Below are 72,089 nucleotides of genomic sequence, written 5' to 3' on the forward strand. Positions count from 1 at the left end.
GATTCAAGCAAGCCGGGCCGACGATGGCTGAAATGCCAGAAACCGGTCCCCGGAAGCTTGTCTCCTTTCTGGTGAATAATTGGCTTGGTAGTTTAGTTTGCCCTGTTCCCATGATGCACTGGGCCAGGGACAGACTGATTTGCATATAGCCAGGTTCTGAGCTGGGATGGTGCAGTGAGCTAAATAACGGTGATGGATCAAGCCCTGATCTTTGGATTGGGTAAGAGTGGTCTGCTTAATTCAGACACTCTGTTCATCACCACCCCTTTTTCTGAATCGTTTTTGGCCACTATAGGTGTGGCAGGGTATACTCAGACATAAGTCCCTTGCTCACTGCATCAACAGGATTCAAGCAAGCCGGGCCGACGACGGCTGAAATGCCAGAAACCGGTCCCCGGAAGCTTGTCTCCTTTCTGGTGAAGAATTGGCTTATAGTTTAGTCTGCCCTGTTCCCATGATGCACTGGGCCAGGGACAGACTGATTTGCAATTAGCCAGGTTCTTAGCTGGGATGGTGCAGTGAGCTAAATAACGGTGATGATCAAGCCCTGATCTTTGGACTGGGTAAGAGTGGTCTGCTTAATAAAGACACTCTGTTCATCACCACCCCCTTTTCTGAATAGTTTTTGGCCACTATAGGTGTGGCAGGGTATACTCAGACATGAGTCGCTTGCTCACTGCATCATCAGGATTCAAGCAAGCCGGGCCGACGATGGCTGAAATGCCAGAAACCAGTCCCCGGAAGCTTGTCTCCTTTCTGGTGAAGAATTGGCTTGGTAGTTTAGTCTGCCCTGTTCCCATGATGCACTGGGCCAGGAACTGACTGATTTGCATATAGCCAGGTTCTGAGCTGGGATGGTGCAGTGAGCTAAATAACGGTGATGGATCAAGCCCTGATCTTTGGACTGGGTAAGAGTGGTCTGCTTAATTCAGACACTCTGTTCATCACCACCCCCTTTTCTGAATGGTTTTTGGCCACTATAGGTGTGGCAGGGTATACTCAGACATGAGTCCCTTGCGCACTGCATCATCAGGATTCAAGCTAGCCGGGCCGATGACGGCTGAAATGCCAGAAACCGGTCCTCGGAAGCTTGTCTCCTTTCTGGTGAAGAATTGGCTTGGTAGTTTAGTCTGCCCTGTTCCCATGATGCACTGGGCCAGGAACTCACTGATTTGCATATAGCCAGGTTCTGAGCTGGGATGGTGCAGTGAGCTAAATTACGGTGTTGGATCAAGCCCTGATCTTTGGACTGGGTAAGAGTGGTCTGCTTAGTTCAGACACTCTGTTCATCACCACCCCCTTTTCTGAATAGTTTTTGGCCACTATAGGTGTGGCAGGGTATACTCAGACATGAGTCCCTTGCTCACTGCATCCTCAGGATTCAAGCAAGCCGGGCCGACGACGGCTTAAATGCCAGAAACCGGTCCCCGGAAGCTTGTCTCCTTTCTGGTGAAGAATTGGCTTGGTAGTTTAGTCTGCCCTGTTCCCATGTTGCACTGGGCCAGGGACAGACTGATTTGCATATAGCCAGGTTCTGAGCTGGGATGGTGCAGTGAGCTAAATAACGGTTGTAGGAAGGTGGATATCTGACTATGGTTACCCCCAAACTTTTTGCCTGGTGTTTAGCTGGTTTTTTACTTAGTTGGCCTGGGATCCTGCTATTCAGGGCCCAAGGCTGATTGCTCTCTCCTTAAAATGGACTCCATGTACCTTAGGTGCATAACACAATTGGAATTGGTTCCCCTTATAGGCCCCTGTAACAGTGTACCATAGGTACCCAGGGCATAGGTGTAGCCAAGGCCTACTAGGGGCTGCAGCATGTATTGTGCCACCCCTGGCCTGGCCTCCATATTTGACACAACTGGCTGATCACTCAGCTGGGGTAAGTTGGTGTAATCACCTCTTGCTTAGATATAGTATCCCTATATCTAACCCTAAACTGGACACATATGTTCCTATCAGCCACTCCTATGGAAGGCCTCATCAATCCTGGAGGCAGAGTGCTTGGAAATATGTGAGATGGTGCTCTAGCGTGAGCTGAGCCTGTCTGCAGCTGTCGGGAACCACTCCCTAAGCTGTTCCGGGATATTGCCATACCCTATACTCTTAAGTGCATTATAATCCTCGCGGTTATATGCTATCTTTGGTTTGGCTTTATCAAAACATGTCGAGTAAGGTGTCATACGAATTGGAATACTATCCCCTCGACAGTTCTGTCGACGGGGATAGCATTCCACCCTTCTAGAGGGACACGACATGTGTGTAGCCTTAACCCCGGTTAAAGTTAACCAGAGCCTCAGCATCACAAAATGGATGCTGCCACCACAGACACATGTCTGACCTCCTGCTGCTGGGAGTCCTTCCAGCGAGGAGGGCCTGGACAAAGGGTTTCCTGCCTGGGGAGGTGCGAGCACCACCCAGACAGGGTTTTGTGTATTGGGTAGGACAGGGCTGAATAGATTGAGACATGCCTGGGGCACACAAGGTGTCCCTGTGCATAAGCCAGCCCAAACCGGTTCTGGGGCTTTCCAGCCCCAGTCCTGGCGAGGAGCTGGACAAAGGAGAGGGGGTGTAACGACTCCCCTTCCTGGTCCCACCCAGAGGAGGGACCTAGTAGGTGATCCACCCCTCAGATTGGGAATAAGAGTGGGAGCAGTGCCATTGCACAGCAGATCATCCTGAATCAACTTTACACGAAGAAGAAGACTGGACTTCGACATTCTGCTGCACAGAAGACTGAAGAGAATCTCCCTTGTGGCCTAGGAGTGGCCACCCTGTGAACACAGGTACCAACCAGCAACTCAACGTCTGCTTTGCCGCCGCCTCCCGCCGGAGCCCGAGCCCAGAGCCCGACAAGAACCAGACTCCCAGACCTCTCAGAGCCCGATCCACAGTCCCTGCAAAGAAGGGACCCGTGGAGGCACCGAGTGACGTGGGACCGGACCTCTTGGAAGACACTTGAAAAGCTGACTGCGCAGCTTCTGAGGCATCCTTGACGTTGTGCTTTGGGGATTGAGAACCCCCACCACCGAGCAGCCCTTGCACCGAAGATCAGCCCTCCAGCATCTCCACGATCTGCGTGGGGCCCTTTTGCATTGTGCCACTCGACGCGCCATCCCGGCCACTAGCCACGTGGTCAGCGGCCATCTTGGCGACGAAACCGACGATTTACACAGCAGGTCTGGTTGCTCCAGACCTAACCAAGCTCCTGTGAAAAGGAGCACCCGCTCTGACCTTGCTGGTCCGAGTGATAAGCATCTTTCAACTTCTGCGTGGCTTGCATTTGCCAAGGCCTGTTTGCTCAGATCAGGTCGACGACACCGCCAACAGCGAGAAACCTACGTGGGACAGCTCGTGACCGACTCCTGGACGTCCTCGACCCTGGGTATCCACGTGGCTGCAGAAAGAAGCTACCCGACAACGCCTGTTTGCACCCGACATCGCCTGGTTCCAATCTGGTTCCACGGTAGTCACTGGCTAGTGACTTTGAACACTGTCCCCTCTGCTTTCAGGTCTTCACATCTTCAGATCCACCCTTGGATCCACCGGAACTCTTCACATCGAGCCGCCTGCAGCATCTTCAGCTCCAAGCACCATCGACCAGCGTGACGAAACCCGACACTACTTCGACCCTGTGCACCCGCTTCCTGTGGGTGAGGTAACTCAGCTCCGCCGGTGCTCCTGCACTGGTACACATCTCAAGGGCCTGTGTCTTAAGTTTCAGCTCCGTAGGTCACTCGGAAGGTTCCTAACTTTCTAACTTTGTACTTTTTACGCACCATAGACTTTGCATTGGAAAGTGCGTGCATTTTGAACACTGCACCCGAGTCCCGTGGGCCTTTCCCGACTTAATCATTGCTAGTCTCGAATAGCTCCAGCGATTCCCAAGGCCCTAGGCCTGTTCCCTTTCCTATTGGTATCTCTTATACCACTTTCTTAGTATATGGTTTAGGTGGCCCCTAGGGCTCATCCATATTGTGCAACTTTTGTGTATTTTAAACTGTCTTGTGATTTAACGCTTGTGCTTCTGTGCTCATAAAGAGTCCAGGGGATTTTATAGTTAATAAATCAATATATATTTTCAATATATATCTGTGTGGTGTCCCTTTCATTTGGTATTCAAGGGGGTTGTGTATGGTATAACAGCTGGCTTCACATGCCTTTCAGAGTTTCGCCTAAGACTGCTTTGTCCACGTTACCACTAGGATAACTGGTCTACAAGGTTGAATTACAACCATCATCATAAGGGTTGCTTGGCATGGTACAAAGTGATCACTAAGAATTAGTGAGCATTATATACCAGGCCAACTTCTCACATTGGTGAGCAGCGGATTGGGATCTGAGCTTGCTGTTGTTTTACCATTACAATCTTTGAGATTATCATTTGAAAGATCATACAGGTACCTGCTAGGAACATATAAAACAAGACTAGTATACTTAAGTTCTACTGAACTTAGTTGTTGTAGAGCAAAGGGAGTAGCACACCCTAGCTACAACTACTAGATAGGTTTAGTAGGTAAACACCAGTGTAGGTAGATTGCAACACATCCACCCACACTAGAGCAATGTCTGGAGCAGGGGGTTCCACTGGGAACATCCCTGTTGAGAGTGACCCTCCAAGGGCACCATCCAAATTTGCTATTTTTTCCTTTAAGGAATTAAGACAGCTTTGTGTCTTAAGGGGTCTGAGGACAGGGCCTTCCCCTACCACAGACCACCTTAGAGAGATCTTGGATCAGTCTGAGACTCTAAAGACCTCGAAGGCAGACCCCACAGGGAATGCTGAAGGAGGCCATCCTTCAGAGGATGACACTGTAGACACCCCTGGTCCTATCATCCTAGTAGATGAGGAAGCCTCCACCACTGGAGCTCCTCAGGTAGATGAGGAGGAAGAGGAAGAGGAAGAAGAAGAGGAAGAGGGGGGAAGCAGTGAGTCAGATGATGAGAGAAATAGTCAGGTGCTGGTCAGTAGACTGAACCAGGCTAACTTAAGCCAACTTGGGAATGAATCTGGTAACAACCCATTCAGACCCCCAGGTGGACTTAACCCGAAGCCTAGGAGGAGAAGGACTCACTCAGGTGACTCTGACAACTCCCATGCTTCTAGAGGTTCTCATGGTCACGCCAGAAAGGAGATGACTAGCCCTCAGAGAAGGGAACATGAGGCCAAGATGAGAGAGGCTGAGCTTAGGATCCAGAGGCAAGAGTTAGAGGTTGCCCTGGCCAAAGAGAAACTTGCTAGAGCAAGACAGCCCAGAGAGAGTGGATTAGGATCCACTGGTGGCAGCACTATCCAGAAGGATAAAGACAGGTCCTTTGATACAAGAAACCTGAGTAAGATTGTGCCCCCCTACAAAGCTGGGGATGATATCCACAAATGGATGACTGCACTTGAGAGAGCCTGCATGGTACAGCAGATCCCTCAGGAGCAGTGGGCAGCAATCTTGTGGCTCTCCTTTGAAGGTAGAGGCAGAGACAGACTCCTCACAGTTAGTGATGAGGATTCTAGAAACTACATGGTCCTGAAGAGTGCTCTGATTGATGGGTTAGGCTTAACCACTGAACAGTACAGGTTAATGTTCAGAGATACCCAGAAGACACAGACTCAGGACTGGTCTGAATTTGTTGAATGTGCCACTAAGGCTCTGGAGGGCTGGTTGCTGGGAAGTAAGGTTACTGACTATATAGGATTGTATAATTTAATTATGAGAGAGCAAATCTTAAGTAATTGTCAAAATCAGCTTCTACATCAGCACCTGGTTGACTCTGATCTGACCTCCCCACAAGAATTGGGTAGGAGGGCAGACAAATGGGTCAGAACCAGGATCAGGCCTAAGAACCAGGGTGGTGACCATAAGAAAGAGACTACCAAGCCTCAAGAGAAGGGTGGGGATAAAAGTAAGGAAAAGACTTCCCCAGGGCCCCAAAACTCCAAGAATGGGGGTGGGTCCCAAGACACTTCTACAACCCAGAAAAAGCCTTATTATCATACCTGTAAACAGGTTGGGCATTACAAAACAGATAGCTGTTGTCCCAAGAATGGCAATAAAGAGAATATACCTCCAGGTAAGGCTCCAACACCTCCTGTCACTGTTAGCAGTGGTCCCCCAGGTGGTGGGAGCACCCCCAAGAATTTGGGTGGGTTTACTTTTGGAGGACAGGTGGACTCTGGCCTATCCAGGTCCCCTAACTCAGATACTCTTGTCTATGAGACTGGCATGGGGTTTGCCAATTTCACTGCTTGCCCAAACACTTTGAGCAAGTATAGACAGGAGCCCCTCATCAATGGTTTGAAAGTTGAGGCCTTCAGAGACACAGGGGCTAGCATCACCATGGTGGCTGAATGTCTAGTCCCCTCAAGGCAACTTTTACCTGATGCCAGATATCAGGTGACAAACATTGATGGCATAGAAACCAATCATCCCATGGCAGTAGTCAATCTTAGCTGGGGAGGTGTCACTGGCCCAAAGAGAGTGGCAGTGTCAGCAAACTTGCCTGTAGATTGCCTACTGGGTAATGATTTGGAAATCTCAGCCTGGGCTGAGATTGAACAGCAAACCCATTCTAGAATGGTAAATCTCCATGGAAAGGTTAGTGGGGCTGTGATGGCTACAGCCCCAATCCAAGATGTCCTTCCTGAAAAGGTTGGGAGGGCTGAGCAAACCTCAGCCCCATCTTTAGATAACCTCCCTCCTGAAAAGAGTAGCAGGGCTGTACTAGTAACAGCCCATACCCAAACTGAGTCTCCTCCTGAAAAGGTTGGTGGGGCTGTGATGGCCACAGCCCAAACTCAAACTGATACATGGGTAGTGAAGCCTGAAATGATGGATCACTCCACCCAAACAGAGAGCATTGAGGAGGAAGAGAAATCTCCCTCCCACCAGACTTTAGGAAAGGATCAGCCTCCTCAGGGAACTGATCTTACCCCTGATGAAGGAACTGTCCCAGAGGTTGTTAGGCCTGGCCTAACAGAGCCTCTGATGGCAGTGGACCCTTCTCAGGAGGAACCCAGTCTGGAGCAGGTAACCTGCCCCTCTCTACCTTGCCTTACTCAGCCCAGGGCTGCAGAGGACAAGAAGGACAGTGAGACCCAAAGGGCCCCCTGTCAAATAAAGCACCCCCATCAACAGATTAGGGGCACCGAAACTAGTAGCCCTAGTGAGGTGCAAACTTTAAAAACTCCTGAGGGATCCCCCTTAAAAGTAGTTAGGGACCTCCCCCAGATGGATATTGTTGGGCACAGCCAAACCTGGGACCCTAAGGGCCCAAACCTGAACTGTCCCTCCAGTAAGCCAAACAGAGGGACCCAGCCTCCAGCTTTAGGTAACCAGAGGTTGACCCTGAGAGCACATGCAACTCAGTCAAAGAAAGGAAGGCACACATGGTGGAGAGTGATTGGAGGAAGCTGAGTCCTACAGAGGAATCTCACTTCAGTACTCCATCCCAACACCAGCCTTTAACTTTGCAAAGACACACCACAGGTAGAGATTCCCTATGGTGGAGACCCTCAGATACCCTTAGGGCGAGGGATTGCTTAGTGGACCATGAGACAGGGGGAAACCAAGCCAGAGCTGGTACTTCCTTATATGGCCACTTAGGCAATATAGGCTTACCTGGTCAAGGATAGCCTTATCTCCTTTCGTTTGGGGGGGGGGGGGGGGGGTTATGTAGGAAGGTGGATATCTGACTATGGTTACCCCCAAACTTTTTGCCTGGTGTTTAACTGGTTTTTGACTTAGTTGGCCTGGGATCCTGCTATTCAGGGCCCCAGGCTGATTGCTCTCTCCTTAAAATGGACTCCATGTACCTTAGGTGCATAACACAATTGGAATTGGTTCCCCTTATAGGCCCCTGTAACAGTGTACCATAGGTACCCAGGGCATAGGTGTAGCCAAGGCCTACCAGGGGCTGCAGCATGTATTGTGCCACCCCTGGCCTGGCCTCCATATTTGACACAACTGGCTGATCACTCAGCTGGGGTAAGTTGGTGTAATCACCTCTTGCTTAGATATAGTATCCCTATATCTAACCCTAAGCTGGACACATATGTTCCTATCAGCCACTCCTATGGAAGGCCTCATCAATCCTGGAGGCAGAGTGCTTGGAAATATGTGAGATGGTGCTCTAGCGTGAGCTGAGCCTGTCTGCAGCTGTCGGGAACCACTCCGTAAGCTGTTCCGGGATATTGCCATACCATATACTCTTAAGTGCATTATAATCCTCGCGGTTATATGCTATCTTTGGTTTGGCTTTATCAAAACATGTCGAGTAAGGTGTCATACGAATTGGAATACTATCCCCTCGACAGTTCTGTCGACGGGGATAGCATTCCACCCTTCTAGAGGGACACGACATGTGTGTAGCCTTAACCCCGGTTAAAGTTAACCAGAGCCTCAGCATCACAAAATGGATGCTGCCACCACAGACACATGTCTGACCTCCTGCTGCTGGGAGTTCTTTCAGCGAGGAGGGCCTGGACAAAGGGTTTCCTGCCTGGGAAGGTGCGAGCACCACCCCAGACAGGGTTTTGTGTATTGGGTAGGACAGGGCTGAATAGATTGAGACATGCCTGGGGCACACAAGGTGTCCCTGTGCATAAGCCAGCCCAAACCGGTTCTGGGGCTTTCCAGCCCCAGTCCTGGCGAGGAGCTGGACAAAGGAGAGGGGGTGTAACCACTCCCCTTCCTGGTCCCACCCAGAGGAGGGACCTAGTAGGTGATCCACCCCTCAGATTGGGAATAAGAGTGGGAGCAGTGCCATTGCACACCAGATCATCCTGAATCAACTTTACACGAAGAAGAAGACTGGACTTCGACATTCTGCTGCACAGAAGACTGAAGAGAATCTCCCTTGTGGCCTAGGAGTGGCCACCCTGTGAACACAGGTACCAACCAGCAACTCGATGTCTGCTTTGCCGCCGCCTCCCGCCGGAGCCCGAGCCCAGAGCCCGACAAGAACCAGACTCCCAGACCTCTCAGAGCCCGATCCACAGTCCCTGCAAAGAAGGGACCCATGGAGGCACCGAGTGACGTGGGACCGGACCTCTTGGAAGACACTCGAAAAGCTGACTGCGCAGCTTCTGAGGCATCCTCGACGTTGTGCTTTGGGGATTGAGAACCCCCACCACCGAGCAGCCCTTGCACCGAAGATCAGCCCTCCAGCATCTCCACGATCTGCGTGGGGCCCTTTTGCATTGTGCCACTCGACGCGCCATCCCGGCCACTAGCCACGTGGTCAGCGGCCATCTTGGCGACGAAACCGACAATTTACACAGCAGGTCTGGTTGCTCCAGACCTAACCAAGCTCCTGTAAAAAGGAGCACCCGCTCTGACCTTGCTGGTCCGAGTGATAAGCATCTTTCAACTTCTGCGTGGCTTGCATTTGCCAAGGCCTGTTTGCTCCGATCAGGTCGCCGACACCGCCAACAGCGAGAAGCCTACGTGGGACAGCTCGTGACCGACTCCTGGACGTCCTCGACCCTGGGTATCCACGTGGCTGCAGAAAGAAGCTACCCGACAACGCCTGTTTGCACCCGACATCGCCTGGTTCCAATCTGGTTCCACGGTAGTCACTGGCTAGTGACTTTGAACACTGTCCCCTCTGCTTTCAGGTCTTCACATCTTCAGATCCACCCTTGGATCCACCGGAACTCTTCACATCGAGCCGCCTGCAGCATCTTCAGCTCCAAGCACCATCGACCAGCGTGACGAAACCCGACACTACTTCGACCCTGTGCACCCGCTTCCTGTGGGTGAGGTAACTCAGCTCCGCCGGTGCTCCTGCACTGGTACACATCTCAAGGGCCTGTGTCTTAAGTTTCAGCTCCGTAGGTCACTCGGAAGGTTCCTAACTTTCTAACTTTGTACTTTTTACGCACCATAGACTTTGCATTGGAAAGTGCATGCACTTTGAACACTGCACCCGAGTCCCGTGGGCCTTTCCCGACTTAATCATTGCTAGTCTCGAATAGCCCCAGCGATTCCCAAGGCCCTAGGCCTGTTCCCTTTCCTATTGGTATCTCTTATACCACTTTCTTAGTATATGGTTTAGGTGGCCCCTAGGGCTCATCCATATTGTGCAACTTTTGTGTATTTTAAACTGTCTTGTGATTTAACGCATGTGCTTCTGTGCTCATAAAGAGTCCAGGGGGTTTTATAGTTAATAAATCAATATATATTTTCAATATATATCTGTGTGGTGTCCCTTTCATTTGGTATTCAAGGGGGTTGTGTATGGTATAACAGCTGGCTTCACATGCCTTTCAGAGTTTAGCCTAAGACTGCTTTGTCCACGTTACCACTAGGATAACTGGTCTACAAGGTTGAATTACAACCATCATCATAAGGGTTGCTTGGCATGGTACAAAGTGATCACTAAGAATTAGTGAGCATTATATACCAGGCCAACTTCTCACAACGGTGATGGATCAAGCCCTGATCTTTGGACTGGGTAAGAGTGGTCTGCTTAGTTCAGACACTCTGTTCATCACCACCCCCTTTTCTGAATAGTTTTTGGCCACTATAGGTGTGGCAGGGTATACTCAGACATGAGTCCCTTGCTCACTGCATCATCAGGATTCCAGCAAGCCAGGCCGACGACGGCTGAAATGCCAGAAACCGGTTCCCGGAAGCTTGTCTCCTTTCTGGTGAAGAATTGGCTTGGTAGTTTAGTCTGCCCTGTTCCCATGATGCACTGGGCCAGGGACAGACTGATTTGCATATAGCCAGGTTCTGAGCTGGGATGGTGCAGTGAGCGAAATAAGGGTGATGGATCAAGCCCTGATCTTTGGACTGGGTAAGAGTGGTCTGCTTAATTCAGACACTCTGTTTATCACCACCCCCTTTTCTGAATCGTTTTTGGCCACTATAGGTGTGGCAGGGTATACTCAGACATGAGTCCCTTGCTCACTGCATCATCAGGATTCAAGCAAGCCGGGCGGACGACGGCTGAAATGCCAGAAACCGGTCCCCGGAAGCTTGTCTCCTTTCTGGTGAAGAATTGGCTTGGTAGTTTAGTATGCCCTGTTCCCATGATGCACTGAGCCAGGGACAGACTGATTTGCATATAGCCAGGTTCTGAGCTGGGATGGTGCAGTGAGCTAAATAACGGTGATGGATCAAGCCCTGATCTTTGGACTGGGTAAGAGTGGTCTGCTTAATTCAGACACTCTGTTCATCACCACCCCCTTTTCTGAATCGTTTTTGGCCACTATAGGTGTGGCAGGGTATACTCAGACATGAGTCCCTTGCTCACTGCATCATCAGGATTCAAGCAAGCCGGGCCCACGACGGCTAAAATGCCAGAAACCGGTCCCCGGAAGCTTGTCTCCTTTCTGGTGAAGAATTGGCTTGGTAGTTTAGTCTGCCCTGTTCCCATGATGCACTGGGCCAGGGACAGACTGATTTGCATATAGCCAGGTTCTGAGCTGGGATGGTGCAGTGAGCTAAATAACGGTAATGGATCAAGCCCTGATCTTTGGACTGGGTAAGAGTGGTCTGCTTAATTCAGACACTCTGTTCATCACCACCCCCTTTTCTGAATCATCTAACCCTACTGCAGCTCTAAGCTTTTGATATCATGCAAACAAATTCCTCCACCCTTAAAAAAATCAAACGAGGGGAAGCAAGGCTGCAGGTGCCACATCAAAAGGAAGGGTTGATTAGCATCACTTGCAAAGTAACATAGCTCTGAAAAATAACTTTTTCCAGCGTGAACCGAGAAGCCATCTTGGTGAGGGCTCTTCCCCTCGAGCATGCCCAGTGGCACAAAGAGCTAACCATGACAGCCATCTTGAGAGTGCCTCACTGAGAACGTTCGCTGTATACCCATGCAGAACTTGTTCCGGTGTGAGCCTGTAGTTACATAATACCCAATGCTCATATGCCGTTACCTTTATGGTTGAAAGACAGAGCATAAACAACGGGCGTATCACAAAATAAAATGATGACGTCCCTACCGCCCCCACCTGTATGCTCACTTCCTTAATGGACCATTTAATGAAACATCTAAAGCGTAGTTGCTGAAAGGCTGACCGAAGGGCGCAGCATCAGTGACTTGAGACTGTTTAAGGCAAAGTGTGGCTTACAAATGGACTTTTCAGTCTCAGCGTTCTTGGGATGTGAGTTCTGGTTGCTGAAGAGATGAGAGCTCTTTGGTGGTGGGTACTGTGTGACTGGAGGTGAAGAGAGAGAATTAAAGCTGTCCTGGGGTCAGGCCTAAGCAAATACAAGTACCTTCAAGTGCTGTCAAAAGAATGCAAAAGTGACGGTGCATAGCCATCTTATCTCGCAAACGCAGTGAATTTCGGTCTGTAATTCCAAAAGAATGCATAGTCTGGCGTATGTTCAAATAGTTGCCAGTGTGTTGGATGCTATGGAGATAGGGGTAGTACTATCGTATGGTCCATATCGGAGTTAAAGAGCACTCGCCATTGCAGTCTGGCTGTCTGATAATGTTGAGTAGTTGCTTGGATTAGGTGACCAAACCCCATTAATAGATTATACTAATAAGTTTTAAAATAAATTTAGTGATCTATCACTGCTCGCTCAGCTCCGGAACTATAGCAAATAATTGTAATGAAATGTAAACAATGGTGTTACGGCAGCTACATGACGATCCGAAACAAATCACCAAATGCAGAGACGAAATCAAACAAATGCATGATACCAATAAAAAAAAATTCTTGTAAGCATAGCAGCCACACGGACAGCGGGAGGGTGGCGGGCAGGCACACGGACAGCGGGAGGGGGGCGGGCAGGCACACGGACAGCAGGAGGCACACGGACAGCGGGAGGGGGGTGGGCAGGCACACGGACAGCGGGCTGGGGCGGGAACGGGGACACGAACAGCGGGGAGGAGGGCAGGAACGGGAAGACGGACAGGGGGAGGGGGGTGCGGGAACACACGGAAAGCACTCACCTGGATCTGGACTTCCTCCGGCGGCGGTCGGCCGCGGAATGACGAAAAGAAACCTCGACGAACACAAAAATAAACCCCGCCCACCGCCACACTGAAGTGTCCAAAGGGGCCGGATGAGAAAAATTCGCCAGAAACGCCCACGAGTCGCCTCGCACGATGACGGACGGCTCTGTCTTCCAATGGCTAGCCTCCATTTATGGAGCTAGCCAATGAAAGACAGAGGCGGGACTAAGCCCAAACTGTAGGAAACATAAGATTTCTCCTGGGTGGAGCTAGTGCTCCGGCCCCGGGCGAAACCTAAAAATGAGTATTCCCACCTCACTGAATGCAACAGTAGGGTAAGTGTTGGATAGCGGAGGGGTAAAAATTACTATTCCAACTCCAGTAAATGCAACAGTAGGGAAAGTGTTGGGTATCAGAAAAAAATTACTATTCACACTCAAACACTTAGAAAAAATATATCTATTAAAAATTAAAGAAAATAATAAAAATGAATAAACAAAATGTAAAAAATAAAAATCCAAAATATTGAAAATATAAAAAGAACACATAGTATAATACTAATTACGTATAACAAAAACCTACATATATATCAAATCAAATTAATATATTTATTAAGCATGGGCGGAAAATCCGTTACGCTGGCGGATTTTGCGGATTTTCGGTAAATTCGCAATCCGCGAGATTTGCGAATTTCCCGCAAAATCCGCAAATCCGCGAGCAGCGGATTTTATGGCTTGCTCGCACTGTTCGCGTGAGTTCGCGGCTTCCCAGTTTAACTTCGCGCGCCGCGAATAAGCGCTAAATTGCAGAAATACGATCTTAGCAAAACTGAAACTACTTACCAGGTTCAAAAGTTCAAGCTCATCATTAGTAGCCATTTCCTGTAGTGCTTCCTGAGGGGCCCCTCCAGAGTTCAGTTGCCTACTTGCAACTATTATGTGACCCTGCTCTGACCCTCAGAATAGTTACACAAAGGTCCTGAATTACAGCTAAGGCAGACAAGCAGGAGCCAGGCTGGAAGTTCAAATCCAGTGACATATTAATCAGCCCCTAATTCATTATTGACAGTTGGGGCAGGGCAGGTGTTGTAACTAATTTTGCAACAATGAAAGCACTTAGCAAGTGCAAAAGATCACTAATCAGGAAGCACTAAGGAAGCAGGTGCCAGCTAAAAAAATATTCTGTGACACATTAATCAGCCCCAAATTAATTCAGGTCACTTGAGGCAGGGAAGGTGTGCTTTGCTTTTCCACAATAATGTACACTGGACAACCAGAGGGTGCTGTGATGAAACAGAGGGTGGCATGGGTGGGCCAGAGGGTGGCATGAGTAGTCAGAGAGTGGCAGTGGTGACAGAGAGTGGCAGTGATGAAGAAGAGTGTCCCAAACAGGCTGGACACGTAGAAACAACAAGTTCGCAAAACTTGCGACCCGACAGGTAAGTTCGCGTTTGTGAAATTGTACAAAACCCTCGCGAACTGGCAGAAACCCGCGCGAACACACAAAAAAAATCTGCAAATTCACGAGAATTCGCGGATTTTGCGGATTGCGAGTTCGCAAATCCGCAAAATTCACGAACGCGAGATTCGCAAAATTCGCCCATGCTTAATATTTACCAAAAAAATATTCTTTTAAACTAGAAAATATTTACAAACAAAAAAATGTATTAAAACATAAATGTCTTTATTTTATTTTCTACCCTATAACTCCACACCAGTAACCAAAAATTTCAACATTTTTAATTAAATGTATTTACATGATTAATAATGAATTAAAAAATATTATTAACATCACTAATACACATTAATTTTCTACACACACAGTTTAACACTATAATATCCACAACAATAATAAAACACAATTAAAATGTATTTTAATATTAAAAACTTTTACTATTAACAACTAATAATTAAAATGTATTTAATACCCACCCTTTACCCCTTTAAAAGCAAAAACAACACACACAAAAATAAACAATTACCCAAAATAAATATCAAATAATTAACATTAATCAACAACTACATATAATTAATAAAACACAAATTACTTCCCACCTTCTACTCCTATAAAAAACACAACACACACCTAACATTAATTACACAATTACCATAATTAATTACCAATTAATGTATTAAAATGAATTAAAAACAGCCAATTATTATTCAATTAACCCCTTGTATGCTGATGACGAACCCCAGCCGTCATGCACTACGGTGCTCGTGTGCTGATGACGGCTGGGGTTCGTCATGGCCCGCCCCTGTTCTTTTGTTTACCGCACAGCGGCGGAAACGGGCCAGCAGCGAAGGGGTTAAAAATAAATTACTTCCCACCCGTAAACACCACAACACACACCTAAAATAAATTACAAAATTACCAACATTTATAACCAATTAATTAATTAAAATAATTAACAACCAATTATTAATTCATAAATTAAAAATAAATTATTTACCACCCTTTACACCTATAAACACCACAACACACACCTAAAATTAATTACACAAATACCATAATTATTTAAAATCAATTAATAAATTACTTCCTACCTTATTCCCCTATAAACCCACAACCTGCTACGAAACTAAAAGCACAAAATTCAAATAAATACTAACAACTAAAAATTGAACACATATATTAAAAAGGCGATCAATTCTTAAACAAAAAATTATACATCGCATACATATAAAATATATACTAAAATACATAATAATACAATACAATATTTTTAACAACTATATTTTTGCAAACGATATTAAACACTTATTTTTAAAATAATATATTACTTACCTTAAGTCGATATTGTTGACCACGATATTCTTGTTGTTGATATTTCTGACTCACAATATTTTTGACTCGATATTTGGGCAACTCGATATTTTGTACTCTATATTCTGTCTCAGCCCCCTATTTATTTATTTATTTTATAAAGCGCCTGAATCACCCCCGAAGGAGTATCTCCGCGCTGTGGAGGAGCTGCGATAGGCCATGTGAGGGGACATGTCAAAATAGTGTAGTTTTAAGGAGCCTTCTGAAGTACAGGTGATCAGAACACTGCCGCAGAAGGATAGGAAGCTGGTTTGAAAAGAGAGGGGCTAATTGAAAGAAAGATTTCCCACCAATCAAGATTTTTTGAACCGCGGTACGAGAAGCAGAGATTTGGTTCCCGAGCGGAGTGACCTAGAAGGTATGTAGTGGTTGAATTTTCTTGCAAGATAGCTAAGGCCTTTGCCAGTCAAGGCCTTGTGCACAATACAACAGATTTTAAATCTGATTTGTTTGCATACCAGGAGCCAGTAAAGTTGTTTTAGGAGGGTAAGGGACGCAGTTCTAGGGGGGACGTTCGTGATGAGGTGGGCTGCAGTGTTTTGGACCACCTGTAGTCTGCTCAACAAGGACTCATTAGTTGAGACCAGAAGAGCATTGTAGTAGTCCAGACGGCTTAGTACCAATGCCAGGATGAGAGTCTTCCGGGTGGACATCAGGAGGAAGGAGAAGACTTGCCGTAGTAAGCCAAGTAAATGAAAACAGAAGCCAGCGGTGGTTGCAGCGTGCTCTTTCATGATTAGATCCTAGGCTAGGCGTATGCCAAGGTTCTTGACTACAGACTTGGGCTTTGGAGGGTCACTTAGATCCACCGGCCACCAATCTGGTGACCACAGCAATGACGCATCTCCAAACAACATACATAATCTTGGTCTTTCTTCATTGCATTTAGCTGGAGGAAATTGTTCCTCATCCACCTAGCTCGGCTATCATACCTTCCGAGAAGAAAGACCGGCATTAGGGGTGGATTTATTGAATGAGAATAAAAGCTGAGTGTCGTCAGCGTATGAAATTGGTATAAAACCTAGTGTTCTGAGTAAGTCCGCTGGGGGCCACATAAATGTTGAATAAAGTGGGACTGAGACAAGAGCCCTGAGGTACTTCCTTAGTCAGTCCCATAATCTTTGATCGAAAGGGGCCTAGGTTGATAGTCTGAGTATGGAGTGAGAGGAAACTCGCCATCCACTGGAAAGCCTGTCCTCGGAGTCCGATTTCGTTAAGTCTCCTGAGCAGGATCAGATGAGAGACTGTGTCGAAAGCGGCTCATAGATCCAGCAGCACGAGAAGTACTCCTTGTCCGCTGCCCAGGGTCTGCCTGATGTTATCGGTGACAGCAATCAAAGCCGATTCAGTGCTGTGCCTAAGCCTAAATCCGGATTGAGATGGATCGAGGCATCCGTATTCGACATGGTCAGATAGGTGTTTGTGGATGTGTTTTTCAAATATCTTACTCAGGAGAGGTAGAAGAGAAATAGGACGAAAGTTGGATAAATCGTCCATGGGGGTCTTGATATTCTTGCGGATGTTAATGACTTTGGGGGTGACGTGTGCCGCCATCCATTCGCGGGGAGATGTCCCTCTCTCATTGAGAGATAGAGAATTGAGCAAATGGGAAGGGATAGTTATTTGGAGAGCATAGTGGAGATTTTGGCCGAATAATATCTAGCGGAGAACCAGATTTTACTGTGAATAACAGTGATTCCACCTCATCATCAGTGAGAGAAGGAACATTTTTCAGCAGCTGCACCTTAGTTGGGGCCGAAGGGCAGTAGGAAGACAAAACCTGCTGAGGATTCCCAGCTGACATGTTTTTATCCTAAATCAGCTCAATTTTCTGTGTGAAATGTGTTGCTATTTTATCACAGAGTGCTTGAGAGGGAGCCTTCTCATTGTCGCAGGCCTTTGGATTGGTGAAAGAGTTGAGGATTTGCAGCACAAGTTACTTACCTTCGGTAATGATATATCTGTAAGAAACAGTAGTTGGTGAAAGATTCTTTACCGTAGAATATCCCTAGGCGTCAGACTGGATCCTGAAAGTTTTCATCAGCAGTACCCCTGCACGTCGGAAGGTGGCGTTGTGCGGCTTCGCATCTGTCGCTGGTGTCATAGGCGCCGAGATGGCTTCACATAGACTACTTAGGCAACACCCATGCGCGCTGGCATCAGTTCTGTACACAACTTTCCGTGCCAGGAAATCAGAGCCATGCAAGAAACTGACCACTGGTGCCATGAAACTAGGGCCCTGAAAGGGATGACCTTAACCCTAGAAATCAGTTCGTAGAACTGGGAGGATGGGTGGGGCGGTAAGGAATCTATCACTAACGAATGTTTCTTACAGATATATCGTTACCGAAGGTAAGTAACTTGTGCATCTGAAAAAAAATGTTAGTGATGGATTCCTTACCGTAGAATAGATACCCCAGCAATACCAACCCCAGAGGAGGGTCTGCAAACCAAGATCACACCAGAAAGTCTTGGTGAACAGAACGGCCAAAGAAGACGTCTCTCCGGATTTGGCTGTCCAGGCAGTAGTGTGCAGCGAGGCCCACGTAGCTGCCTGACAGATGTCCTGCAAGGGAACGCCATGTCCCAAGGCAGTAGTGGTTGCTGTTGACCTCGTAGAATGGGCATGCAGCCCCACAGGAGGCTCCTTCTTAGCCAACAAGTAACAGGCTTTGATGCACAGAACAACTCACCGAGACATGGTCCATTTGTGCATGGCCTGACCTTTCTTGGCGCCCACATAGCCAACAAAAAGTTTGTCGTCCACCTGGAAGTGTTGTGTGCACTTCAGATCGAACGAGAGCGCACTTTTTGGGTCCAGACGGTGGAGCCTCTCTTCCTCTTTTGAAGGATGTGGAGGTGGAAAGAAGGTGGGCAAAGTGATGGTCTGCCCGATGTGGAGGGCCGTGACAACCTTTGGCAAGAAAGAAGGACAAGTCCTTAACACCACCTTGTCCGGATGAACAGATAGAAAAGGAGGTTTAGAAGACAGAGCCTGGAGCTCACTCACTCTTCTGGCAGAGGTGATAGCTACCAGGAAAGCCGTCATTAGAGTGAGAAGACGTAGGGGACAGTTATGAAGTGGCTCAAAGGAAGCGCACCTCAGATAGGTCAAGACAAGATTTAAGTCCCATTGAGGCATTATGAAAGGCACGAGAGGAAACGTGTGTGTAATGGCTTTCAGGAAGCGATTACCAACCCAGGACTTAAAAAGAGAAGGCTGACCTGGAAGCCGTAGAAAGGCGGAAATGGCCGAGAGATAACCCTTGATAGTGCCCGGAGCAGAGTCCTGCTGGGCCAGAGAGAGAAGGAAACAGAAGAACCTCGGAAAGAGGGGCCGAAAGGGTATCCACAGCCCTTGTGGTGCACCATGCCACAAATTTGTTCTAACTGCAATTTTGTACCGTCCTAGTGGAGGGACGCCTGGCTGCCAGAATAATATCACAGATTTCGGAAAGAAGGTCGAAGGCTGTCAACTGTTGCCGCTCAATCTCCATGCATGGAGGTGGAGGCTGGACAGGTTCGGGTGGAGGACCGTCCCCTGCTTCTGTGACAGAAGATCCTCCCGAAGAGGCAGTTCGATCGATCGCCATGCTGAGTAGCTCTGGATACCAGTATCTTCGTGCCCAATCCAGAGCCACAAGAATGACTTGGGCCCGGTCACGCTGGATCTTCTTCAGCACTCTGGGCAGAAGTGGTATAGGCGGAAAGACGTACAACAGACCGCAGCTTCATCCATGAAGAAAAGCATCGCCAAGCGAGCGCAGCCTTGGAGATTCCAACTCGCAGAATTGATGACAATGCGCGTTCTCTTCGGTGGCGAATATATCTAACTAAGGCTCTCCCCACTGCAGAAAGAGACCTTGCACCACGTCCGAGTTCAGATGCCATTCGTGATCTATCATGCACCGGCGGCTGAGTTTGTCCGCCCTGACTTTCAAAGAACCACCAAGGAAATGCCTTGATCTTCCACCTGATAGGCCACGCCCTTCCTTTCCCTAAATGTGCCAACCACGCAAGCGCAGCGGACGAGCGCAGCGGGAGCGCCGTTTGCGCGCCGAAGGCGCGCCTAAGGCAAGCCCGTCTGCGCCCGTCCGCGACCATACGCGGCCCAGGGCCCGTCCCCCTGGCCATACCACCTCAGACCAGTGTGGGACGGCAACCTACACGAGGCAGGCGTTACTACATCTGCGCAAGGTGCTACCGCCAGAATGCGAACACACGCTGCACGTGGAGCAATGGCCCCCGAAGTGTGATGGTTGCGGCTATACTATCCTCCGAGACCAAGAGACAAGTAAGGAAGGTAACGATCTTTCTGCCTTGCTACTGAACTGTCGATCGTTGAAACGTCATAGCCTGAACATTTATGACATGCTGATAGATGACAACCCTGACTTGGTCTTCTTGACAGAAACATGGTTAGATGAGCAATCCCTCCCTGATATTATAGAGGCCCTTCCCTCCGGCTACAACATTCTCCAAATCAATAGGGGGATTCAGAGGGGGGGGGGATAGCTATTGTCCATAAAATCGAGCTGTCATGCTCTCTTGAACCGACTGCCATTAAGAACTGTGAAGCTGGACTATTTTCCATCTCGATTGGCCCTAATTGCACCATTAAGGGCTACCTTATCTATCGCCCGCCTGGTGCGGCGACCGCGTTCATTGAGAGCCTCCTGGAGGCTCTAACGCAATCTGCTTTACGCCACAATAAGTTCATGATTGTAGGAGACCTCAACGTACATCTGGATGATGTCAACTGCAGAGAGGCTGTATCCCTGATTAATGCACTTAGAGCACTTATGTTTGTTTTGGCCGATAACAGAGCCACCCATCAAGCGGGGCATTTACTGGATCCAATTTTTGCTAATTGGGAAGATATAAGCGTATCTGTCCCGATTAAGATCCTGTGGTCTGATCATTATTTGATCCCTTTTAAACTTAGAAGATTGCCCAAAAGGGGGCCTATACAGAAACCCCCCGCCATTAGGCGCAGGGACTGGAGGAAATTCAGTCATGATGCCTTCAGTCAAGCCCTTGGACAGGAACCCCCTAAGATCAGCGGCAACTTAGCGGAGGCGTGCAGGATGTATGATGTATGGGTTGAGGGTGCACTGGATAAAGTTGCCCCCTGGACTCAAAGAGCCATGGCACGGAGCACGAAATCCGCTCCGTGGTTTACTGCGGAGCTACGCGCCGCTAAAACCAAATGTAAGACTCTGGAGCGTAGATCGAGAGTGGAATATGCCCCCCAACTACGTGAAGTCTATAAGAATGAACTAAGGTCTTATCACAGTCAGATTAGGAAAGCTAAAAGAACTTACTATAATAAGAGGATTGACCGTGCAGAGAATACATCTAAAGAGCTCTTCATGATTCTGAAGGAACTCTCCGCCCCCTAACCAGTCCAGGGGAAGTCCCCCCCTCGACAGAGTCATGCAATGAGATTGCCGACTTCTTTGTAGGGAAGGTAGAAAAGATCTATGCTTCCTTCCAGGTGAATCCTGAACCCACTGATTCGCCAGACCCTAACTGTGATAATCAGGTTATGATAAAACTTAGGAAGTTTGTGGTCCCCCAAGCAGAGGAGCTAATTAACATCGTATCGGACATTCACTCTGGCTCTCCCTTAGATGCGATCCCAGCGAGGATTCTTCGCAGTCATCTTCCCCTGGTAGCGGAGCACATAGGTAACATGGCTTCTCTTTCTTTCCATGAATGTCTAGTTCCGGACATCTGGAAACTGGCCCAAGTTGTCCCGATAAAAAAGAAAGCCCATATAAGCATAACTCAATTAGACAACCTTAGACCAATCTCCCTTCTTCCCTACTGTGCGAAGGTAGTAGAGAAATTGGTTAACCGACAACTGGTGAGCTTTGTGGAGGAAAATAAGCTCCTCCACTCGTCTCAGTCGGGATTCAGAGCCAAACACTCGACCGAGACCGCTCTCCTCCTATCGACAGAACTGCTGCGGTGTAGGGCGGATGAGGGTCACACGGCCGCACTGGTCCTGTTGGACTTAAGTGCGGCGTTTGACACCGTATCGCACTCAGTATTACTGGACCGTCTGAGTATGAAGGGAATAACCGGGCCTGCCCATGAGTGGTTGGCTTCCTTCCTTAAGAACAGGAGATTTCAAGTGCATTGTCCACCATGTAAATCCAGTATAAGATGTCTTAGACAAGGGGTTCCACAGGGCTCAATTTTGAGCCCCACGTTATTCAATCTGTACATGGAACCCCTTGCCAAACTGGTGGAGTCATACGGTGTTGACATAGTCTCCTATGCAGACGATACACAACTGGTGATCAACTTGTCCCGTGATCCAGTTGTGGATGCTGAGAATTTCTCGGCCTGCTTGGTGGCACTTGATGGGTGGATGAAGCATAACTATCTCCGCCTCAATGGTAATAAGACGGAAGTTCTTATCGTTGGTCCCTGTCCCTCCATCTGGACATCTGCCTGGTGGCCCATAGAACTGGGATCTGTCCCTGCCCCGGTGGACACAGTTAAAAACCTTGGCATTCTTCTTGACTCCAATCTAGCCTACACTAATCATGTTGGTAATGTGGCCGGTAAATGCTATGGCATTTTGAAGGTCCTGAGGAAAATCCTGGACCTACTGCCCCCCAGCACCAGGAAAACAATGGTACATGCCTTGGTCACCTCCCATTTAGACTATGGGAACTCCCTACTCTGTGGACTCAGCAAAAAAGGCCTAGCACAGCTGCAACGCGTCCAGAACGCAGCTGCCAGGCTTGTCCTGAACCTCCCCAGGAGGGCATCTGGGAAACATGCATTACGTTCCCTGCATTGGCTCCCAATAAAGGAACGAATTAAATTTAAAACTATGTGCATCACCCATCGTATAGCTCACAAAAAAGCTCCTCCATATCTCCAGAATTTGCTCCCAATCTATCGTCCTTCTCGCCATCTTAGGTCAATGGGCAGCATGCTATTAGTGGTTCCGCGGATCCACAGAGCAAGGATGGGAGGACGGTCCTTTAGACACCTTGCCAGTAAAGACTGGAATGACCTACCCATCGAATTGAGGATGGAACCATCTGAAACAAGGTTCAGACAGAGGCTGAAAACCCATCTCTTCCCCAAAACATAATCAATACTGTTTCCCCTACTCCTGAGTTCATCCTCTGTGAGCTAAGCTGAAGAGATGTTTAGTGGGACTGTCAGCGCGGGACGCACTGTTCCTTGTGCAACCAGGCGCTTAACAAATGCCATTAAATTAAATTAAATTAAATTAAATTAAAATTAAATTAAAATGTCCAGAGGCTGGGAGCCTCCGGACATAGGGTCAATGACCCCAACCCACCCTGTTTGTTGCAGTACCACATGGCGGTGGTGTTGTCTGTGAACAACTATGCTACACTTCCCCAAACAGAGGGAAGGAATGCTTTCAGAGCAAGTCGGATCGCCCAAAGCTCCAAAAGGTTGATATGGAGCCAGGACACTGCCGGCGACCAGAGGTCTCTGATCTCTGCCTCTCACTGTGTGCTCGGGCTGGGGAAGGGAGAGGGATCTGCCATTTACCCAATCGCGATTCGTGAGCCACCACTGCAATTGTTGTGCTGTGCCCTCTGAGATCTGGAAGTGATCGGAATGGTGGCCCTGTTGCTGTGCCTACTGGAACTTCAGGTCCCATTGCAGAGCCCGCATATACCACCTGGCATTTATTTATTTATTTTAAGAATTTATAAAGCGCAAGCTGTCACCATTGCAGGTATCCTGGCGCTGACAGAGTCTGAGGAAGAGCGAGAGGTGGACCAGAGGGGAATAGGCTAACCCGGGAAGAGCCAAGTTTTAACCTTTTTTCTGAACGGTAGGAGTTCATTAATGTGCCTAATCTCAATGGGGAGGGTGTTCCAAAGTCTGGCGGCAGCCACCTCGAAGAATCTACCTCCGGCTCTGACCTTCCTAAATCTGGGGATGACTACCAGTTTGGCATCCGAGGAGCGAAGTTGTCTGGTAGGAACAAACCACACAAACTTAGATTGTAGAGGGCCTGGACCGGAACCGTGGAGGGCCCTAAAAAAAATACAGAGGGCCTTAAACTGAATTCTCTGTCTAAGAGGGAGCCAGTGCAATTGTGCCAAGGCAGATGGTCCGTGGGATCTTCTCGGCAGCCCCAAGGCCAATTTTGCAGCCGCAGATTGGACCCTTTGAAGCCTGTCCAGTAGAAACTCAGGGGACCCGAGCAGGAGGGCATTGCAGTAGACCAACCTGCTCAGGATGGTACATCTAACTACTTGGGCGCGGGCCTGGGTGGGTAGGAGGGGCAGAACTTTCCTAAGAGAGCGTAGGATGGCATAGCAGCAGGCTGAAGTTTTTTGAACATGGGTCTCCATGCTAAGCCTGTGGTCAAGCATGACATTTCCTATCTCCTGAGGCGGAAGCCGGGAGCCTTTCTTTCTTTTCACGCTGTTTTTAAACTTTGACTACAATTGTTTTTAAACTTGATTGTCACCAAAATACTTGTATTTCACTTACCAGCTAGGAAGTCACTGGTAAAGTACTCGCTCTCTGGGACAGGCTAAAGCACAGCCGATTTCAGTGCAGCCGCGCAGCCCCCCACAACACTCCCCTGACGCCATCACTGGACTCGAGTGAGGCCACGCCCATTTTAGGCCACGCCCCCCGCCGCAGAGCATAAAACCTCGCTGAATACGAGCGAACTGTCAGACATTTCCTATCTCCTGAGGCGGAAGCGGGAGCCTTTCTTTCCTTTCACGCTGTTTTTAAACTTTGATTACAATTGTTTTTAAACTTGATTGTCACCAAAATACTTGTATTTCACTTACCAGCTAGGGAGTCACTGGTAAAGCACTCGCTCTCTGGGACAGGCTAAAGCACAGCCAATTTCAGTGCAGCCGCGCAGCCCCCCACAACACTCCCCTGACGCCATCACTGGACTCGAGTGAGGCCACGCCCCTTTTAGGCCACGCCCCCGCCCTCCTCCCTCTCTCTGACATATAATATGTGCATCCACAGGAAGCGCAGCGGACGAGCACAGCGGGAGCGCCTAAGGCAAGCCCGTCTGCGCCCGTCCGTGCCAGGACGGGCCCTAGGGCACACCAGGCTGGCCAAATCATCACGTACTCAGCTAATACTCTCAGAGACTTACAAAATTTCATCACCACCCCTTCGTCTTCGACCCTTCATCGCATCTCTGCTGCTGGCCTCATGCGCCCCGACAAAATCCTTTCCGGCGTTCGTGCTCCTTCAGCCTCGCCAACCAGGAACTCCACGCCCATCAGGATCTTATACCTGAACACTTGTTCACTAGTGAAACACGCCAAGGATATCTTCGTATTGTTATCTAACTCCAACCCTGACTTACTCCTGCTCACAGAAACCTGGCTAACCTCAGAGTCCCTCCCGATATACTGGCTGCCCTCCCCCCTGACTATTACATCCTTCACACCGACCGCCCTGACGACCGGCCCGGTGGTGGAGTGGCAGCCATCATATCCAAACGTCTGACAACTACCTCTTCTCACTCTCTCCCTCTCCCCGAGGTCGAGAATCTACTCTTTAGTGTGCAAACGGACTCTGGTCATCTCACTCTCCTCCTTCTGTACCGACCCCCCCACTCAATGCCTTCATTTTCTCCCACTATAAACGAACAACTGTCCTCTCTGCTAACAATGCACTCCTGTTTCGCTATGTTCGGTGACTTGAATTATTGGTTCAATGACACCAACGCTGGCACTCACGCCACTGAACTCTTTGACACCCTCACTAACCTGAATCTTACTCAACATGTCTCCCAACCCACCCACATCAAGGGCCATATCTTGGACCAGATTTGGTCCTGCAACCTGGTCCTGTCCCCACCAGAGATATCCCCCTGTGTCTGGTCAGACCACCACCTAGTGGACACCACCATAACAATGGCCGGTCAGATCCCTGCCCCCTTGATGGCCGGTGGCTTGTCACGGAAATGGAGCACCTACGATGCTCAGGGCTTTCTTACTGCTCTTGCCGACTCTCGAATAGATCCCTCCGACGATATCGACAAATTAGAACAAAATCTAGGCTCCTTTCTAGAATCAGCCAGCGATTTAGTTGCTCCCTTAGTTAAATTCCCCCGCACCAGGCACCGCAATTCTCACAGGTGGTTTTCGGATGAACTTAAAGCCCACAAACTGAAAACGCGCCAGGCGGAAGGCACCTGGAGACGCAACTATTCAGACCTAGCCAGACAATCCTATCTGACTGCGCATAAAGAATACAAGGCAGCTATTAGAACGGCAAAGATAGATCATTTCTCTGAAAGGATCTCATCGGCAAAAAATACATCCAAGGAGGTGTTCAGAGTCCTGAACGAGCTAACGACTGATGATAGAACCCTCCCGACTCAGACCCCTACTCAGGAGGCCTGTGATACCCTAAACTTGTTCTTTTTGGAAAAGATCATACAAATTAAAATGTCCATTCCACCCCCTCCCCAGTCATCCCCATCGGATACTTCCTCTACTAACCCCATGACTCTCTCCTCCCTTCCCGCTCTGGACTCTAGCGGAACTTGCCACCCGTATCAAATCTGGTTCCCCCAATGACTGCTGTCCACCATCCGTTATGCGGGATGTATGTCTCAATCTACCTGACGACATTCTAAATCTACTTAACAGATCCCTTCGCTGCGGCATCTTTCCGACCTCCTTCAAGGAGGCCATCTTACTACCCCTCCTAAAAAAAACTGGCGCCGACCCTGCGGAGCCGTCGAACTACGGTCCTATCTCCCTCCTTCCCTACCTTTCCAAAATCTTGGAGGCCCATGTCACTCGGTGCCTGTCAAATTTCATCGAATCCTCCTGCCACCTGGAGCCTAATTAGGCTGGCTTCCGACCTGCCCATTCCACAGAGGCTGTCATCTTGGCAGTCCTTGACACACTCAGAAGCAACGCGTACGGCGGACGGCACCAGGCCCTTGTCCTGTTGGACCTGTCAGCCGCGTTCGACACGGTGGATCACAACATCCTTCTCCACCGTGTCGGGCAGGCGGGCATCCAAGGTACAGCCTACGAGTGGATCAAGTCCTTCCTTACTGGAAGAACACAGGCAGTCCGCATGGGTCCTTACACTGCCAATAAGACCCTCACTTCCTGTGGTGTCCCCCAGGGCTCTTCCCTTTCTCCGCTTCTTTTTAACTTATACCTTCGACCATTGATCCAATCTCTTCAGAAATGGGATATCGTAGTTTTTAATTACGCAGACGACTTGCAACTCATCTTCCCCCTCAATTCTCCTCATGCCACCAAAACATTCCACAAGGTTATGATTCACATCCAGCTCTGGATGAACCAGAACCAATTAAAACTAAACCCCGGCAAGACTGAGCTCCTTCTTCCGGGAATCAGCCATGCCTTTTGGGGCCCACAGTACTGGCTTCCAGAGCTCGGCTCTCCTCCCTTTCCAGCTAAAGCTGTAAAAAGCCTGGGCATAATTATTGACGCCAAACTTTCCCTCAAAACCCAAGTTGGAGATGTAGTATCCTCCTGCATGCACCAACTCCAGAGGATTCGCAAAGTCCGTCATCTTCTCCCCCCTGAAGCACTCACCTAAACTGTTATGTCACTTGTGCTTTCTGGACTGGATTTTTCCAACGCAATCTATCACGGTCTCCCTTTATTTCTGATCCACCGTCTCCAAGTCGTCCAGAATCAGGCGGCTCGCCTGATTCATGGATCCCCTAGATGGCTATCAGCCAAGCCTCTGCTCCATAGCCTCCATTGGCTCCCGGTAGACCAGAGGTCCACTTTCAAGGTGGCCTGTCTCACCTTTAAAGCTCTTCACTGCCCCAGCCCCGGTTTCCTCAAATCCCTTATCCATCCTCACTGTCCGACACGCAACCTCCGATCAGCCCACCGTGATCTGCTAGTCACCATCAAAAGCAAAACCAAAAAATTTGGCGGCCGCCGCTTTTCCCATCTGGCTCCTGCACTCTGGAACCGCCTCCCCCTCTTAATCAAATCCTCTACATCCCTTCTTAAATTCAGGAAACTGTTAAAAACGTACCTTTCCCCCCCCCTCAGTTAGGCTCTCTGCTTCTCGTACTTCCTCCTCACCCCCTCTGTCTATAGCGCCAGGAATCTTCGGCGACAGTGCGCTTTACAAATGACACTTAAGATAAGATAAGATAAGGTTGAGGACAGAGTCTGCAGGCTGTACATTGGATGCTGTTTCCGGGGGCCAGAAGTTGCTAGGGAACGGTCGGGGGATCCTCGAGTCAGTGTTGAAAAGCACCTCAGTTTTCCCTGCCTTGAACTGGAGTGAATTATCCTTCAGCCATCTTGATGTATCCCGCAGGCAATTATGTAAGACCTCTACAGAGATAGAATCCTCTCCTTCCAAGGAGAGGATCATCTGCGTGTCGTCGGCGTAATTGATGGTTTTAATGCCGAAACTTTTGATAAGAAGAATTAGCGGCCTGAGGTAAACATTAAAAAGTATTGGGCTGATAGCAGACCCCTGGGGGACTCCGTGCGTTACCGGGGAAAAGGCTGATTGGAAAGGAGGCAGAGATACTGCTTGCTGCCTATCCTGCAAAAAAGAGTGAAACCATTGCAGTGCCGTGTCCCTCACTCCTGCCTCCAACAGGCGCCTCAATAAGATCTTATGATTCACCGTGTCAAAGGCGGCAGACATATCGAGCAGTATCAAGAATGATGCCTGACTTCTGTCTGCCTGCCTTTGAAGTTCGTCCATGGCGATGATGAGGGCTGTTTCGGTTCCATGAGCAGGCTGGAAACCAAATTGGTCCCCGTCAAGTAGTAGATGATGTTCCAGGTGGTTGGAGAGAGTGTTACTGACCACCCGCTCCACTATCTTGGCAGGGAACGGCAGCAGTGAGATGGGCCTGTAATTTTTAGAGCAGTCAGGGTCCAAGGAAGGTTTTTTTAGCAAGGTGGAGCCTAACACTCATTTCCAATGGGCAGGGACAGTGCCAGTCAGCAGGGATTGCTGACAGATTAGGTGGAGCAGGGGGAAAAGTTCTTCTTCAAATTCCTTCCAAACTTTGGGAGGCACCGGGTCCAATGGAGACCAAGACACAATCCCTCTTGTTACCTTAGTAAAGAGTTCATATGTAAGCGGTGGGAACCCGAGGAGTGATTCTTCTGGAGACCTAGCTAAGTCAGGTGATTGATTCTTCAGAGTAACAGTATTCAAGAATAGAGGATTTCCAGCAGCAAGAGGAGTATCCAAGTCTTTAAGGATAAGTTCTATTTTCTCCTTGAAGAATGTGGCCAGATTGTCGCAGAGGTCTTGGGACGGGACAATCGCATTTTTGCAAGACTCCGGGTTAGTGACGCTGTTTAGGATGCTAAAAATGCTCCTAGAATTGTTGGTAGTATTACAGATCAGGGAGGAGTAGTGATCGGCTTTGGATTTTTTAATGAGAGTTTTGTACGCATGGACCTTAGTTTTCCACGTGTCTTTGGAAGTTTCACTATAATCGCGTCTCCACCTTCTCTCTGCTTGTTTACATTCAAGTTTTAACAGTTTTAGGTCATCATTAAACCATGGGGCAGAGTCTTTACCCCTGCAGGTCCGATTTTTAAGAGGCGCGTGGATGTCGACCACCGTTGAGATACTAGTGACAAGGGAGTTATAATTTTCGACTGTGCTTTTGTTCACATAAAAAAGCTGTTGCATATGGAACACTTCGCCAGAGGGGTGTAAGCGTGAGAGAGCCCTCCAATCTCTGCATTTAATTTCCTTGGTCAGCACCGGGGCCTTGTGGGGGCCAGTCGTCTTGTGAAGAAAGAATTTAACCAGTGAGTGATCAGTCCAGTCCATCGGAAGGGTTTCTCCCATTACCACTAAGTCTGGTGCCGCAAAGATCAGATCAAGTAGATGACTCGCTTTGTGGGTGGCCTTGGAGGCCAGCTGAGAGAGACCAAAACTGTCACAGGTTGAAAGTAGGTTCCTGAGAGCTGAGTCAAGGGTGCTGTTTTGCCAAAGATTAAAATCACCGAGTATAAACAACTTCTGGTGAGATAGAGCGATATTAGTCAGGGTGGTGATTACCGCTTGTTGCTGCTGAAGGCTGAACGCCCCTGGTGGGCGATAGCAAATTATCCCTGTGACTATAGTTCCGGCGTGGGTCTGGATTGAAAGCCCTAATATCTCGGTGCCCAAAGTAGGGTCAAGAGTAAGGACCTTAATGCTGCAAGAGGCTCTTAAAATTACTCCCACACCCCCGCCTCTACCAGTAGGCCTAGGGGAGTGGAGAAATTTAAACCGGAAGGGCAAGCAAATCCAGGATCGACCAAGCAGTCTGGACGCGTCCAAGTTTCTGTCATGAACAGAATGTCAAGTTCGTGAGTGTCAATCAGAAGTTGGATTTCTGTGCAGTGTTTAGGCAGGGACCTAACATTTAATAGCCCACAGTTCAGAACATCATCACATAGTACATCAGCCCTGGGAAGAGATGTAGGTGATAAAGAAAGTATTCCTTTGTCTGCATATTGCTTACCTATTTGGATGAGCTCCTCTCTAGAGTAGGGTGGCCCGGAAGGAAGCTGATCCTGATATAAAGGGTCTAAACCGGCAGAGTAAGGGGCCCATGGCCCTACCTTGGCGCGGAAGGGCGCAGACGAACTTGCCTTAGGCGCGCCTTCGGCGCGCATTCGTCGCGCCTGCTGCGCTCGTCCGCTGCGCTTCCGAGGGAAGCACATTTTTTATAAGGCTGTGGCCAGCGTTCAGGGGGGCGTGGCCTCAGTGAACGAGCAGGAAATGGCGGCAAGATTTGCTTTGGTGTTTGACCGCGGCAGCGTTAATGTCGGCTGCGCGGCGTATCCAATAGCAGGCTAGTGCCCTGAAGTGGTGAAGGAGGGGGAGAGGGTAAGTGGATTAAAAACACACAAGTGATTCAGCAAATAATTAAAAATAACAGCAGGTCGCGCTCCCGTCTTCCGCCTCAGGAGGTCTGTCTAGGATGATTGCAGCGCTCGTAGTCAGCGCTTTAAATGCTGGTTCGCGGTGGGCGTGGCCTCAGAAGGGGGCGTGGCCTCCGTGAGCGAGCAGGAAACAGCGGCAAGATTTGCTTTGGTGTTTGACTGCGGCAGCATGTTACACTAGCAAGATGCAGGAGGCCATTAGGCCCAGGAGCCGGAGGGTCTTCCTGACTGAAACCCGGGATAGAGGCTGAAAGATCGGAATCATAGCCTGAATATCGCTGCTCAGGAGGATAAACCCGAAACTGCGTCGAATCTAGAACCGCTCCAATGAAGGGGAGCTTCTGAAAGGGACTCAGGTGTGACTTTGGCACGTTGATGGAAAACCCCAACAAATGCAGGAGGTCAGCCGTAGTATGGAGGTGGGAGACGACTGCCTGGGGCGAGCCCGCCTTCAACAACCAGTCATCGAGATAGGGGAAGACTGGAACCCCTGACCTGCGCAGATGAGCTGCGTTCACCGGCATCACTTTCGTGAACACCTGAGGAGCACTGGTAAGGCCGAAAGGGAGCACAGCAAACTGAAAGTGCTCTTGGCCTAACGTGAACCGCAGGTAATGTCAGTGGGCCGGCAGGATGGGGATATGAAACCCTACCATCCAGTCTCCAGGGTCGAGGGCAACATCTTGAACTTCTCTTTCCGGAGAAGCGGTTGACGTTCCTGAGGTCCAAGATGGGACGCAGGACTCCTTCCTTCTTGGAGACCAGAAAGTAGTGGGAATAACAACCACGTCCTAATTCTGACCCAGGAGCGCGCTCAATGGCCCCCTTGGCCAAGAGGGCCGTGCCTTCAAGATGGAGAAGCACAAAATGGTCCCCCGACATGCGGTGGTACTGAAGTGGCATGGCTGGAGGGGCTGTCTCGAACAGGAGAGAGTAGCCCCTTCGGACGGCAGCACCCACCTGTCCGAGTTAACGGAACTCTAGTGGGGAAGGTGATGGCCAATCCTGCCGCCCATCGGCGTGGGGTGTACCCCAAAGCTCGGACTAGAAAGGCTTTAAGGTGGATGCTGCGGGAGTGGAGGTGGACTGACCCGCACGCTGCTGACCCGCACGCTGGCCCCCTGTCCCGCCGTGGCGAGAACCACGCCTGCGGCCGCATTGAGGTTGGTTCTGCGCAGGCTTGTGGCTGAACGAACGTGTCGGGCACCCCGTCCATGGCCACGAAAGGAACGAATAACAGACGTGGCCGGGTGCGTGGTGGAGAGACTTAACGACTTGGCCATAGCCCGGGAGTCCTTAAAATGCTCCAGCGGCCTATCTGCCTTATCGCCAAACAGGCGAGTGCCATCGAAGGGCATGTCCATAAGAGAACTTTGTACATCCCCTGAAAAACCAGTGGACCGCAACCAGGCGTGGCGACGGAGAGCCACTGTCGTGGAAATCACCCTACCCAATGAGTTTGCGGTGTCCAGTCCACACCTGATGGAGAACTTTGCTGCATCTTTCCCCTCAGCAACAGCTTGGGAAAGCACTGTCCTAGCCTCCTCCGGACACTGTGGCAGCACCTGCGCAACCTTGTCCCACACAGCATGAGAATAGTGGCCCAAGAGGCATGTGGTGTTCACCGACCACAGCCCTAAGCTGGCAGATGTAAACAGTTTCTTGCCGAACTGTTCCAGCTTCTTGGATTCCTTATCCAGCGAAGCGGTAAGGAATGCGCTCAGGGAAGTTGAGGCTTGGATGACCAGGCTCTCTAGGGTTGGGTAGGTAGACAATAAAGCAGGGTCACATGGGGCCAGGCGATGGTGTCTGGCTACGTTCTTATCCACGGGAGCCCCCGTGGCTGGTCTAGACCAGGTGCTCATCAAGACGTCAGTTTAGGCCTCATTGACTGGCAGCAGGGGCTTCAAAGAGCTCACCGTCGGCTGAAGTACTTCAGTGAGGAGATTAGTCTTGAGGGTCACTGTAGGTAGGTCGAGGTCAAGGGCCTCAGCTGTTCTATGGAGCACCACAGTGTATGTAGCCCCCTCCTCCGTGGCCACATTAGGAAGAGAAAGAAAACCAGTGTCAGAGGAGAGGTCAAGGCCACTGGCATCCTCCAGCTCTTCTGTCCATTCCTGTTCCGGCCCGCACTGCCATGTGAGAGGGTCCTCAGACCCCTACCAGTCGTCCCCATTCTCCACTGCCTGTGAAACAGGATGCAGCGGTGGGGGAGGAACAGGGGAATACAAATTGCCAAACGGCGCCGGGAACGGCGCTGGACGGCGTTGGTCCGGCTCCGTGTCCCAAATAATGAAAAACTTGCATGGAAAACCGGGCAAAGGAGGTGGCGGAACGAACAAACCCACTGCGGCGCCAGGATCGGAGCCGCGTTTGGCACCGGCAGGGGAGCCAGGGGCAAGGGAGGACCCTCAAATGGGACCGCGGGGCCCGAAGGTGCGCCGGCGGGAGCCCGAGGCCTGAAGGGGCAAGCTATGGCTGCAAGAAAATCTTGCACCTGGGCAGGAGTCGCCGACAGACCCGGATAGGGCGGGTAGGCCGGGGAACTCACAGGCTCCATAGGAGCCATGGGAGTGGTACCCCCGGTTCCCTCGTCTGCGTCCGGAGACCGACGAGGGGACATGGGAGAGCAGAAACACTTCTTTTACTTCTAAGGTCATCTCTTACCGGATTCCAAGTGTGAAGACTTTGACCCTGAGGAGCAATGATGATGGCTCCGCGATCAGGCCCTCGATCAACCCCTGGACCTCAAACGGAGAAGACGACTGCAGGGCCTCTAGCAGCTTATGGGACCGCTCCCGTAAGGGCTTCAAAGCCATGGCCAGACAGTCGGAAAATGACAGGGAGTCATGGTCGGCTCCAGACAGTAGAGACAGATGCCATGGGGGTCGACCACTGACACTGTGCAACAACAGGCCCCGCAGGACTTAAACCCAGGCATCCCTATGTGACACCAGGAGTCAAAGACTCAAAAGGAGAAGACAAAAAGTCTCAAAAGGTTAGTCAAAAAGTGACTACGGTATGTGCTCTAACTGGATCTGCGTTTGCTGGCACAGAAAAAGAAAGAACTGACTTCAGCGAGCATGGGTGGCGCCTAAGTAGTCTCCATGACGTCATCACGGTGCCTACGATGCAAGCGATGGACGCATAGCTGCACGATGCCATCTTCCGACGCGCAAGGGTACCTCTGACGAAAACTTTCTGGATCTAGTCCGACGCCTGGGAATATTCTACGGTAAGGAAGCTATCACTAACATTTTTCTTTTAGATATAAGATTTTAGGGGCATTCCCTGCCTGATGGACCTGTTGCGCAATATGAGCTCTTCGGGCTATTTTTATATTTTTGTGGTATTGAGTCAGAGCGGTTTTATATCTCTCTTTATCCTGGCCATCATGGGAGCAACGCCAGCGCCTTTACAGAATCTTACAGAACCGTTTTTCCATCCATAGGTCGGACGAAATCCAGGCTGTCTAAGGATGCCTGGCCAGGCTAGGGTATTGTTTCAAAGGGGCAAGCTGATCAATGGCCCATTTTATTGTAGAATTGTAATGAGCCAGGTATTCCTCTACATCATCAGACTCCAGGTTCCAAGAAGTTGGAATAGTATCCTGAAAAAGGTTCAGGGGAATTTTGTGCCATTGTCTGCGTAGGTAGAGGGGGGCAGGCATAGGAGCATCTTGAACCCTAGGGCCCTTAATATGAAGATCAATTAGTGCATGGTCCGTCCATGTGATTGGGCATGGGGGTTCACAGAGGATATTGGGAGAATTGGTGAGAATAATGTCTAATGTATGTCCTGCTGTATGTGTGGGGCCGTCATTGATCTTATCAAATTCTAAGGCGGCTAGGTATGCCAGGAGCACTGAGGCGTCTTGATTAGTGGAGCACTCAATAAGTACATTAAAATCTCCCAGAATTCTTGGTGGGTTTAACATGAGGAGCTGTTAATTCCATAAGTAGGAGCGAGAAATCTGAAAGGAGGTCGGGAGGCCGGTAGACAAGGGCACTTTTCCAACTATATTGCGGTAGCAGGTCCATTCTAAAAACTAAGATTTCATTCTTTTCGTTGCAGCGTGCCTAGAGTATAGAGACTTTAATTACATCTTTATGAATAATGGCTATTCCGCCACCCACTTTGGATTGTCTATCCAGCCTTTGGATGCGGTGGCTCTCCGGGAGTGCCACTGTAATAGTGAGGTGGAGATGGGTTTGAGCCAGGTTTCCGCCAGGAATCCTATGCCGGGGTACTTGGAGGTGAGTAGATCCCAAACCTCTACAGCATGCTTTGGCAGGGATCTAACATTACTTGGGAAACCCTTCCAACTGTGAATAGGATTGCTATCAGGATTCTCAAAAGTAGTTTGGGCGCAGGTGACTACTATGGGGGGGGGCAGTTCCCCTTGCCTCCGTCAGAAATCCTAGGATCAATGTGCTTATATTCCGTTATTAGGTTTTGAAACCAGCAAGAATTACATGTCAAGGGTTCCTCCATAACCGGGAGTGCCCTGAATGGATCATGTGGGTGGAGGGAGCAGATGAACGGCCTGCCTTGTCTGATATCGAGGAGATCCAGACTGAAATAAGTTAGTTTCTGTCTGATTCTCAGCTCAGATCTAGGACATGCAGGGGGTACTAGTTCCTGGCGACGGCTGGGCACAGACAGACGCGATGGGCTTGCCTTCGGCGCGCCCGCTGCAAGTCGTGTCAGGCATTTGGCTGGATAGTCAGGGTGACCAGCTAAACCACTGACCTCCCACGCAGCCCGGAAAGAACCTCCAATTGTTTCCGCTATCTACCTCCACACAAATGGGAAAGCCTGCGGTGGACCAGGGAGCAGTGCGTAACGCAATAAGATGAGGCCCAAACAGCGGGGAAGAATAAAATAAAAGGTATGTAGGGTTGCAAAGTTTAAAATGCTCATAGAAGAGTGCAAATAATGCTTTAAAATAAAGTCGGCAGCCTTACTTCAGCGCGTCCGCTGCACGTCGTGTCAGGCATTTGGTTTTATAGTAGGTGTGAGCAGCTAAACTACTGACTTCCCACGCAGTACAGAAGTAACCTCCGACTGTTTCCGCTATCTCCCTCCACGCAAACGGGAAAGCCCGCGGTGGACCAGGGAGCAGTGCGGAACGCAAAAAGATGCGGCCTAAACAACGTGAAAGAATAAAATAAAAAGTTTGTAGGTTTGCAAAGTTTAAAATGCTCGTAGAAGAGTGCACATAATTTTTAAATAAAGTCAACAGTCTTACTTCAGCAAATCCTATGTGAGGCTAACACCAAATTTATCAGGGCGTGATCTGAATACGTTCAAGAAATGGTCAACTCAGTTTATGCAATGTACTATTCCTCTAGAGATTCCCCAGGATTCCAACCTAGACCATGTTGAGTGCACTGCTGAGTAATGTGTGCCCTCTCTGGTGGTGGGGTTGAGGTGTCTCCAAGCATTTAAAAGGTGATTATTCGTGATAATGCCCAACATTTGAGTGTGGGGTGTAGTGTAGTTGTGAGGTCGTGGGTTCAATCTGTCTAGTGTGAATATCAAAGTACTATTGAAGTATCCCAAAGTACATAGGTGGAGCCTGTATTTAACACCTTTCCCAATATAGTGGCAAAAAACTGGGAGTCATCGGTATTGGGGCCACAGCAGTTAACAATGGTAACCATGGGGAAAGTATACATACCTCCAGCCAGCTAGGCATGCTCTCACGGTACCCAGGTGTAGAAATATACCTTATACACTGGTGCAGGGTCACCCTTTTGTCCACGGGTTCAAAAACAAACAAAGTAGAGATCAGCACTGGAGTAGGAATAAATTAGAAGTATATTAATCATTCATGAGTGGGACCACGTCCATACAGCACTCTCAAGTGCTGGCGGAGGTAGTACACTGGCTTCACAAATCAGTGCCCTTTTTATACAGGTTTTGGGCAGTGTAAGCACGTGAACAGAAATAGGAAGAACAGGTTTTTAGAAATAGTTATCAGCAAACAAGGGCAGATAATTAACTACATGGTCAGCAAAGTGGGAGGGAGAGCAGGAGTGCTTATGGCAGCAGTAAATAATTGACAGGTAACAGATGTACCAGCAGCTACAAACTCTCAGCACGTACATTGCTTTTAGCTGAGTCAGGAAGTCAACTAAAATAAATAGCACAAGCAGAGGGAAAAGACGAAAGAATTACGAAGGAAGCTTAAATGGACACCACAGCCAAAATGGCTGTCGCTTATGCCATGTAAAATATTAGACGTTTTACACAGACGGCCCTTTTGGCATAATCTAAGACATTTTCTTATGCTTTAAAAGGGGTACAATAAATATCATGTATATCAATCAGCATCATATCGCTGACTTCTCGCTCTATTGCTAAACGGGCATTTACATTTTGGACATTCGTTTTAGATGGTAGACAAGTAGAACAAGTGGAAATACAGAGAGAACAAAGCAATGGCCCGCATTGGATACTTTGCATTGAGTCCTCCTATATCAGCTACAGTGATATTAGCAATTTCAGAGGCCAACAACAGTGCGATCCAGGCTCCATTATGCGAGAATGGCAGCAATGACAACAGGATTCCTTTTATGTTCTAATGAGGAGATATCTTGCCACAAACCCAACAGTTAGTAGCACTGCTTAGCTGGTGGGTCTGATGCAACATTTGAAGAAATGAATTGTTTCTCAGATTTTGCCGGTATCCCTGTTCATGTTGCGGCAAATCAAAATGATGGTGCTCTTTTGTAGCAAGTGATGTAAAAGTAATGTTAGTTAAGGAGGCGCCAGGCATTACTTCCTCCACTACCTACATTACAATAGAGTTGATGGCAACAGTCAAAGTCAGACCAAGGATGCAGATTGTACAGCCGTTGCACATTGTCGTAGCGATCTCCTTCTTAGGCGAACTCATTTTCATTGGCAAACAACAAAACAGATGATGCCCTAAGGTCCTGGGCAGGCTTTGGTTTATTCACTAACATTGAGACGGTAGTCACTAATAGGCTAACCCCTTTGTAGTCAGTCTTTAACCATCCAGGATAGTGGCTCAAACAGTCTCTTTCTGCGATGAATGTCTTTCTTCCTGGATCGAAGATGATATCTAGATGTACCGAGGATCGTGTGATCCGGGAAGACTTCCTAATGTCCTTCAGGTGACGCGGCTTGCCCTTTCTCGGTAATCAGAATATTGTGGTGATCTGTCAATGCAGCTGGGGTCACGAGGGCATGCGGCATGGAAACGGCAGGCCACAGATCATGGCCTTCACCCTGCGACCTGTCTGGAAGAACATCCCGTACCTGCTGATAAATAGAAGACAAGCTGTCAGTAAACTGGGACAAATAGTCACTCATCAATGGGTACATCATGTATAGGGCGAGGCTTAGGGACCCCCCAAATATTCATGGACCTCCCAAAGACAATTTCATGCGGTGTATGGCCAGACTGTGTATGTAATATCGATCTGATGGAAAGCCGAGCTAGGGACAGTGCATCGGGCCATTTGAAAGATGTGGAAGCCTGTATTTTAGCCAATTTCAATTTCAGGGTGGAGTTGTGACGCACCACCAGGCCTGCTGACTCTGGGTGAAAAGCGGCATTAAATACTGCTTAATCCCCAACCCTTTCATGACATATTCTACAATTTGTCCAATGAAATGATGTCTGTTGTCCATTTGCAGGACCTCAAAAGGTGCCGTTGGTATCACAAACCCTCCTGTTGGAGTTTGCGTTCACTTTCCACGATTATACTGGAGACAGACCAGGCAAGAATGGACTATCTTTTTAGCAGTGCCGGCAATATCAGGATGATCCCAAACTTGCATAAGTTGTTTTGCTATTGAGGATGCACCAACATGTGCCGGCCCATGTGCCATGTGAATCAAGGGATATAAGTAGGCTGTGGGTAACTTCCATTTGGTCATATCTTTATTCCTCCAGCAGCCCTCATCTTCCAGTGCTCCTTCCCTAGACCATTGGTCTAGTTCATCAGTGGAGTCAGATCGTTGCATGTCCAGCACCTCTTGCCTGGCATCATGCCAACGTTCAGCTTGTGACTGCACTACATTCATGAATGTGGTACTTCGCTGCATTGCGGTTTCACGTGCTGTACGATCTGCAAAGGCATTACCTGCTCCTATTTTATCGGTCACTTTCTTGGTGCACTACACTTAACAATTGCCACTTTAGGACAGGTTAGGGCAGTAAGGAGATTATGCACTAATTCTCCATGCATTATCTGTGTCCCATGTGAGGTGAGGAAACCCCTTACTTTTCATAAGCGACCAAAATGATATGCCACTCCGAATGCGTACTGGCTGTCGGTAAAAATATTAACAAGTAAGTCGGTACTAAGCTCACATGCTCTTGTTAATGAGTGTAGTCTGGAGTTCCTAACACTGGTGCATAACAAAGAGCTTTGCATGACTGTTGGAAGGCATTCTGACATTCGGTAGTCCATGGGAAAGGCATCGGAGTGTCTTTAGTCAAAAAGGGCCAACAAAGGTTTAATAATGTGCGAAAAACTTGGGGGGCACCAGAGGGCGCACGGCAAGATGGCCGCACATCGGTGAGGCTCTGCCGGACTAAGCTAAATATCTGTTATTTATCCGCATAATCCTGATGCTGTTGCTCCCTATCCCGGTGGAATGTTATGCCTCACTGCCCACGGAGAAGATTGAGACTGGTGCGGGGACCTAAAATCCGGATTTGCATATAATTACAGCCCTTAATGTGCTGGCTCGGACGCGTGGAGCGTGCACAGGCCTACGGTAGCGGGGAGCGGACTGCCGCCGGCGTCTGGGGCTTGCTACGCCGACCTGAGATGTGGAACCGGGGAGAGAGGTGCAGATATTTGACCCTGAGTGCCGAGATCGGCGGAGACAGTGCGGGACGAGTACTGCTCAGGAGAGCTTTGAGCTGGTGACGTCGGACCTGAGTGCGGCCTGAGATATTGGCAGCCGGTGCCTCACACGGAGAGCGGTGGCGGAGAACGGACCTGGAGCTGCCCTGGAGGTCCCAACGTGCCGCTGTGGAAAGACTCGTCTGGAGGAGCCACCCGGCGCGGAAGTGAAGCTGGTGGATTACGGCGAGATTGGGGGTCTTCCCGTGCTGGTCGTGGTGAGTGGGGCTAAGGCCTGGCGGTAGCGGTGGCTGCGGGTGCCCTGGGCCTGGCCGTGCGAGCTGCGGCTGGCGGGGGTGGGCTGCTGATCAGGACCTGAGGCGCTGGGTTGCGGCGTACCCGTGATTCCCTGTGGGCTCCTGCAGTATAGTCCAGTGCCCAAAATTGTGTCTAGCTGGCCAGATGGTGGGACTGTAGCAGTGGTTGGAAGACAGCGTGGTGGAGGCCAGAGCTCTGTGTATGGAAAGCGTCTGCTTGAGTTGACTTTGGGCGACCTGCAACTGATGGCTATGTGGGGCGATTCCTCTTTCTAACTAGTTGGAGTTTGCATTTGACCGCCCCTGCGGGAGTGTATGTGTGACATTGCTTAGTGCATGGCGCCATTTGCGATTCTGCTGCACTGACGCCGCCACTTTGGGACACACCGCATTTTCCCAACAGTGGCCTCAGCTTTGCTGGAGGGGGTATACTGTATAAATAGGTGCTATGGGCCGGCCTGAAAGGAATCAACCCAAATTGAACTTTGAAACGCGGAGAACTGCGGCGCCCCCGTCGCAAAGTATGTCAGATACTGAAGCACCAGGAGCTGCGGGGGTTGCGCCAAACTTGGAGGCCACACTGATAGCTATGCAGAAAACACTACAATCCATAGAGGGCACTATGGAGGCAGTTAACCACCAGCTGGACCATATGTCCACGCAATTTGAACGGCAAAATGAACGTATGGATAAGGTAGAGCAAAGGGTATCTGCGACGAGGATGGCCTCACCACGGTGACTAATAAAGTATTCAGTATGGAAAGAGTGCTGGCGGTAATACAGGTTAAGAATGAGGAGTTGGAAGGGCGGTCCCGGCGCAACAACATCCGCGTCACGGGGCTGCCGGAATCCACGAATGTGGGCAGGATGGAAGATTTTATGGAGAGACTCTTTGTGGATATATTTGGTTCTGACCAGCTCTCTAAAATGTTTGTTGTAGAGCGAGCGCACCGCTCTTTGGCAAAACGTCCGGTGCTTGGGGCACCTCCACGCCCCATAATTGCTCACATTTTGAATTATAGGGACAGGGCTACGCTGCTACGCATGGCGAGGGAAAAAGGCACCATAGACTATCAGGGTAGCAAATTGGAATTTTTCCCAGACTTCACCATGGCCGTGCAAGCGGCACGGAACGAATTTGCCGGAGTGAAACAGATTCTTAGGGCAGAGGTGGGCATCTACCATTTCTTGATTTATTGATTGGCAACTGTTGGAATGGCCGGGGTAGGCACGGGGCGACAGGGGTGGATTGCATGTCCTGGCGGCTTAGTCACCTCCTGTTTTCCTTGAAGACGGGAGTTTTGTGCCTCTTAGCCCCCACATATGGGAATACCCCACACTCTGTTTGCGTATTGGCTGGGGGGAGGGGGATGGGGGGGCTTGGGTTTGCTTTCACTGGTTGGGGGGGCCAAAGTGGGTGGGGGGTGGGCAGGCTTGGACCTGGGAAGTTGGGGCGATTTTGGTTTTGCACTTTTGTCTATCTTTGCATATGTAACCGTTGTGGGCAAGGTAACATTACAGGTGGGGAGATAATCTTGGCAAGTTGGGGAGGCTGTCGTGGGATGGGAGGTTGTCTGGAGGCGCTGTGGGATCCGATCTTGCTGGAGGGTACACATAGTGGATCACGAGAGGGTCTCTGTACAATATAAAGGAGCGCATGGCTGGTGGGGCGTGGAGATAGGTAAGGAAGTCACTACGTATTGGTTGAAAGGTGGAACACTGGACAGCTGGCTGGACATATACCCTGAATACACCTATGGCTAGGGAAGGGAAAATCAATTGGTTGACATGGAATGTGCGGGGTCTCAACAGGCCGCAAAAGACCAGGCAGATGATTGCATATCTTAATAGGCACGAAGTGCAAGTGGTCTTCCTACAGGAGACGCATCTTAGCGGGCAAGCAGCTGGTACGGTAGCTAGTCGCTGGGCGGGAACGAGAGTGGCAACCTCGTACTCTTCATATGCCAGGGGTGTTATAATTCTAATTAAAAAGAATGTCCCCTTTGTGTGTTTGCATGAGGAGGTGGATAAAGAGGGTCGCTACATTATATTACACGGTAGACTGTGTGGTATGCTGATAACAATGGTTAATGTGTATGGGCCGAACGTTGATGACCCTGACTTCTATGTCACGTTGTGGAATAAGGTTTATAAGCTGCCCCCTTCTGCGGTTATTTGTGGGGGCGATCTGAATGTGACACTAGACTGTGGTTTGGATAAAAAGGAGATGCGACAAGCTACAACGAAACACGCATGTGGGGCGGTTCAGGATGGGATGGAAGTACTGGGGTTGGTGGATATGTGGCGTCTTGGGCATCCGGGTGTGAGAGTGGGCACCTGTTACACGTCTGCACATGATACCTGGTCGCGATTGGATTACTGGCTGGTGACGAAGGATGTTAGTGGCTGGGTGGCGAGGACAGCGCATTTGCCCCGCACGATATCTGATCATGCGCCTGTGCTGATGGAAGTAAGGATGCCAACACATGTCCATGCTCCGTTTACATGGCGGTTGCCATCCGGGGCTTTAACGGAACAGGTGTTACGAGAGCGTCTGCGTGAGACGATTGAAGTCTATTTTGATAAGAATGTTGGGTCGGTGGCGAATGCAGGTGTTGTATGGGAGGCTTTCAAAGTGACAGTGTGAGGAGCATGTATTGTAATGCAGGCTGGAGTGCTCAAATCGCTCAGGGATTCTATGGATAGATTGGAACGTGAGCTGCTAAGTTTGGAGCGGCAATGTGAGCTGCAGCCGTCTGACACTCTGTTGGCTAAAATCCGCTCGAAAGTCACTGAATAAAACGAGCTGACAGAATAGGAAGTAAACCATTTATCTAAGCGCACTAGAGCACGGTACTATGGTGAAGGTGGTAGACCTGGACGGGGACTGGCGGATAGACTCAAAGATCCTTGGGCTAAGCACTGTGGAGTACAGGAAATTAGGGACGGTGACGGATGGGGAAGGTATTCTAGAATGCTTTAGGCAGTACTACACCAACATGTATGAGCATAAGGCAACTGCTGGTGAGGAAGAAATAGCAAAATACTTGGAAGATATAGCGCTGGTCTGGCTCTCGAAAGGGCAGCAAGACTTTCTAATGCATCACATCACAGAGGGGGAACTGAGAGATGCGATTGGGGCGTTGTCTAATGGCAGAGCTGCTGGTACCGACGGTTTACCGTCCGAGTTCTATAAAGAGTATGTAGATTTGCTACTACCACATTTAGCAATGGTATTGGAGGAGGCTTTTGAACAGGGACAACTACCAGCGACGATGAGAGAGGCTCTGCTAGTGGTTCTCCCAAAACCGGGTAAGCCACAAGACCGATGTGAGTCGTATCGTCCTCTGTCCCTGATGAACACGGACGTAAAGATTATTGCCAAGGTGCTAGCTACACGCCTGCAACTGCTATTGCCTGTAATGGTCTTGCCGGATCAATCAGGCTTTGTACCACTGCGCTCGACGACACATAACTTGAGAGCATTGTTTGAAGTTCTTCATTTACTCAAGCCTGACCTAGCTGCGGTAGCGGTCCTTTTAGACGCTGCCAAAGCGTTCGACTCGGTAGCCTGGAAATACATGGTGGCGGTATTGCATCGCATGGGTGTGCCGTTCTTTTTTACGTCCATGATCACCTTATTATACACTAATCCGGTGGCGCGAGTGTGAGTTAATGGTCGAGTGTCAGCACCATTTGCTATACAGAGAGGTACGAGGCAATGATGCCTGCTATCACCTTTATTGTTTGCTAATATTTTGGAGCCCCTAGCTTGTATTTTGTGACAAAGGCATGCGGCCTCGGCTTTGTGTTTTCATCTTCGCTCATTGGCAGTATCGATGTACGCGGATGATATGGTGCTTTATATCCGGGAGCCAGACAGATATTTAGATGGGGTGATCAGAGAATACATCAGATTTGAGCGCTTTTCTGGCCTGTCAATAAATTGGGGAAAATCTATATTGCTGTCTTTAACTGATATTACTCTCCCATTTCCAATAGAGTTCCCTTTGGAATGGGCCTCGGAACCCGTTTGATATTTAGGGATATGGATCCATAGAGATGCCCAAGAAATAATCCGTGCTAACTACGGAGTGGCGAATTCAAAGTTAGAAGATCAGGTTGCACGCTGGATACGGTTACCCTTGTCGTTTGCGGATCACGTAGCCCTGATTAAAATGGTGGTGCTCCCAAAATTTTTATATTATTTTGTAAACATTCCACTGCATCTAACAACTAACTTTTCTACAACGCTTCAATCCTTGTTAATTACATTAGCCTGGGGGGGGAAGAAACCTTGAGTAAAGTGGGACACCCTGACTAAACCGTATGAGCAAGGCGGGTTCGCGGTACCGGACATGAGATTGTACTACCTTTGTGCACAAGCTCACTTTGCATCCTATTGGATCTCGGCGCCACCGTACATGCCGCAGGTAGCGATTGAGGCTGCGGCGACCTATCCACTGCCCTTAAAGGCGATGGTTGTGAATCCGCACTGGGTGTACGAGAAGGGCGAAGTGGACATGGTACAATGCACGACGAAGGCGTGGCAGGACTTAGGGAAACGCGCAGATCGTCTACCACTCTTTGCACCGGCCATGCCTTTGTTGCATCATTCGCACATTTCGGTCTCGAGCGATGTGGGTGCCCTTCAACTGTTGCAGGGTGCTGGGATGCACACTATGGGGGATATTTTCCCAGCTGGCAAATTTATTAGCTTACAGGCATTACTGGACCAGACAACTAATGGAACTATGGCTACGTTCACCTATGTTAGGCTGCGTGCCGCGGTGCGCGATCTCTACCCGTCCTTCCCGATGGAACCACCTACGCTAAATGCACTGCAGTTGATGTATACGGCGAAATCCCGAGTGAAGATGATTTCACAATTGTACAAGGTTTCACAAGAAGATGAAAGTAATGTGAATATGGTTGCGAAAGCTAGATGGGACGCATGTTTGCTGGAGCCGCTGTCGGATGATGACTGGGCTGAATGCTGTGCTATGACTGGCAAGTTTGCTGCTAATGGGAATTTTAGGCTCATACACTATAAATTCTTACAACAATGGTATTACACTCCGGAGCAACTTTTTAAATATGGGCTTCGAGACACACCTGCGTGCTTGCGATGTGGGATGGCTGTAGCCAATTTTCTACACTTGGCCTGGACGTGCCTGCGTGTGTCTAGGTTCTGGACGGGTGTGACAGAAGCACTGACTGACATGACTTCAGTGACAGGGGGTTTGTTTAGTTACTAAGTTTGACTATGTCTATGAAAATTTAAGGCCATGAGGAGATTTGTCATTGATGCAAGTTCAATCTGTTTTATTAATGTTCGCTACGCCGCCGGGCCTTTGGCTGTCGGCATCACGGCTGTGTATTGGAAACTGAATGAATGTCTATTTCAATATTTGGGGCCGGCCCATCGGGTTGTAGGCCTGAAGCTGTGTACTTGCAGAATGGTGTAATAAAGGTCTTAAAAAAAAATAATAATATTAATGTGCGAAAAACTTCCTAAAAAGAAGTGAGGCCAATCAGTGCACGAACATCTTTCTGAGTGCGGGGTACTGGAGTATCTAAAATAGTCTGAATGCGATCTGATGTGGGTGCACGTCCCTCCTTAGACAGGAAGTTACCTAAATAGGTAACCAGCTGTCTACAAAATTGTAGACATGCTGCAGTAAATTTATCAAGTCTGAATTCAAGTGGCTGTGAAAGTGGGCTAGGTGTAGGTGCCCCATCGCATCCTATCGATGTTATCATTGTGCCAGACAGTGGAGCCCTAGGAACCAGTTTTTTAGACAGAGCACTATGAGTAGCCCCTGTATCAACCAGAAACCGATTTGTAGATCCCAAGACGTTTTGCGTCAATATAAGGACCCATTTGATCTACTGGCACTTCAACCAGTTCCTTACCCCATCCAAAGCATCCCTATGCAAAATCGTATTCTGCAAGGACCTCATAAGAATAATCAGACATTTGATATTGATTTCGTCTATCTAAAGTATTAGAGTAATTTGGTCCTTGTTCAACTGCTTCAAATCTGGGGTGAGCTCCTGTACCTCCCCTGAAGTCCTTGGGCGTCTTCTCATACTACGCCTTCTCCGTTGGTACTGCTGACCTCGCAAAAGACGGCACTCAGAATGCCAATGCCCAGTTACTTTACAATAAGCACACTGATCAGGGGACAAATTTGCTTGAGCGAGAGGGGGTGCTCCAGGTGTATACATTGCATGTCCGCCTCTTCCACCTCCCCTAAACGGTGGACCATATACTTGAGCCAACATAACTTTTGTCTTTATTTAACTCCTTAACCTTCTTATCCTCCCTGCCTTTTGTTTCCTGTTTCTGTCGCTCGTAATATTGGGCCATAGTCACCAGGGAAACTGGGGAAGTCGTGGTCCAAGAACTCTCGCTGGCCTTTAAGCGTCTAGCCATATTCGGTAACATATTAGCAAAACATTTATCAACAAACAAATGCCTACCCGTATCATCGGCCAATGACTGATCACTAAAATCATGGAATGTTTCCTCAAACCTTGAAAAGAAGTCAGAAACGGACTCATCCATTTTCTGTTTACAGGCCGCTAACATAGGCCAATCTAATTTCTTAGGGGGTATGAGAGTCTTTAACTTAGTTATAATAGCTTTAAGAAGATCTAATATTTCCTTCTGATGTTTCTGCGAAGGCTCCCTTTCTGCACTTATTTATTTTCAATATTCCCAAGTATCACCATATGCTACATTGTCATCTATTTTACGTATTGTTCTCCACATATCAGGAGCCAAAATAAGCCCCAAAAACATAACAATATCTGGCAAGGTCATAGTGCAGGAGCTAATGGCTCCTTCCACCTCCTCATAGAAGGCAGCAGGATTTTTACAAGGATGAGGCAAAGCAGCTTTAAGAGCCATCACTTCAGCTCTACTCCAAGGTGTGTAAACCCAATTATATATAAAATATCCCTTTGCCTCAACCAAAGTTTTAACATCTTTTGTTCCTGCACCCTTAGGATTAACATAAAGGGGTGCAGCTTCACGCAGAGGTTTTATAGCAACAGTACTAGTAACAGGTGCAACCTCATCCACCAGGGCATCTACTTTCTGCTCTGGGGATTGAACTGTTTCTACGTCTTTCTGTTTTCTAGCTAATTCTTGCTCCTTTCATAAACATAATGTTGCATCTCGTATTTTAACCACTCATCAAATCATATCAGATTTTTTTTGTAAACCTTTTTATTGAATTTCACATTTCATACATGTCATACAATACTCATTCTCATCTGCTGTATTTGACCTTTAATTAGTCCCGGTATTATGACTAGCGGTAGCGCAGGAATTCATCCAGTAAGTGGCTCATTAACTGATGGAGGGGGAGCCTCCCTACTACCTCCGCCAGAGATGCCGGGAGGCAGCGAAGAATCGGTCGATGGTAGTAGCACCGCAGTTCTCCGACCCGTATGATGGTCTCTAGTCTCAAGTCCCTTGTAAAGGGTATCGTGAAATGATAATCAAGGTTCTAAACTGAACTAGGGGACTCAAAACTTGGGGAGTGCAGGGTCAGGGGGGGAGGGGCATGGGGACGCAGAAGGGAGGAGCCAGAGTGGTGATGCTTCGTGTCAATCCACTAACTTCAGATACTTTGCTCTATTCTGATCAATGGTGCAAATCCAGGAAGGTGGCTTAGGTGGGCTGGTGGGGCGGAGGGGGAGCGCACGTGGACGGGTGAGGAGACGTGTGATCGTGGAGTCGCCTGCGGGTCCTGCGTGGGGTCAGTACCGGCAGTGTGTGCTTGTTAAAAATTATGTAGGAGTGTCGCCAATTCAAATGAGATAAGATGCCGACGTATGCCGCGGGCTTCCTCTTGGCAGATAAGTTCTTCTTCGGCTGCGGCCCATTTCTTTACTGCCCCCCACCAAGCTGCCATTGGGGGACCCTCAGTCTCGTGCCAGTGCATTGCTATACTGCGTTTTGCTAACAATATGGCCAGCAGCGCAAATTTGGTCTCTACCTTCTTTCGTTTGTTACGATTAAATATGCCTAGGGCGCATGCCTCCCATGTGTGGAAATCTGTTAGGCCGGTGACTGTTTGCAGTGTAGTGCGTACCGTCATCCAGAGGGTTTGTAGTCTGGGGCATGTCAAAAACATGTGAATGAATGGGGCGTCCGGTGCATGACATCGAGGGCATTCAAAATGGGATGTCTGGTAAAAACGCTTAAGCCGTGCCGGTGTGAGGTAAGCGCGTTGTAGTACGTTGAACTGGCCGATTTTTTAATCTTTGGTTGCGGGACACTTTTTTCTGATGTTCTAGGGCCGTCAGTCAATCCCTATCATGAAGGTTACATCCTATATCCTCCTCCCAGCGGAGCCGTAATCTCGACAGCGACACATGTGAGTTCTATGATGGATTTATATATCCATGTGACATGGTGTCTGCCCGCTCCCATATGAAGTAGTGTGTGTAACACCGGGTGAGTCGCAGGTTCTAAGTCTCTGAGATCCCAGGTCTGCCTACAGTCCGCTACCAGTTGCTGATGCATCAAGAATCGGCTGGCTGGTAGCCCTCTCTCCTTGGTCAGGTCTGTGAACAAGATCAGTTGACCGTCAGAAAACAGGGCCTCCGTTTCTGTAAGCTGGTGGTCGATCCAGATCTTAAGTTCTCCCACGGTGTAGAACTCAGACCCTTTTGGGAGTCCTGCCAGAGGCAGCAATGGGGAATACACCGGCGTCCCCTTGGACATGCGGTGAATTCGCATTGTACAGGATCTGGCCACCTTGACCAACAGCGGATGAGGTGGGTTGGGCCTTGTGCCCTGGAGTAGTATTCAGGTCAGCTCTGGGACCGTCAGCGGCCCGCCTTGGGTCTCAGTTTCTCTCAGGTCTCGCTGCACGGTCCAGCAGGATAGCCACTGCAGCTACGCAGCTAAAAAATAGGCTTCAAATGATGGGGCACCCATCCCTCCCTTATCGCGAGGCAGCTGCAGGGCCGACAGGGCAACTCTGCAGCGGCCCCTCCCTCAGATCAGGGAGATTAGTAATGAGTACAACTCTTGAAAGAAGGTTCGTGGTGGAACAACTGGGTTATTTGCAAAGTAGTAGTGGAGCCTGGGCACCATGATCATTTTTGACAAGGCTACCCACGGAATCTACGGGTAGGGTGCGCCAGAAGCCGATTTGGCCTTTGAGACCCCGGAGGGCTCGGTAATTATTGCCCTCCAAGAGGTCCCGGGGCTCATGGTAGAGTCTGATTCCTAAATAGCGCGGGGGTCCCCCGTCCAGGCCAGTGAGGCATCTCCCAGATGAATTTCCCTGTGTGGGGCATTCGGGTGCAGGGGGTAGATAGAGGATTTCTCCCAATTCAACCGTAATCTCGCAGCCCTCTCGAAATCTGTGAGCGTGGTCCAGATGGTGGTAAGGTCCGCAACAAAGTCCCTGACGTAAATAAGGAGGTCATCCGTGTAGAGGGAGACGCAGTGCATGCGGCCCCCCCAATGGGATACCCCAGTGATGGCCCACTTCTTGCAGCCATGCTGCTAGCGGCTCCATAGCAATGGCAAAAATGACGGCGGACAGGAGGCAACCCTGGCGTGTACCGCGCATGATCGGGATGGGAGAGGAGATCTTAGCGGCCTATACGTACCCTTGTAGTGATGTCAGTATATAACAGCCGTGTATATGCGATAAATTGGGGTCCTACGCCCACCCTCCTAAGTACCCCGAAGAGATATTGCCACACCAGGGTGTCAAACACCTTCTCGAGGTCCAGTACAAGGCACGCTGCTCGTGGGAACCTATCCCACACCCCGTCCTGGACCTGGAACAGTCTGCGTAGATTCTGGGAGGAATTTCTCCCGGGGACTAATCCACTCTGATCCGGATGTATCAGCCTGGGTAGGATTTCCGCGAGTCTGTCTGCTAGGATTCGCCCTACAATTTTGCAATCGGTGGTCAGCAGGTTGATAGGTCGGTAGGAAGTGCGGAGTAAAGAATCTCGATCGGGCTTGGGGAACGTCACTAGTGTGGATGCTCGCATCGATTGGGGAAGTAGGCCCGTCTCTAACGCCTCCCGGAAGACCGTGTCAAGTTGCGGGGCTAGCTGCTTGGAGAATGTGGCGTAGAGCTCTACCAGGAAACCATCATGTCCCGAAGCCTTGTTTTTAGCCAAACGGCGAGTGGCGAGTTTGATCTCCACCACCGTTAATGGGACATCTAGTGCTGTGTATTCCTGGCCCGTGATTTGGGCTATAGTGTTCATGTGTAGTATTTGTTGGATGTGGTCCTCCCTGTCTGGGGTTGGTTCCCTGTACAGCATGGTGAAATAGTCATGGAAGGCCAATAATATGTCTGCTTGCGCGTAGACTATCTCCCCCACGATGCTGCGAATGCCAGTGACCAGTTGTGTTTGCGTGTCCTGGTGGATGAGCCATGCTAGCAGGGTGCCGGCACGGTTCCCTTCATTGTGGGCTCTAGTAGTGTAGGTGCGAAAATTATAGCGCTTTAAATCGGCACGCGCCTCCTCACATTTGGTTTTGGCCTCAGCTAGTTGCGTGGGGGGGATCTCTCGCTGATCAGCCGCTTTAGATAACTGCGCTACTTGTTGTTCTGCGGTGTGTACCGCCCTCTCTAAGGTCTGTTTCACTCCTGTGATTTGTCTGATGCATGCTCCCCTTAAGACTAGTTTGAAAGTGTCCCAATATAGGGACCTAGTCGCTGCCGTGCCCCTGTTTTCTACAAAGTAGTGTTGGATGATTTCGGTTTGCTCACTTTTGAACACAGGGTCCAGAAGGCAGTCTTTGGGGAGACGCCATGTAGGGATAGGCGGTGTAGGTGGGCACCCTGCGAGTGACGCTGTATGCGAGTCGTGATCTGAAACAACTCTGCCTAAGTCGTCTGAGTGTCTGATGCGTGGCAGGAGAGATTGTGAACATAAAAAGCGATCTAAGCGGATTCGTAAGTTGTGAGGTATCGAGTGGAATGAATATATTTTGGTGGTAGGGTGGATATGTCTCCATGCCTCCGTGAGGGACCAGTGGGCAGCCCAGGCCCGGAATGCGACTGTATGCACGTGGGCTGGGGAGTGTTTGGTGGGGGGGGGGTGGGACCTATCCAATGCCAAGTCTAAGGAGCAGTTGTAATCCCCTCCCAATATCCACAGGGACTGAGTGAATCCCGCTAAGGTACTTGTCAGGGTCCCCCAGAATGGTGTCTGATCTATATTCCGGGCATAGATGCTGCCCACAAGGATGGGCTGCCCGTCAAATAACCCCTCCAGCAGTGCATAGCGGCCCTCTGGGTCCATTCTTCTGCCAAGTTCACGAAAAGGCACACCAGCCCGAATCCAGAACAACGCTCCTCTTGCGAAGGCGGAGTATGTGGTGCCGCAAAATATGCCACACCATTTCTTATGGAGTTTGCCCAGTTCCTCTCCCGTGAGGTGTGACTCTTGAAGGGAAATGACCTGCGCCTGTTGCCGCTTAATATATGCATATATTGCTTAGCGTTTTCTGGCTGTGTGCATCCTCCGCACATTTAGGGTTAAAAACGTAACGTCTGCTTGGTAGGTACAATGTTGTGTCAGGATAGTGCTGGGTCTCTGCATGAGTGGAGTCTCCTATCCCTAGCTGACGGGTATCTCGCACGAAGCTGTGCGAGGTTACAGGTATAAGCCCCTGCCCTACGTATGGGAAGTAACTAGAGGTCATGGTGTATGGGGTGGGTAAACTGAGAACTGGGGTCGGGAAACTGTCCCAATACTGGGGACCTATCGCTGGGAGCGATACGTCCAAACTAACCCTCCTGGGGAAGAGAGCGTTAACTAACAATTAGCAACAATGGGGTTGTGGTGCATGCATGCAAGGGTAGTCCTTGGACGGGATTATGTAGAATCATTGTGCGTCATCTGGTCCCTGAGAGGTGTGGGGCAGTGTGGTGGATTTGTCCTGGGTGAGCTACAGTAGTGCAGGGGGGGGTCCCCGGTCTACCTGTATATACGGCTCCACTACGTGTGTGCACTGCCAGAGGTTGGGAGCAGTGCTGCCTTGGCAGACTCTGTTGTGTGGCTTTGCGCGCTCCTTACTTTATGAGATCTACAGTCTGGGGTGTAACTCGTGGCAGGGTGACCGAGCCTCCTTTGGACGATATTTTGTCGCTGTCGTCTTCCCCCGCAGAGGAGAACAGCCTTGGGGCCCCATCCAGGTCATCTGAGTGCGGCGAGGCCTCCAGCGATGAGACAGCTCGTAGGCCCTTCCGGCGTTCCTGCATAATTTGTTCCAGATCTGGGGAGTCATATGTGGGGCTTCGTGCTATAGTGTTCCCGCCCTTGCGCCCACTGCTTTGGTTGCGCTTCCTGGGTCGTGATGCCCTGCGTCTCTGCCCAAGCCCAGTTCCAGGCCCTGGTAGTCGCGGACAGTACAGGTCTGCCCAGTCCCTTGCCTCCTCCTCGCACGTAAAGAATAAGGTAAAGTCCTTGTAGATAATTCTAAGTCTGGCTGGGAATAGCAGGGAGTATTGGATGTCATTTGCTCCAAGCCTTCGTTTTACCTCCAGGAAAAGCGATCTCTGCTGCTGCACCGCCCGGGCATAGTCTGAGAAGACCATCACCTGTTTGTCTTCGACCCGGAGGGGGCCAGATCGTTTTGCGGCTCTAAGCACTGCATCCCGGTCCTTGAATGCAGGAATTTTGCCAGCATCGGACGGGGTGGCGCCCCCGGCCGGGGCCTGCGTGCTAGAACTCGGTGGGCGCGCTCAATGGAAAAGAAGGCCGACCAGTCGGCGTCTGGGGTGAAGGATTTCACCCGTGTCTCCATGTGGCCCACTGGGTCCTGTCCCTCGATACCTTCGGGCTGGCCCAGTACCCGTATATTAGAGCGCCTTGAGCGCCCCTCCAAGTCGACCATGCGCTCCTCTATTGTAGACAGGCAGGTTAGGACATCACAGATAGTCTTTTGTTGGTCATTTACCGTAGGTTGCAGGTCCGCTATGATCTTTCCCCCTTCGTTGACCTTGTCCACCAATTTCCGGTGGTAGTCTTTGACGAGGCTGATGTCGGTCGCAAGAGTGCCCAGCCTTTCCTCTATAGACACTCTGGATTGTTCAATGGCGGCCAGAATGCGGTCCAGCTTATCCGATATAGACTGGTCGGGAGGGGACATGGTCGACTGAGTTCCCGTCTTGGGTGCGGCATATTTTCTGGTGCTGTCTCTAGCACCACGGTGGGTTGCGTGTGCCGGGGTTTCCCCATTGTGCCACCTGAAAGGTTTAGGAGCTGCTTGCCGCAATACTGGGGCCCAGCAGGTGTCGTTCCGGGTTCCTTGCTCCTCCGGTATGGGCGCCGAATAGTCTCTGTCCTCTATCTGGGTTGCCGGTTGAGTTGCGTGTTCCAGCTGCTAGGCCCAGGAGGGTCCCCGGAAAGGGCGGGCCCCCGTCCGTGTTGGGTGGTGGGCACCAAGTTGATCCCGCCATGGGCGAACCTGGCGCTGGTGCTATATCCCTCCTGCGACTTTGTCCTTTGTTTCCGCTGGTGTGTGGGTTGCACGGCCCCCAGAGCCCACACCGTTTGCTTCCCCAGAATGTGCGTGGGGCCACTGGTGGTGCGCCCAACCGGCCGGCGAGGGGGGGTCTCCAGCTAGGGTGCCCAGCAGGCTGCCAGGGTGCCCCTCAGTCTGGTCGGGCCTCAGCGGCTGGGGGGCAAAACGCTCTCTCCCCAGTATCAGGTAACCCCGGGAGGGGATCCTCCCGCCACTCACCATCCGCAGGCCGCAGTGTCCACTGTCACTCGCCGCGCAATCAGGGGGGGCCTCTCTCCGTCTTCGTGATGCGGCGGGCTCCGAGTGGGTCACGCTGTGGGGCTGAGCCGACGTGGGCGAGCGTTGTATTGTATCTTCCTCCCTGTCCGAGGGTGCTGCGATAGGGAGGGTCGCGTGGCCCATAGGGTCCAGACCGGACCTCCCAAGTCGTGTCCCAGGGCTGTTGGTTGGCTGATGCAGCTCTACTCCGCCATCTTGAGGTCAGGCAAACGCTCAGTTGGGCCTCAGTGGTGGGAGTATGGTCTGCGCCCTCCCCGGTATTAGGCCACCCTGGGGGGGAGTCCCCTCACCACTCACTGTGTCCAGGGCCGCCTCCGTTCAGCACTTTACCCCGTCCCAGGGGGGGCTCAGTCGGTGTGTGCGGTGGACACCATGTTGCAGTCAGGCGACTGCGGCCCTAAGGGTGCTCCGGTGTCTTGCGACGTGGGAGAAAAGGTCGGTCTGGTTCCGTCTATCTGCCGCCTTAGAGCACGCCGCCAGAGAAGAGGTTGGTCCGATGCCGCCAATCTGCCGCCTCTCAGCACAGCCCTTCTTCGCGCCCCCGTACAGCTTCTGGTGCGGGGGGCGTGGCTAGCAGACCATGAGCACGGTCGGGCACTGCTAGAGCTCCGGCGCTGCTGTGGGCATAATTCGGATAAAACAGGGTTGTTGGAATAGGTGGCGGACTACAATCGGACCCTGCTGGTGCCCCCGATTCCACTTACTTGCCGAGGAGGTGACCTACAACTCTGAGACACCTGCTATGAGGCCTGCTGCGGGCGCGCGCAGGCCGAAGCCGGGAGCCACAGTCCGGAGTGAGGCCGCAGTCCCTGCTGCCGAGAGCACCGGAAGTAATCGGAGGGCCAGACACGAGACGAGGCTACGACACCAAAGGAATCTCCTTACGCCGGGAGGCGTCTGCACGGAACTTCGAGCCACCGGGGCCGGGGGGTGCGAACTTTTAAAGCTGCAGCAGGTGACGGTGAGGGAAGCGCAACATTAATACACGCGGCGGAGACCTGCCGAAGGCGGAGAACCCCTGCACGCTACCGGCGGTACGTGGGAGGGAGCCGACCGGAGTCCGGAGCGGACGACAAGGAAGCTGCTCAATTCGGGGACCACCTCCTCCCCCCTCCCAACACCCCTTGGTTCATGGACCCACAGGCAAGGAATGCCGCAGGGAGATGCGGTTTAGTAGCGCGAAGCCCCCCCCCTGGCTCTACGGCGACATCACACACAGCTTTTGCACACCGCAGAGAGGCTACCAGACCCAAAGAGGGCCACAGGACTTGCCATCACAGGCCCTGATACCCCGTCTGGGAGGAACAGGTGAGGAGTACGGGAGAGTGTAAAGTAAGATATGGGACAAAGGGCTAACATCCTAACAGAGAGTCACTGTGCAGACTGAGGAGGACACCGGGAGAGCCCCCAAATTCCCCTCCCTTTCTCAAAACCGATGGGGGGCACGAAGCACTCGGGCGAGAATAAGCAACCCCTCGAGAAGACTTACACCGGGGGTGGAGCAGGATACAGAGTGAATAAGCCCCCACCCACCCCCCTGGGAACTGCCAGCCCGCGGCCGGCCATGCGGCCCCCACCCTCTCTGGGGATCTGCCGGACGAGGTAACACCGAGAGATATTCTCCTTCTCTGGACGCGTTACAGCGGAGTCCCCGAGGCCAGCTGAGTGAGGGCCGTGACCACAGCCCACCATGGTTCGCAAAGGCATTAAGGCGGCTAAGGGCTCGGGGGCCCAGCGGAGACCCGTGTGACGCTTTCCGTTGACGGGGAGGCTGCGCCTTCGACAACCTCGGAACAACACCAAGTAGAAGGGCAACAACCTGAAAAATTAGACATAATACTGCAAGCAATACGGGACTCCAGGGCAGTGTTGGCAGTGTTGGAACAACAAATGGGCACCCTGACCACGAACTTGTCCCTGCTGAAAGCGGATCACGGCAAATTGGAGGACAGGGTCAAGGATCAGGGCCTGGCTATCGCTGATATCACACCAACAGTGGCGGAGCATACCATCTCTATCCAACAACTTCAACGACAGGTCACCTCTCTCATGGACCGGGTGGAGGACGCGGAAGGCCGTAACCGTCCTAACAACATTCGCGTCATATAGGCCTTCCGGAACGTTGTGAGGGGGCCCAGGCTGCAGACTTTATAGAGCAATGGTTCCGTGATCATGTTGCGGAGGACGGCCTATCACTGCACTTCTGTGTAGAGAGAGCGCACAGGATCCCGACGGGCAGGCCCAGGCCTGGTTGCCCCCCACGCCCTCTCATAGTGCACCGGGGGCAGGTCAGCCCAGCACCATGTGACTCTGGGCAATAGCTTGCTTAATCTTCCCAACGGCCCCCAGCGCCTAGAGACCCTTACGGGTGATTGCGCGCTTTACAAATGTGGATTATTATTATAGTGTGAATCCTGAATTATCGGGATAGGGATGCCCTGCTACAGAAAGCGCTGGAGAAATCCATCATCCAATATGACAACCACAAAATTTCCCTCTATCCGGACTACACTAACACCGTCCAGAAGCAACGCTCCTCCTACATGGAGGTGAAAAAGAAATTACGAAAAGCTAACCTTAAGTATGCATTGCTATTCCCAGCTCGTTTGAAGATTGTACATGATAGGAAGACACACTTTTTCGAGAGTCCTTCGGATGCCGATGAATGGCTGGAAGTGATGGGCATTGACGGGAGCCAAGGGCCCACACAGGAGCCGACCGCCGGGAATTCGGAGGACTCCCAGACCCGAGGAGCGATGGCGTCCCCCAAACCGAGACGTGGAGGGCGACGGCGAGGACCCTCACAGGACCAACAAAAAAAGGATCAAATGGACGCTCTGGCGATTGCAGGCTTATCGAGAGGACCCAAGGAAGATAACAACGGACTTGGTGGACAGCACTGTCCACTCTGACTCGGATCATAGCGTCATTTGTTCCCTACTATCACGCATCGAACAGCAGACGAGGTGTTGGTCAATTGCGGGAGTGAAGACCAAACTGGAAGCAGCTGACCTGCTTACCAACCGTATCGTATTCCATGTTTATTGTCATTACCATACAGTGTTACTCTTTGGTTAAAATGTGGAGGGCGGGGGCACTGTGATCACAATTGTGTGTTTTGCTACTAGACAGGAATGTGCGATCTGATTTCATTTAATGTAATCACTGTATGTGGCACTGATTTCAGGGAGAGGACCAAGATTGCCCCCCCCCCGACTTCCCCTCCCCGGATCTCTAATTCTGTCTATATCCCAATGACGAAGATGTTATCCTGAGAGGGCTGAAGTAGTGCCCATTTTGGTGCTTATGTATGGTACCCGTGAATTATGTCTGTTTTCGCATTTTTTTTTTCCTACATCTGTAATACTGCCCATAAGGACAGTTTGCCGTTGAGCCAGCAGGGCCCAAGAGGAGGAAGCGAGGACTGGAATGGTGCTAGGCCTTCCCCCCCAAAGGCACATGCACCGTAGTTCAAAACTTTCAGTTACTTGTTTTACTGTTGAGCCCAGCTTTGTTATTATGCTGCGCCATTAATGTTCAGTTCTATGAGTGGGGTTGGGGGTGGGATGTTTCCTGATGGTTAGTGCATAGGGATCAGGTCGGAGGGCTCTGGCAGCCACAGAACGGGTATACGTATGACTATGGCTGATGTGGTAGGATCATATCAACTTACAACCTGGAATATACGGGGACTTGGGGCGGTACAGAAGAGACATAGACTACACTTCTTCCTACTTAGGCACCACACGCAAATTGCCTTTATTCAAGAGTCCCACCTTACGGCTTCAGAGGCCACGAAAATGCGGAAAAAAAAGAGGGGTATGATTTTCACCACGACTTACTCCACCTTTTCTAGAGGGGCGTCAATCTGGGTTAGACATGGTACACCATTTTCGAAATTGGAGAGGAAAGTGGATGAACAAGGCTGATAAATCCTAGTGAAGGGGACATTGGATGATTCACTGATAGTGCTTGGAAGTCTTTATGCACCGAACTTTGACCAAGACAAATTTTTAAAGACGTTGGGCCTGGCGCTGGCGGATTGGGCAGGCATTCCTTGGGTCTTGGGAGGGGATTGGAATATGGTCCTAGATGTAGAACGGGACAGATCGCACCCCCCTGCAGATGGCTGGAGTGTCCCACTTGACAGAGTTGTTCCAAACGTGGGCGGCTGGATGGGGGCTGAGGGACATACGGCGCGCGCTTCACCCGGAAGCAAAGGAATATTCCTTTTGTTCACATGTACACATGATCCACACAAGGATCGACCGGTTCCTATGCTCCGAATCACTAGTCTCAAAGGCGGGGAACCCTTAAATCTAGCGAAAACCTTTTCCGACCACAGACCCCTGACGTTTAGCCTTCTCTGGGGCAGGGTCCCGACTCTCCGGACCCTCATTGGCGCTTAGACCCGATCCTTCTGGAAGACGGCCCCTTCCGCACCTTCTACTACTTTACAGAGAACTGGGACTCGGCCTCCACAAACCTGGTGGTGTGCGATGCCATGAAGGATGGTGATGCGCGGCGCAGCAATAGGACAATTGGTAGGAGCCCGACAGGAAATCCATCAAAAACTGTGCAGTATAGAAGATAGACTGAAAATGCTCGAACGGGCAGCAAGTGTAGACCCTGCAAAGAGAAAAGAGCTCCAGACGGAGAACATTGAACACGCAGACACCTTAGAAACACTGCGAGTCCCAGATCATAAAGAATACCTCCGCCGACAACACACAGAGGCGGAACGGTCAGGTGCACTATTAGCCCGTCTGGTACGGGACCACCCTGATACCCCGGTGATAACACAAATACGGACGCCTGAGAGAGATTTAGTTAGTACTCAAACTGAGATTAACAAGGCGTTTTGTGACCACCTGGCTGCGCTGTATGCCCAGACTACACGGGAGGAACCGGACAGGGTATCCGACTTCCTGGCTGACCTCCCCTTCCCGACACTGACAGTAGATGCCCAGAAAGATCTTGAGGGGCCCATCACGCAACACGAAATACGGGCCGCCATTAAGTCCCTCAACCGCAACAAAACACCTGGTATGGATGGGCTCCCAGTGGAGTTTTACGCAACCTATTAAGACATCCTGGTACCGATACTTGAAAAGGTGTACCGAACGGCACTGGAGGAAGGCCACCTGCCCGAATCCACAATGCAGGCACTTGGCGTCTCGTTGCCGAACCCTTAGATATGTCCAACTACAGGCCCCTGTCGATGCTCTCCACGGAGTATAAAATACTTAGCAAAGCGATAGCCTTAAGACTGCAGACGTACCTCCCTAATTTAATTCATAGAGATCAATGTGGATTCCTTCCGGGAATGAGCACCTCTATGAACACACGACAGTTGCATGCACTTATGGCGTCCATCCCACAGGACCTCCCCAGAGCGGGATGTATAGCGTTGGACCTTAGACAGGCATTTGACTCACTGTCTTGGTCATTCATGTTCCCAACCTTAGTGAAGTTTGGGTTCCCGGCCTCCCTTCTGGCCTGGATCAGGTTATAATACACTGCACCCTCGGCAAGGGCACGCACAGGGCAACATATTTCTGATAGATACGCGGTGCATCGAGGCACCAGACAGGGCTGCTCCTTGTCCCCACTTTTATTCGTCCTTGCATTAGAACCCCTGGCCATAGCCCTACGAACCAGGGAGGAGCAGAGAGGCATACTGAGCAGAGGTACACACAATCTGATATCGATCTATGCAGACAATATGTTATTATACCTCCAAGACTTTGAGACGGACCACACCGCTATATACGAGATCTTTGACCGCTTCGCTGGTGTCTCAGGCCTGGCTTTAAACCCAGATAAATCAATTGGCTTCTACTCCCGAGACGCACCAGGCCCAACCCTCATTCCCTTTGGAGCTCACTGTATCCCGGTAGCCCCGACCACATTTAAATACCTAGGGATCCAGGTATACAGAAAACAGGAAGACCAGATTGACGGGAACATTAAACGAGCAATCAAGCGACTTCATAACTCGGTGGGATTTTGGACGGCGCTACCTTTGTCTGTAATGGGTAGGATTGCGATCTCCAAAATGGTCATGATCCCCCGTATATTGTATTTTTTTGTAAATCTCCCTGTAATCTTGACACAGTCAATATTTGACACACTCAACTTGTTACTGGTTACCCTAATATGGGGGTTTGGGAGGAGACGGATAGTTCTACGCAAGCTGCAGCTGGGGACTAGGGCGGGAGGTCTAGGTGCCCCAGATTTTAGAGGCTATTATTATGCTCCAATGGCTCTCCTACTGGACGGCAGGATGGAACCTTTACGAATTAGACTACACGCCAGAGAGATTGGGCCGGGGAGAATTGCACGTCCTGCTGCTCCCACAAAGCTGCATCCCTGCGGACTGTCACCCGCTCCTCCGTAGAGCCCTGATATGCTGGCGGAAGGCCCTAGCTAACACATCATCGGCTGTGGTGTACGCGGCTAATATCCCTCTGCTGGGAACTCCAGCACCACAGGGTAGGCTCACAGACAGAGTGTTACGCCCCTGGCGGGAGGATGGAGTAATGAGAGTGGGCGACTTTTTCGGAGATGACAATCTACTTGACCATGACACCTTCTTACAGGCCACAGATGCCCCCCCCCGTTGTATTTACTACATGCCATGGTTACCCATTACATACAACACAGATGGGCACCACAGCGACTCCAACCCCCACAACACGAACTGGTCCATTTATTGGATTATATGGGAGCAGGAGGACATTTGGTCCGGTGGCTGTATACGGGCATCAGGGCGCACGCTGCGATCCCGATCACTTTGCTTATGCACGTTTTGGGCCAAGACACGGGCAGAGTACTAACTGAGAAGGAATGGCACAAGGTCCTAGAACACCCCCGGCGGGTCTCACGTAACGTTAAGTTTAGATTTAAACAAGTGATGGTTTTACACAGAGTGTACCTGACCCCCCACCGATTGCACAAAATGTTTCGGGACTCCTCCCATGGATGTCCGCGTTGCAGAGAGGATGAGGCTGGATTCCTCCATAGGGTCTGGTCCTGCACGCGATTGCGGGAGTATTGGTCGGAAGTGTGCCAGACGCTACGGACGGTCACGAACCTCCCAGTACCAGAAGAAGCACTGCCCTGCCTATTGGGGCTGCGTAGACGACCCAAGCCACTGAAGGCTCACGTGAAATTGCTGGATCCGGCACTCCTACTGGCAATTAGGGCGATAACAATGAGGTGGAAATCCCCTAGAGCACCAGGTGGGCACTTATGGCAGGCAGAGGTGATGAAATGGGGGCGGGCAGAGGGAGCAGCGCTCAGGAAAGAAGATGCACGGGGCAACGGAAATTCCCCATATCCCAGGATTGGGAGGTTATGCTGCTAAAACTAGAAGGCATAGGCCTAACCTGGGCATCTGGAAGCGGATCACAGGGCTAAGAGGAAGGGGGAGGGTACTACCTTGAATGGATCTGAAAGTACCCGAGTACCCGTACACCACACCACGAAACAGCACATACTGGGGTACATAAGAGCTAGAGAAGACCGAGATCTCATGCGAGAGATTCCAAACCACTGGGAGACAGGGAGGGAAGGAGCAGCACGCGGGTGGGGGGTGGGGGGAGGGAGGCAAGAAGATGAGTTAGCCCTTTTGTTGAATCCCACAAAACTATGGAAGGATGACACAGACATGCAGTTGAATTGTTACGCGGTTTGAAATGACGTAAAACATTATCATTAGATGCATGATTGAAGACTAGCTCTATAAAGGTGGGAAGTTATGTACAGGGGGGAAATCAAAAACACACAGCTAATGTACTGTTGATGTCAAATGTAATGTTTTATCTCCTGTCGCACAGCTGTGAATAAACAGTTTGATAATAAATAAAAAAAGTACAGCTTCTGGTGCGCCTCTCTGTTTCTGACAGCTACCGTTGATGCGGTCGGGTTCCCGGAATCTGCTCGCCCCTCGGGGGTTTGCGGTGGCGTCTCACCCTCAGAGAGCCGCCGCCAGGTGCGGAGGTTGCTTCACCTTCCCGCTGCTCGGGCTTCCCGGGTTGCTCCTTTCCCCGCGCATTCCGGCCTCTGGGTGTCAGGCAAAGTCGCGGGATGCCGCCATCTTGTCGCCTCCCATCGGGTGTCTTGTCGGCTCCGATTCACCCTGTTGCCGATACCGCTTCAGTGGTGACCCAACGTCATCGGATGCCCCTCGGGTTCTGACTTCCGAATCCCCTATTATTGACTGGGACCGACGCTGGAAAGTGGCGAAAGCGCCTGTCTGCCGCGGAGCCTCAGCAGTGCCCATCCACCATCATAGATATGAACTGCTAGAATCGTTAGACAGAATGCAAAGTATAATGCGTACAGCGAGAACAGTAATATAAAATAATACTGTAATAGCATTGTCTGTTGCTATGACATGTAAAAATACATACATAAATAACACAGGCTAAAATACTATACTGGTCAGCGGCGTAGCTAAGTATAGCGGGGGGGGCGATCCGGCCCAGGCAGCACTGTTTTGGGGCGGCCATGGCTGCGCGACTCTGGTGGCCCGACTGTTGCAGTATCTGTATTGTTGGTCGACTATTGGATGGCGGCCGCGGGAATAAAAAGAAGTGCGTCCCGGCGTTGCGCGCATGAGATAAAGATGACTAAAGGGGAACAGTGTGAGGCGGGAGCCGATCACTCTTAGTCACACTTCTCGTGCGCGCAACGCCAGGACACAGTGACGTACTTCTTTTTACTCTCGTGGCCGTCATCCAATAGCCCTTCAAGGGTGATAGGCCGCCGCCTCACATTGTAACAAACTCAGTGTCAGTATGGCGTTAATGCGTGTCAGCCGCCCTTGAGACTTGGTCTCACAATCCTCATTGGTGCGGCACCATCATGAGAGGCCTGGCTGCATCGGGCTCTGTGTACAGTGCGGAGACAGCACACAGAGCCTGCAGCTACAGTCACTGACGCTTCGCAGTGAAATAAGGTACTGTGACTTATTCTCGCAGGCTTTCCTCATGAATGTATTAAGAGAACAGCGCCCAAATCATACTCTGAAAGGGGCACTGGCTGCAGCCCCCACACAGATCTGGTGGGTCTCGTTTTCTGTTTTGATTGCTAGATGATTCCAGGCGGAAGCGGGCAGTTTTTTTTTTTTACCCAATTACACTGGCCTAGGCATGTCACTTGCACAGTGGAAATCCTAGGGGCAGAAAAACCGCAAGAATAAGGGAAAAGTGGAATTCCTTATTCGTGCATAGCCTGGGTAGTCTTCATAATCAGCAGCCATAATATTTAGTGTAGGGTAACAGTAATAATAATAAAAACTAAATAGGAACAGACTAGGCTATATGGTCATTGCCTTGTGGCTATTGAAATCAGTGCAGGTCGGGCAGCATCTGCAGTCCTGTTAGGAGTAAGGCCACAGTTCTCTGCCTCTCCCAGACTCAAAACTAAAAGTTGTTTTCCTTGTTGAAAGTCAATGCTGTGGGTTTCAACCATGATTGTTCAAAATATTGGTTCTTCATCAGGCCAGGCTTCCAAACGAGTCTATGGGAAAATTCAAGGGGCAGATTTACAAGCCCCTTGCGCCACTTTTGCGTCACTTTTCCCATGTTAAAAGTGACGCAAAAGTGGTGAAAGGGGCTTGTAAATCTACCCCCAAGTACTTATGCTTCACAAAGGGGCTTGTAAAAAACTAATGGTGGAAAGGCACACATATCTGTGCAACTCAGTAAGTGCAGGCTTTTCAAGAATCAAACAAAAATCTAAAGTGTTTTTTTTATTGTTTTATTTGGTAAGATTTTGGGACCAAATGTAAGTCTCAATGAAACTTGTACCAAATGCTTTACCTAGTCAGGAAGTGTTTGCACACTTTATTTCAGTGAATTCTTAGAGTTTCTCGTTGCTCAAATGGGTGCAGTTTCTGATATTGATACGTTTCCCTCATCTTCATTGCTTGATTTTACTTGCGAGAAAGTGTCACTCATAGTAGTTGAAATGTCACTTATAATTACACTTACATTATGAAAATGTCACAAATAGCAATCTTAAACCTTGGCAGCTATGCAGAGTAAAGGCGGGCAAGAGAGGAGACCGAGAACCGGATACATCAGCTGGGGCCTGTGATCTTGCACTGTTTCCACCGCACGCAGTAGAGGGAAAATAAGAGGATGGAGACAAAGTCACTGTGTTTTCTCTGTCATGTTGTGTCTTGGGGGCGAAGGCAGAAAGGCAGCGGCCTGTCCTGGTACTGCACACGCAGTCATAGAGGGGATTGGATATATTTGGCACTGCGTGATTTGGGGTCAAGGGGGAGCAAGGAAGGATGTGTGGATTGTAACTGCAAGCATTAGAGTGAAGGGAAATGTAGGGGGGCATGTTGTGGCACTGCCGTACAGTAGGGTGAGGTGGACACGCCAGGCAATGCGGCTTAGGAGGGACAAGGTTGATGTGTTCCATACTGCTCCATGCCCTGGGTGTAGGGAGAGCAAGATGGATGTGTTCTGACACCCCCTAAAGTGAAGGGCGGGGAGCACCGGCATGGATTGGTGTTAAGGGAGATGTGCTCTGCCCGCATTGTGTCATGGAAACATGGGGGTGTGTACTTATTTGACATACACCGCTATATTTTCAATTTCTGTGTTTGATTTCAGGTGCCTTTCCGCTACGGCTCTGCATTCTGATGGGTGCTGGTAAGGCAAGTTGGCGGGCCTGGGATTCTCAAGGAATGAGAACACATCAGTTAAGAAACTGGCACTGTTGATAGGTTTGGTTCTTTGGTGGATGGTGATGCTGTAACCCTGCAGGGTCGTACTTTGTTGTTGCTATAGTGGTTTGCTGCTGTGGTGGGCCACTAGTGCAACTCTCAATTAATGCAGGCTGGTACTAGGTTGGTGACAAGATACTCAGATCTTAGAAATCTCCCTTGACTTGAATTGAACTTAGCTGCTGCACACACTCCAACTTAGATTGGCACCAAGCAGTAGGCACTAGGAGTTTGGCAGAAAGTCTCTGGCTGCAATGGTGTGGGTCTGACTGTTGAGACTGGTGTGACTCTGTTCTAAGGCCAGGCTATATGTGTACCAACCCGCCACCTCCCCTCAGTAGTTCATGCTGTTCTGAGTTTGTCATTTCATTATTGTACCTCAAGTCAGAGCACATCACGTTTGTGCATGTCCCCACTGCTTTAATAGGGGACCATGAGGTTTGGTCATTTAATGTCAGCTGTAGATGATGGATCACCAAACAGTGTCATGTATGTGTATGTTTGCATTGTGCTAAGGGGATTACCAGGTAATCGTTCATGCATCTCTCTGATGGATGTCATATGCGTTTTTTCGGAGTCCTCAGATAGATTATGCAGTCTGTGTGTTCTCCTTTGTACTGCCGGTCACCAGTGTATTCAACTGTGTAGCCTTGGACCGTGTCATGTATGTGCATGTAACTTGCATGATTGATTGAGGTAACTATTAGCGGACCTACATGTCTCTCGGACCTCTTTCAAGTGCTTGCCGTACTTATTCCCCAGCACCCCTTCCCCCTACCCCCAGGGGCGGCAACCTGTGGGATAGCCCCGGGCACCACAAGCTGAAACTGGTGCTTCTAAAATACGCCTACCCCAATGTACCTTACCTAGGTCTAGTTCCAGGGAAGAAGTAGGTGTTTGTCTTTTAGCATAGGCTTAGTTTTGCCAAGAATTGCCAAAGGTTTCTCTAGGTTCTAATCAGCTTCATACCTTTAGAAAAAGACAGGTTGGTATTGGTATCACTTTCACGGGACTCGATTTCCCAACACCCCATAAGGGGAGTCAGAAACACTGGAGCTGGATTCTCGGCAGGAAGATAACAGCTTCTGGTCAGTGCGTCAGCTGGAGAGTTGGCTTCCTTCGGCACTTGCTGTAGCGAGCTGCGTCGTGCAAGTAGGTAGTCGAACTGCACCGAAACACACCGTGCTTTGCTATAGCAAGTGAAGGTATATTTATACCTTGAAGGTGTTTAGGAATGTCAGTATTGACGTAAAAGTCGAGCATATGAATGTCATGGATGAACCCCTAAGGAATAGTTGTTCATGCACAATGGTGAGTTTCTTGGAGAAATCAATATTTAGGCTAGGGGAACTCCCTTCAGTTTAAGAGTCTGGTTTTCCAAAAAATCATTGTGACGTAGATGAACGGATGGAAGTAGCCATGCCTGTATTTGGGTAGCATGGGCTATGCCTGAATAAGGACTGGATTTCTATGCCTATATAAGGGCAATGTGAATTGTACCTATATAAGGGCATGAATCGGGAAATTCATTCTGAATCTAAAATCGAACACAACATTCCCTCACCTCGTAGAGGTGGATGGTGTGCAATCTTCCCAGTCCCTGAGAAGCTGTGTTTTCTTTGACGGGCGAGTCATCAGAAAGGTTTTTTCCTTTTGAAGGACACAGTCCATCTCTCTGGTTCTGGGGAAGAGCAGGTTTCAATGCTAAACCTGTGATTGGACTACATTTCAATCAATGTGGCCTTTTACTTTGTTTAGGGTTGTGATGTAACTGTAGTGGTGCTTTTGTCTAGTAAATTTGCACATTGTACATCATCCCGTGTGTGCAGAAATGAAGTTATAATAAGTATTTAAATATTTTTGTTAATGAATCAATTTTTAACATTGATGACATGTTACATTATTGAACATATGGGAAGAGCAACGCTGTAGAACACATCTTGTTTGTCTATATATCATTTGATTTTTCACAATTTGTAATAAAAGTTACTGTGATGTACTGTGCTAGAAAACAAATGAGTGACTGCTCGTGAGTAATTACCACTGGGGACCCTAACTTGTAGCTACTATTAGTTTCTTCATATATTGCCTTATTGGCTGCTGCCTTGCCGGTTTATCGTGCCTCGAAGCTCTCAAAAGCAGTTGGAAGACAGCATGTTGGTGCTACATAAAATAGTCAATTAACTGCCATTCCCTGGAAATACAAAACCTTATTCTGCAAGGCTCAGTCAGTTTAAAGAACAACTAGGTTAAGACTAAACAATGAACCTTCTACTCATGTCATGTAGGCGACAAATAATAGATTCACTGCACTCCGGCCTATCACTAGCTGGGTCACAAAGAAAATCCGGACTAAGGGTAGTTACAGGCTCTACAAGAATCAGTTACACTAACATCTATTGAGCACAAGAACACCTATTCCGCAATCTCACTCTGGGATGTTTGAAATCTTTGTTAGAATCACCATCATGTTGTAAATATTCTACTACACAATTTCCTCACACACACACCCACACACAGGTCAGACAGCATGTGTAGCAGCACATGCTTCCCTCACATAAAAGCACAGCTGACGCACTGAACTTTTCCTCACACACAGGACAACATGTGCAAAAGCACATGCTTACATCACACACAGTATGTGCAGCAGCATATCTTCCCACAACAGACAGCTGACGCACTGAACTTTTCCTCACACACAGGACACAGCATGTGCAGCAGCGCATGCTTACGTCACACACTGAATGCGCAGCAACACATGCTTACATCATATAAAGGAAAGCTGCAGCACTGACAGCTCCACTGAACGTTTCCTCACACACAAAGGACACTGCGTGCTCAGTAGCATATGCTTCTGTCACATACAATGGACAGCTTCAGCACTGGCAGCAGCATTGAACGTACACACAGGACACAGCATTTGTAGCAGCACATACTTACGTCACACACAGTATGTGCAGCGGCACATGCTTCCCTCACATACAAAGGACAGCTGCAGCCCTGAACGTTCCTCAAACACACAGAACAGACTAAGCATGTGCAGCAGCACAAACCTCCCTCACATACAAAGGACAGCTGCAGCACCAAACGTTTTATCACACACAGAAAATATACAGCACGTGCGGCAGCACGTGCCTCTGTCACATACAAAGGACAGCTGCTGCACTGGCAGCAGCGATTAACGTTTCCTCCTGCACACAGACCAGCCACAGCATATGCAGCAGCACATGCTCACGTCACATGCAAAGGAAAACTGCAGCACTGAACGTTTCGTTACGCACATAGGACAGCATGTGCAGCAGCACATGCTAAAGGACGGCTGCAGCACTGAACGGTTTTTCAGACACAGGAGAGACACCGAATGTGCAGCAGCACATGCTTCCATCACATATAAAGGACAGATGCAGCACTGAACGGTTCCTCGCACACACACAGGACACAGCATGTGCAGAAGCACACGCTTACATCATTCATAGAACGTGCAGTAGCACATGCTTCCGTCAAATACAATGGACAGCTTCAGCAGTGGCAACAGCACTGAACGTTTCCTCACAGACACAGAACAGATGCTGCGTGTGCAGCAGGAGCACACTCTTCCGTCACACAGAACATCTGCAGCAGGGCAGCAGCACCGACCGTTTCTTCACACACATGGAATAGAATCAGCTTGTGAAGCAGCAGGGCAAGCTTCCGTCACAGACACAGCAGATAAAGCATGCACCGGCACTGCAAGCTCCTAGGGATACACAGAACTGTTACAACAAGCTTCTATTGTCCTCGACCATCTGTGAGTTTCCAACTGTAATGCCTCAATGCAGATAAACAAAGTGACTAGGCCGTAGGGAAAGGAAAAGAGTGCAGAGGCTGAGATGATGGAGATTATCAAAATATCACAAAAGGAAGGTTCTATGGAGTGTAGCTGTTGAATCGATAAAACCAGAAGGCAGACTTCATTACATTTGTATAATGTACACATCATTTAAAGCGAAAAGCTGAATACATTCTAAAAGGCTCACCTCCTTAAAAAAATGTATAGAACTTGACTCGTCACCTGGCCTACTTTCCCTGAATTCATTGGACACCGCTGCCATTTTGGATCCCAATCTGAAGGTCACTTTATTGTACAGCAACCAATATCACTGGAGCCATACTGGGGCTGGGTCACAAAAACATTTACGAGTACAGGTAGTACTACAGACGCGCTCTTACATGAATTAGTGAATTGTCCCCAAAATTCCAAATTCATATCAGTAAACATGAAAAAAGGTTACAGTCCTTTCTTTTTTTTAACTAAATGAGTAAGACTATTACTTAAATATTCACATTTAAGACGTTTCGTGGCCAATTCCCAAAGGCATGGAAAACTATGTTAAAGAATATTATAGGAGTACCAAGTCTATCCACACCAAAATGCCCTTGATAATAGTTTTGCATCCAGCTCTGGAGGCCACTTCTAACAGCTTTGTCCAGTTCCGGAATGATCATTAGAGGGCCTACTTGGAGTACTGCGTCAATTGGCTGCAGGCAGGTGAATGGATAAGTGGTGTGCGACCGGATGGTCAATGGTGAATAAATGGTGCATCGATGGTGATGTTACAATGGATGATGAAGAGATTATGAACGGTTGATGGATGAGTTAATGGTGGGTGTATGTTGAACAGTGAAATAATGGATGGAAGGAAGGTGAAGGGATCTTTAATGGTAACTTTGAACAGGTGGGAAAAGCACAAATTAGACTGAGGAAGCTCCAGGCCAAAGATAACACTGAGGCGCAGAAGAATGAGAGTAATGTGAAACGGGGGCAACAGGGACAAGAGCAGCAAAGGACCATGCAACAACTGCTAGACAGCTGTATTCCAACAAGCATTGGCATAGTCTCGCTTTTGGGAATTTAAAAGTATTTAGTTATGCAGCACAATATCCTTGTTGCAACTACATCAACTATCGCATGGCTAAACACTTTTAAGGTTCCAAAGGCGAGACCTTTTGGCTATGCCAATGCTTGTTATACAGATTTTGTGCAGTGTAAGCACGTGAATAGAAATAGGAAGAACACGTTTTTAGAAATAGTTATCAGCAAACAAGGGCAGATAAATAACTACATGGCCAGCAAAGTGGGAGGCGGAGCAGGAGTGCTTATGGCAGCAGTAAATGATTGACAGTTAACAGATTTACTGGCAGCTACAAACTCTCAGCACGTACATTGCTTTTAGCTAAGTCAGGAAGTCAACTAAACTAAAATAGATAGCACAAGCAGAGTGAAAAGACGAAAGAATTACGAAGGACCAATTACGAAACTTAAATGGACACCAAATCCAAAATGGCTGTCACTTATGCCAAGTAAAATATTACACGTTTTACACACAGGGTTTGACAAATGGGATTTAATTGGCCTTTCAACAGTGGGTGATCTCTGGACGGTGGGGGTACGGGGGGGCCCGTTTGGTGGCTTCCAATGGCAATACCATCTTCTTTGCAAGAAGCACTCCCTAAAGGCTCGGACCCACCTGTTTCCCCCCCATTGGAGGACAGATTAGTAGATGATTACCTCCCAGAACGAGCGATTTCCCTGACGTACCGTAAGATTCTAAATATTATGCCTGACTCCCTGGGTACATTAAGGGCATAATAGAACGAGGAGGTGGGAGAGCTTGATGATGAAGAGTGGAGGGAGACCCTGGCGTCACCTCGGGAGGTAGCCATCCCTTCTCGTTTTAAATTGATACAGCTTAAACTACTATATAGAGCGTACTATACTAGTTTGGCTCTGGCCAAGAAGGGTCTTTTATCCTCTCCTGTCCTTCCCCGTGGCTGTGGGCAGACGGGAACTTTCTTACACCAATAATGGGATTGTATTGACCTTCAGAAATACTGGGGGAGCATTGTATTGGTCATATCACGAATATGTCCTGAACCGATTGAGGTATCCCCTCGTCTTTGTCTTTTAAATGTCTGGGAGACCACTGACCTAACCAGGTTTAAACGTCTCTGGGTCACACTGGGTTATGTGATTGCCAAATGCAATATTTATGGAACCTGGAAGGGTGGAGGTGCACTCAGACAGGCCGATTGGGAATCAGACATGGACTGGTGCATGCAAGAGGAAAGGGTGATATATGAAAGAAAAGGTTTCCCTGGCAAGTGGTGTTACATTCAATGATGAGTTTTCTGATACTGTTTGCAGTACCTCTAGCGTAAGTAGAATAGGATGCAAAACAGCGATACATCGCCCATCGAGTTCCAATGGTAGGGGTCTCTTGCAGGAGTGCAATATGGACCTGATGCCTGTCTAAGTATGAGACAATATGCCTGCATTTATGGGGATTATTCATCCCATGAAAATTCCAGGACTGAAGATGAATTTTCGAAGGGTGCTGTGGGTTTATTATTTACCTAGTGGGACACATTAATTTGCATTGTGAATAGCATGACAGTATGCAAGCATCTTTGTCCTTAATGTACTATAGAACCTGTGTGGATTCATATGTTGCAGCCGATCTCTTCTCAAACCTACCTCCAACAACAACAACCTAAACGTATCTGAGTTAAATAGCCCTCCCCCATGAACTCTGAGAAACGTTCAGTCAAAGAAAAAAACTTAAACTAGAAAACAGTAAAAGCAATAGAAAGGTTCTTCTCATAAGGTACCAGAAAATTAAGTTGGAACGGACGCCTGACTAAGGCGACGCCACTTGATGCCCAGGATTTGACAAATGGGACACAATTGGGATCTCCACAGTGGGGGACATGTGGGTTAAAGGAAATCTGGCCTCCTTTGCGAACCTCCAGACGAAGTATCAATTGGCACAATCCGAGACCTTTAGATACTGCAGATTAGTCACGCGATTACGTCAGCCCTGCCAATGGACACTGCCCTCCTTCCTGGAGGACATCTTATTATTGGACACCATGGATCGCAAGGACATATCACTCACATTTAAAAAACTGGTTAATAACCGTGTAGACCCAATATTGAAAGTGAGGATGGGCTGGGAAACTGACCTGGGCGGCATGGAGGATGATGACTGGCAAGACGTTCTGGCGTCCCCCAGAGAGGGGGCCTTTCCAATGCGCCTGCGTCTCATTCAGTTGAAGATTCTCCATCGGGTCTATTTTGACGTAAAACTTTTATTTTGATTGGGGAGGCGCCCTGACCCCCTCTGTCTTAGACATTGTAACCAAGTGAGTACCTTCGTGCCCATTTTATGGTATTGTCCCCAAATCCAGTCTTATTGGGATAAGATTACCCCCCAACCTGAGAGGACATACAAGCCCCTAAACGCGACTCCGCAGCTCTGCCTTCTTATCATCTGGGGAGAGAATGGCCTTTCCCAGGCAGAGCAGAATTGGGTATCGGTGGGCTTTATAATTGCAAAACGCAACATAATACAAAAATGGGGGGTGGACACGGTCCCACAAGTGGGAGAATGGGCAAAAGACATGGAGGCAGCCATGATAGCCGAGAAGGTGGTGTTCAAGGGACTGGGTTGTCCCAGGAAGTGGGACCATAAATGGGGGAAGTAGAATAAATACAGAGGTGATATCTGCATCTTCCCTAAGGTGGAGCCGCGGAGAGAACGTCAAACCTTGATGGCTCAACTCACAGCAGAAATGAGATCCCCTCCCCCTGATATTTAGCAGACGAATTACCGCAATGTCTAGGTCATGCACTAGGTCAAGATATGTATCTTTATGCTCTAAGACTTTGGTTTGTAATTG

This window comes from Lissotriton vulgaris, chromosome 2_1 (genome assembly GCF_964263255.1).
Source record: "Lissotriton vulgaris chromosome 2_1, aLisVul1.2, whole genome shotgun sequence".
In the NCBI taxonomy this organism is placed as follows: Eukaryota; Metazoa; Chordata; class Amphibia; order Caudata; family Salamandridae; genus Lissotriton; species Lissotriton vulgaris.